Genomic DNA, 72,089 nt, shown 5'->3' on the forward strand with positions numbered 1-72,089 from the left:
AAACATATAAAATTAGAATTTGGCGTTTATTGAATGTAAACTAAATGCACGACCAAATACTTATCATGTCGGGATAGTATTATGAGGTTATTTTCCTCGGTTTTCGCTTATAATTTACTGTGGAATCGCTACCAGGAGATTTTTACTGTCATCATGGCATGTGTTTATCTTTTTAAAGACGAATTACATGCTATGATTTTTTCTGACGGATATTCTCACGTTAAAAGTTGATTTTATGTAATCGAATGAACTATCCTACAAGTAAAGTCGTCCCAGGAAAGCAACTCAACAATATTGGCAATATCATTTTAAAGACGTTTACTTTAAAATGTATAATGTACGTATATCTGAATTGTTAATATAATATAACCAGTCAAATAAACTTAAACTATTAGAAGAATTTTTCATCAAGTAAAAAAAAACAAAATTTGTTTAATTTACTAATGTTTGTATTTTCAGAACGATTTCCGAAGTAGAAATTGAAACGTGAATAAACTTACTTTAAGCTTTAATGTTGGCTTATTCCCATTTAAATAGTAATTATTTTAAAATGTCACAAGAAAACAGGTATAGAACAATATTAATGAACCTTAAAATTAACTGAAAAAAAGATAAGGTCAAACTACTTGTAATTTTACAGAAGGTAAAAGCTCAGGACTTCCAAATTAGTTCTCTAACATAGAATTATTTTTCTGAGCTTTCTTTCTATTCAATTTAATTGAGCATAGAGTATTATGTAAAAATTTCACCCTAATGAGAGATGTAACTCAAGATGTAACTTATGATTTACATGGATTTAGCAGTAATTTAATTAATTTATGGAAAAAACATTTATCTTATTTTTTAAGTTTAGTGGTTTAATTGTCTATTGTTTTTGCTTTTTAGTTTAAAACAATTTTGATAATGCAGGATCCCAATTTTTGCAATTTACAAATACCATTTTTCTGTATTACAATTCTTCTAGCAATTTTTTAACATCACTTAATGACTCACAGATGTAACATTTTAATAAATTTCATAAAACACCTATAAAATGGAGGGGCACAAGAGAATTAAAATTTCATGTTAATAATGCAAAAACTCTCAATGTCTTTTTATTTAATATCCTCTATTAATTTTCTCGTAGGACTGCAAAAGTCTCAAACGAAGAAGTGATAAGGCGAGTTGGACAAGGCAGAAAGCTTATAAATTCAACTAAAATAAGAAAAACATTGTATCTGGGCCAGTTACTTCGGCACGATAAATACACTAATCTGCACGTCATCATGCAAGGAAGAGTAGAGGAAAGAAAAGGCTTGGGAAGAAAGAAGAAATCGTTGCTGAGGAATATCAGAGATTGGACTAACCTTAGTGTTAAAACATATTTCACGTTGCAAAATATAGGGAAGCGTTTAAAGAAGTAATCGCGAACCTTCGTTTAAAGACGGCACCATAAGAAGAAGAATTTTTCTCCTGCACTTCAAAGATTAGGCTTATAACCTGTTGCTCTTCTTTTTAGCCTTACCCAGAGGGTTAAAAACCCCAAAAAAATCGACATGGCTGACTTAATGAATCATATAGGTTCTTAGGTACAGAACAATATTCAGATATACTGAAACTTTTCTAAATAGGATAAAGTAAGTTTAATTCATATCTTCCAGTGGGGTTGGTTTTTATAGATAATGCTACTAATCTTAATATCTCTATTACCAATTAAACTGCCAACAAGTATAGTTACGGTAATGTAATAGAACGCTCAGGTTTGTAGGTTTTGATAGTTTTGTTTTAAGATAATATAGTACGTCGGCTGGTTGTCTCAGTATTTAAATATGTAATCAAAAAAAATATTTTTTACTTACGAGCATATTATTAAATCAAGACATATCGTATGTGCTAAAATTAATTTTGATCATTTTTTATCTACATCTCACTTTACAAGGAACCCTCTTGACGCATGATTTCATTTATAACTAATGTAGAATCGATTTTGTAATTACTATTGTTATGGTCAGTATTATTTATACTAAAAAAACTTCATAAAAATAGTGTTAAATCTAAAATTAACGTAAGTATACAGTTCAAAATATTTAATTTGTATCCATAGTACCTTATGAGATCTCGTATGTCGCTATACGTTTATTATTATGTCTTATTTAATATATTCGTTAAAACCCTAAAAAATAAGCAGAATGAACCTTAGAATTTTCTTATGGGATTTTACAAGGGAAATGAAGCAGAAATGGGTATGGCAGCGTTTTTACAGGTATAGCTTTTACTTAATTTACTTAATTTATTTTTACACACACACACACACACACACACACACACACACACACACACACATAAACACACACACACATAAACACACACACACACATATATATATATATATATATATATATATATATATATATATATATATATATATACATATATGCAAGGAGAATTCATGGTACTACAAATAGGGCTAAGTGATGTATTCGCTTTATGAGCTTTGGGTATTCCATAAAAATGAGGTGTCTTGCTATAATAAGGTGTAATTATTAATCTTCTTTGATAATTTGTTAAATAATCTTTAAACTTAAATAAAATTCTTTAGATTATGTTTTCCAAGGGCTGTGTTGGACTCTTAGTTAATTTTGTATAAGTTACATTTGTTATTAGGTCTGTAGTTTTGTTTTCATATTAAAATTTATCCATTGTCATTAAAATTATTAATAAATGAGACCAATTGCGTCGCAAATTCCTCGTCAGAGTGCAGTAAGATCTAGTTGCCCACATTAAAAGAGGAAATCAATAAAAGAAAATACCACTATTAGTAAGTTAAATAAGTAAACTAAATATTCTTATTAATTACCAATAAGACCAAATTCTTACCATGTCGTATATTCTTACCATATTATCATGAGTTTTTTCCTGGTTTTTTCCTCGTGATTTACTATGGAATCACTAACAGGGGAATTTTACTGACATAATTGCATGTGATTACCTTTTACAGACGGATCACGAGCTACGATTTTTTTCTTACGGGTACTCTAGTTAAAGTTGATTTTATATAATCGAATGAACTATCTAACAATAAAGTCGTCCCAGGAACGCAAATCAACAATATTGGCAATATCATTTTGAAGTCGTCTACTATAAAATGTATAAATATATGTCTGATTAGTTAATTTAAATGAGTCAGATAAAATTTAATTATTATATTAATTTTTCACCAAGTAACAAAAATAGTATATTACTTTATGAGGCGGAGAATCATGACTTTTCTTGACGCGCCCGATATTACGCGCCGAACGAAGTGAGGCGCGTAATAGAGGGCAAGTCAAGAAAAGTCGCTTCTTTGCCGAATAAAGTATACTATTTTTTCTTCAAACGTAGAAATTTTCAACCATAAATAGTACAATTCATACGCTATTTTTACTCAAATATAACTGTGACAACTATCAAAGTCGTCTAGATGTTAGAAATTAAAATAATTAAGTCGTCGGTGGGATTTGCGTCTCCCTGGTTACAGTTGTTTGACAGTTGTTTGCAATTATTAAAGACAGCTTATTGATTACCAATGCGTATCAAGAGTCGGGAACATTTTTGCACGGTTTCAATTTTGAAAATGCCTCATTAACTAATTGTACTTTTAATATTATTATAAATAAAAATGATGTTTAATTGTTGTTAATGACATTTGTATTGTTGCTTTGTGACATGTTTCATATTGTTGCCATGATAACATTTTTCCCTCCGCCGTAAAGAAATGGGAAAAAAAACTGCTACCGGCGGTGACATCAAACTTTGACAGGATCAAATTAGATAAGTAATGTCATCATTATTTGACGTTTGAAGAAAAACATTTTTTTTTTAATTTATGGAAATCAAAACGTCAAAAATAAACTTACTTTAGACTTGCATCACACACATGTTTAGGTACGGATTTAACTGGTCACAAAGGGCCTCCATTATTGGCTTTTTCAGCAGAAAAATAAGCGCGCAAATTAAATATTACTTGATTTATATCTAAAACATGTCTCGCCATTTTGGCTGTTAGTACGCAAACAAATTCTTTCCAATCACAAGTACTACTATGACAAACTTACTAGAGTATCACTAATTTACAACTCGTGTTGGGAGTTTCACTTGTAGAATGTAAGATATCAGTTACTTCGAATGGTAAAAACCAAGTACAAATTGTGACGGATTCAATAAATATCTTAGCTTATGTTATTCTCTCAGTGCTCGTTGATTAGAACCACATTACTTTTTACATAAATCATGTCCACAAATCACGAAATCATCGCTAACTAAATATATTCTCCCCTTCACGGCTGTTCAAACTGAAACAATACACGGACAGAAGATCCAAGTAAGTCAAGATCTACTAGATCTTCTTGATTTCCCTCATTGCAACTTTATAAGATTGGCAAAACGTACTTATTCGCTCAGCGACGGATATAATCTGCTTGTAAGTGTGAAATTTTGAATAGTAAATTTACCCATGGGCATGTTGATAATCAAAAAGGGGTGGTTTGATTATAGTGTCTCAAGAAAAGATGTATTTCAACCAAGTATAAAATGATTTAGATTCTATTTAGAACAACTGTTTACAAAATCTATGCAAGATTCTTATTATATCTATCTATATAAAATGATATGACGACAAATCACACCGTTTGTCCGGTAAGGTAACTACGCCACCTACGAAAGAAATTTGAACGACCAACATTTAACATTTCAATTATATTTTGTTCTTGAAACAATACGGTTAATTTATTGCTAATTTTTTAATATTGTAATCAGAAATTTTACTAATTCACAGCGATTAGTTTTTTTGCAAAATTGTCAAAAATATAGGTTACTTTAATTGTAAGGTAAGATCAATAAGGTATAAAATATATATTTATTATATATTATTGAAAAAGAAACGTCATCATCGGGTTTAACTAACGTCAACGTTTTACCAAAATAAAATAAGATTAAAACTAAATAAGATTAAATAAAATTAAATAAAATTAAGTAAAGGTGAATAGAGTTAACTAAAATTAAATCAAGTTGCACAGAATTACGTAAAATGAAATAACAATTAAATAAAATTAAGTAAAATTAACTAAAATTAAGTAAAATTAAATAAAATTAAGTAAAAGCTATACTTGTAAAACCGCTGCCATACCCATTTCAGCTTCAGTTCCCTTGTAAAATTTCATACAAAAATTCTAAGTTTCATTCTGCTTATTTTTTAGGGTTTTAACGAATATATTAAATAAGACATAATAATAAACGGATAGCGACATACGAGATATCATAAGGTACTATGGATACAAATTAAATATTTTGAACTGTATACTTACTTTAATTTTAGATTTAACACTATTTTTATGAAGTTCTTTTAGTATAAATAATTCTGATCATAACAATAGCAATTAAAAAATCGATTCCACATTAGTTATAAATGAAATCATGCGTCAAGAGGATTCCTTGTAAAGTGAAATGTAAATAAAAATGATCAAAATTAATTTTAGCACATACGCTATGTCCTGATTTAACAGTATACTGCCGTGTTAACTCAAAAGGGCGTATCTGCTTTAAACTAGTTTGCGAGAAAAATCAGTTTTAGTGGTTTTGATGAGGCAATCGTGATTTTTTAAAAAGTTGTGACTTGTACCATATAGAAGTTAATAAATAGGTTTATACTATCATGTGACAGATTTTGGTAGAGTACCAACTTGGGAAAACAACACTTTTGACAGATACGCCTTTTTCGCTTAACATGAGGTATATAATTAAGAACGTAACTACATGATTTTTTGAAAATATTTATTGCATTAAACAAATAAACGTTACAATATTAATGTTGTATTAATTTCGTAAGTTATTCTTAATAATTAGGAAAAGTTAAAAAAGTAAACAACAATACAGACTAACTAAAATATCATACTCAGTCAATCAAATATAAATAATTAATACTTAATTTTCTACGCCGAACTAGTTATTATATTATATTAACCATCAATTATTGTGTCCACATTTTCGCTGACAAAAATATTTTTCCAAAATGTAATGCGATTTGGGGGCATTTTTTGACCAATTTTAGTAATTATTTTCTGTTTTCTCTCCATGGTAATACCTCGTGGTTGAGAGATAGAGAGTGGTTTTGCAATGCCAATTTTATGGATATTAGCCTTTAAAAAATTGGCACTTATGATTTTTCCTTCAAAACTAGTTTTATAACCTAATGTATGGAAACCTCTCAAGAACTAAACTTCCATCATTTGTTAAAGGTACGGACGAGGGACCAACCTTGTTATTTTATATTGAGATGATTCGTCTTTCCAGTTGTAAAAATCATTAAAAGCCATGTCGATAACTTAGACATTACGTGTTGACGTTTTAACCGCATTTACAAAATCAACGAAGTCATAAACTTTACCTTGTGGATTTAGTGATTGCTCGACTCTATGGTGAAATGAGTCAGCTGCCATAAATGTATGACCTGACTCAGAATATCTTAGAGTTAATTTCCTAATGTTCAATTCTATTGAGTTTACAGCATACACAAAAAATGTGTACAAGCACCAATTTTTGTTCTGACCGGAACAATTATCCACCCAAATAACAACTTCTTCGGAATCCCTAATTTTGTTTAAAAATGCATAAAATGTGCTAACAACATCAGCCTTTTTTCGTCCAGAAATAGCTTCATGCCATAGAACAGCAACTGTAGAAGTTTTAGAAGTACCAACTGGAACAAAGCATTCATTAAAGGCTATCAGTCTAGGAGTAAATATAATTTCTTTGAAAGTATCGCATCTTGGGAGCATAATCACCTACAAAAAGATCAATTTACAATAACTTCAGAACCAAAAACATTTACCTTGACACACAGGTACAAGGTAAGAATTTGTATTTGTTTAGCCTTTTATATAAATTAATAGAAAATATACTTACTAGTTGTTTCTGCAAAATTATTATCCATATTTATTATGAATAACAAACTAAACACATTCTATGAAAACACGAAAAAGTAAGGTTAGAAATAAAGTAAATTGACAGTTTACTACTTTTCGCGCCAACATAATAATATCTTGAAATGTTAAGTGAATAGGCCGTATCTGCCAAAAACTTTTTAGTTACGGCTTTTTGTGTTAACATTTACAGTTGCGGCTTTTAAAGCTAACATTTTAGTAGAAAATTCAGATACGGCTATTAATTTAAGCAGTATATATCCGGTTTTGTTGCAGATACGGCTATGAAACTCAGGTAGATTTGTAGAAAAGATTACTAAATAACTCGTGGGATATGAAACTCGTTTTTAATAAAAATTGCAGTTACGCCCTTTTGAGTTAACACGGCAGTATACTCGTAAGTAAAAAATATTTTTTTTTCATTGCATATTTAAATACTAAAACAACTAGCCGACGTACTGTATTATCTTAAAACAAAACTATCAAAACCTACAAACCTGAGCGTTCTATTACATGACCGTAGCTATACTTGTTGGTAGTTTAATTGGTAATAGAGATATTAAGATTAGTATCATTATCTATAAAAACCAACCCCACTGGAAGATATGAATTAAGCTTACTATATCCTATTCAGAAAAGTTTCAGTATATCTGAATATTGTTCTATACCTAAGAACCTATATATGATTCATTAGATTCATTAAGTCAGCCATGTCGATTTTTTTGGTGTTTTTACCCCCCTGCGAGGGGGTTTCAGGGGAAAGCCCGGGGATAAAAGTGGTAAACATTTTTGCATCTTTTTTGGGGTCCCAAAATTGATATTCTCGGCAAAATTCAGATTGTAAGTATGATTTTTAGGGGTCACCTCTCTGACGACCGGACTATACCATTTTAAAGACGAATATCTCTTACAATGGTCAAACTAAATAGTTAACTGGAGACCGCAAGGAAGACAAGACATGGGTAAGGCTAAAAAGAAGAGCAACAGGTTATAAACCTAATCTTTGAAGTGCAGGAGAAAAATTCCCTATCTTTTGCAACGTGAAATATGTTTTAACACTGAGGTTAGTCCAATCTCTGATATTTCTCAGCAATGATTTCTTCTTTCTTCCCAAGCCTTTTCTTTCCTCTACTCTTCCTTGTATGATGACGTGCAGAGGAGAGTATTTATCGTGTCGAAGTAACTGGCCCAGATACAATGTTTTTCTTATTTTAGTTATGTTTATAAGCTTTCTGTCATGTCCAACTCGCCTTAACACTTCTTTGTTTGAGAGTTTTACAAAAGGAATTTTTAGATTACGAGAAAAAGAATAGAGAATATTAAATAGAGAGACATTGAGAGTTTTTGCATTATTAACATGAAATTTTAATTCTCTTGTGCCCCTCCATTTTATAGGTGTTTTATGAAATTTATTAAAATGTTATATCTGTGAGTCATTAGGTGATGTTAAAAAATTGCTCGAAGAATTGTACTACAGAAAAATGGTATTTGTAAATTGCAAAAATTGGGATCCTGCATTATTAAAATTGTTTTAAACTAAAAAGCAAAAACAATAGACAATTAAACCACTAAACTTAAAAGAATAAGATAAATGTTTGTTCCATAAATTAATTATATTAGTGCTAAATCCATGTAAATCATAAGTTACATTTTGAGTTACATCTCTCATTAGGGTGAAATTTTTACATAATACTCTATGCTCAATTGTAAAATTAACGCACTGTATAAAGATAATAGATGGAACTGAAAGAAAGCTCTGAAAAATAATTCTATGTCAAAGAACTCATTTGGAAGTCGTAAGCTTTTACCTTCTATACAATTACAAGTAGTTTGACCTTAATTTATTTTCAGTTAATTTTTAGGTTCATTAATATTGTTCTATAACTATTTTTTGTGGCATTTTAAAGTAGTTACTATTTAAATGGGAATAAGCCACAATTAAAGGTTAAAGTAAGCTTATTGTCGTTTCAATTTCTACTTCGGAAATCGTGCTGAAAATACAAACATTAGTAGATTAAACAAATTTTGTTTTTTTTACTTGGTGAAAAATTCTTCTAATAGTTTAATTTTATCTGACTTATGATATTGACAATTCAGACATACATTATACATTTTAAAGTAGACGACTTTAAAATGATATTGCTAATATTGTTGAGTTGCGTTCGTGGGACGACTTTACTTGTATAAAAAAATACAAGTAGTACAAGAATGAAGTATCCTTTTTATAGAATAGTTCATTCGATTACATGAAATCATCTTTTAACTTGAGAATATCCGTCAGAAAAAATCATAGCATGTAATTCGTCTTTACAAAGACAAACACATGCCATGATGACAGTAACAATCTCCTGTTAGCGATTCCATAGTAAATTATAAGGGAAAAACCAGGAAAAAGCCTCATAATACTATCCCGACATGGTAAGTATTTGGTCGTGCATTTAGTTTACTTTCAATAAACGCCAAATTCTGATTTTATGTTGGTTATTTAAAACATAAATGGTGTATCCTCTATATGTTACTGACTTACTAATACTGGTGTTTTCCTTTTAACAACTTCCTCCTTTAATATGGGTAACTAGATCCTACTACATTCTGCAGAGGAATTTGCGACATAATTGGTCTCATTTAGCATAATTAGAGCAACTTCTTTGATTTTTCTCTTTTTACCATCCGTTTCTTTTAGGACTATATTTAAATCATTCTTTTGAACCCTATAATTACTATCCCATTCGTGTTTACATATTTGAGATCTATCAAATTCTCTATTTTTAATATAAGATTGATGTTCACTTTTATTGGCCTTGATGTTTCACCTAATTAAAACTGATCGCATTTACAAGGTATTTTATAAATGCAATTCTTTGTCCTTTCTTGTTCATTGTTGGGTTTGATTTAAGACAAAATACATCTCAATGTGTTTGTTGGTTTGAATGTTGTTGAAATGTTGAATTTATTTCATATCCTGTAAAGTTTTTCTGATAATCCTTTTATGTATGGTATTATTTTCCTCGTATTATTTCTTGTGTATGCTGTAAAATCTCGTTCTTATTCGGTCGATTGTTGAAAATTCCTTATTTATAAACGATAATCATTTTTTAATCAAACAGATGTTAACAAATGTTTTTCCTCCAAGAACGAATTTTCGTTAGAACAAGTAATTTTGGCTTATCGTATAAGGATTTAATGATTCCCTTTTTAATGTTATTATTGTGATTTCATTTGAAATTTAAATATCTGTTGGTGTGTGTTGGTTTTCCATACACCTGAGTCTCATATCCAGTATCTTTCTTAAAGATTAAAACATCCAGGAAAGGTTGTGTGTTATTATATTCCTTTTTTATGGTAAATGTTATTGTCTCGTCTTTATCGTTTATATCATTCAGGAATGTGTCCAATAACTCTGATCCATGAGGCCATATTGAGAATACATCATCTACATATCTCCACCATAATGTGGGTTTTAAATTTTTTTTAGAAATAATATTTGTTTCAAAATCTTCCATAAATCGGCTAATAATGCAGATAAACTAGAGCCCATTGCTAGACCAAAATTTTTTTTATAGAATTCATTATTTAGTTGGAAATATGTATTATCAGTACAACATGTTACTAACTCCATTATAGCTGATATGTTTAGTCTTGTTCTAGTTGTCAATGCATCATCACTCTCTAATTTTGTCTTGACTGTATTTAAAGTCTTATCTAATGGCACATTCGTAAATAAACTATTTATGTCAAAACTTACCAAAGTATTATTTGAATTAAATTCAATATTTGATAATTTATTTAAAAAATGTTGTGTATTCTTTATACCTGTGTAATTTTTATTTGCAAATGGTTGTATAATATTTAATAAAAATATTGATAGTTCACTACAAGGAGAATTCATGGTACTACAAATGGGCTAAGTGGTATATCTGTTTTATGAACTTTCGAAACTCCATAAAAATGAGGGGTCTTACTATAATGAGATGTAACTAATCTTCTCTGATAACTTGTTAAATACTCTTTAAACTTGAATAAAGTTCTATATATTCTGTTTTCCAAAGGCTTTGTTGGATCCTTTGTTAATTTTGTATAAGGTCCGTTTATTATTAGATCTTTAGTTTTGTTTTCATATTGAATTTAATCCATTATCGCAATTGCATTCTCCTTGTCTGCTGGTAGGATGATTATGGGGTCGTCATTTTTTTAAGTTCTTATAACCTTTCGTTTCTCTTTGCTTATATTTTGTTCAGTTTTAATAGACTTTTCCAATTCCAGTTAAATTTACATTAAACTTACTTTTACCTTTAATTGTGGCTTATTCTCATTTAAATAGTAATTATTTTAGGTTCATATTGGCTAATTTTTGAATAGTAAGATGTATTTAATATTTTTGGGTTCGTCTATTCCTAGTATTTTATTTTATAACAAACGATCCCGCATTCATAAAATTGAGCATTTCCAACCAAGTTACGAAAGCAATTCCGCATCCAGTTAAACGCGTTCCACCCTCTACAGCATAAAAAGGTAATTTTTCAGAAGAGCGGCCAAGCCCGCTATGTTTCCATACACCAAATCCAGTTGACAATCGCCTCCAATCTCTAAACAGAGAACAACAGAACATCAGCAGCAGGAGAGAACTAAACAGAACAGAGCAAGCCGTGACTGAGGAAATCTTCCGTGTATCGATCCGTTCGAGCCTCGCCGTTGCCCAGCAACCGGGAGTCAATCTGGCCAACACACAGCCAAAAGAAGGATATTTTTTTATTTATTATCCTCCATTATCCCTTTCGGCTCGGCTAGCGTCGCCTCACGGCGACGGCTGACGAATACAAACAGATGCAGCGTTGTCAATTTTAATAAGTTTCCTTGATATAAAGTAATGCATTTTAATGTTCATCTTAAAAAAAACACAATAAAAACCCATAAAATAAAAAAACTGACATTTAATCTCAAAAATATTCCTTATATTATTTTATGGCATCAAATATAAACGAATATTACGAATACTTGAAAAAACATATTCAAGATCGTAGGGAATATAGAGTATATATAGTATCCTTTTCTCGATCTTACGGATCCACTACATATATTATTATGAAAGATATTTGATAATAATATATACAGTACATAATCTATTTGCATTTAATAAATGTTGGACATATAATCATATAATATTTTAGGAAAGCTACACTCCTCGAATATCAGAGGTCATACTTTATCTTAAATCCAAAACTTTCTTAATGAAAGGACTTTTTAAAGAAAAGTGAATAAACAATATTAGTGTTAAGGAGAATGGTACTCCTTAGGGATCTGTGATAAGTTCCACATTATTTTTAGTTGCCATTAATAATATAATAAAAGATATACCCAAACCACTACAAAATCGCTTATATGCCGACGATCTAGTAGTCTTTACTCTTTAATTGTGCAGACATTCCTTAAAAAGTTAGAAATTTAGTCCTTAAATACTGGTTTCGAATTTCCTGTCTTAAAAACCACTGGAATAATATTTCCCAAAAAACATTAGCAACTAGATCCGATCTCTTTTTCTAAAATAAAAAAATATATTCAAACTATCATTAAAATTACTAGGTATGTGGTTCGACCAAAAACTTACCTGGAAAGATTGCATCAATTACCTTACACTAACTTATAGTAAAAGATCTAATATATTAAAAACTTTTGCAATCCGCTATTAGGGTTCAGATTATTTCACGTTGATTATGTTTTATGAATCTCTATTGGATCAAAAATCGCTACGGTTTAATTGCCTATTCATTCTTAAGCAAACAATATTAAAACCACTTGGCTACATATATAACATTACCCTTATAATTTCCCTTGGTACTTTTTGCACCACTTGGTACTTTTCTTCTCTATTCTTACAACATAGACGTACACTTCTTACACTTAATCATGATATATTCATCGCAGCAAATAAAAACCACCCTCTATCCCTAAATACATTTACAAAAAAGTATCAACATATCTTCGATAATAAACCCCGCACAGCAAAACCTTATTACCAACGGGTGAGGATAGCATTCAACTACCTGGAAATGAGTTTCCCAATCGTTTTCTCACCAAAACTTAACCATACTCCCCCCTGGATAATGAAATCACCCATGTGTACCCTTTCTGACTCAAATCGATGAACCGAATAATACCAATATTTTAAATAAAAGCTCAATAAATAACTTTTTAGAAGCACATATGAATTTTCTTACTATGATGGTGTAGGCTTAGCTATGGTTTGCCCAACATCTAATCTTATGTTTCAACTTTCCTTAGAATTAACCTTTTTCACCGACAAACTTTATCTTTATGTATATACCAAGCTCTAAAATATTTAAATACCTCTAATATTCCACGAGCCCTTAATCTTACCGATTCCCTTAGCTCTATCGCAGCCATACTACACAAACACCCCATGGAAAAGAAACTTAAATCCGAACTTCTAATTACCCAGGAAATAAATAATATTTGATTATATTTTATTTTTGCATACTATGCTAATAAAATTTGTATGGATACCATCACACATCGGCATCGAGAGTAATAAAGCAGCAGTTAAAAGTGTGCGAAGTGCAGCCACGAGTAAGGATAGTGAAATAATAAGCGACTACTCACCATGTGACTTAAAAAAATCATAGCTCAAGTCAAAAGTGTTGGGAGATGGAAACGCGAGTGGTGCCAATCTCATTCTAAACTTCGATCTATCAAAACCGACATAATACATTGGTACCCAAGAACTGACAACCACCACCTACAAACAGTGCTTACTATACAACGTCTAGGATACTCAAGACTAACCCATTTATACTTCTTCAGAAACAATGACTCTCCCAGATGCAAATCGTGTAACATATCTTTAACATCAAGCATATATTGATAGACTGCCAATCAACAAAACGCTTATTATCGCTTTCCCAACAATTTATCCGTGATGCTAGGTGATATTGTGTCCGATAGAGAATCTAAGCGACTATCTTAAATCTATACATATATATCAAAATGCACGACATATCTTATGTAATAGCTTATAACATAAATGGTTGATGCGACATTCGTCTATAAATAAAAAAACCGGACATATAGAGTAGACCAGAATGAATTCTTTTTAAAATTATTATGTACATAGGCGGTAAGTACTTAGCCTTACCGCCCGATGGCGCTATTATCTTAAGAGAAATATACTATCGTGTAATACATTCTCGTAGACGGCTAATGTCAAAATTTGAGTCGTATCGAACTTTTAGTTTTGTTTCGACTGCGGGCGTATCAGCGAATTTTAGAAAAATGGTCACCATATTATATTGGCAGATCGCCGACTGAAGTTGCGCGAGACAGCTGACACAGCAGCCATCGCAAAAGATCGAGTATGTTATATCTTGCGTGAAATTTTGGGCAGCTATCGGCACGATGATTGCCGCGTTTACTCACTTCAGACAACAAGCTTAACCGTAAGAGCACTTTAGAGCAGTGTTTGGCGCTATTTAAGCGTAATCCGAATTAGTTTCTACATTGCTTCGTAACTATTGACGAAGCATGAATCCACTGGTACACACCGACCGGGGATCAAAAAACAGTCAAAACAATGGCGGCACACAGAGAAAGTGCTCCGAAAGAGGCGAAAACTGTCCTATTAGCTGGAAAGGTTATGGATGACAAAACGTTCACAAAGCTCTACTACGTCGAATTAGTGGGCCGATTTGACACCGAATTGCATAAAAACGACCCCATTTAGCAAAGAAAAAAGTGCTCTTCCACCATGACGATGGACCCGCTCATAGCTCCGCTGTAGGCATGGAAAAATTGGTCGATCGAAATGGGCTACGAACTGTTGCTACATTCATCATATTCTCTAGATTTGACCTCGTATGACTTCTTTTTGTTGTCACACTTCAAAAAGGTACCCACCGGGCAGTAATTAAAGTAGAAATAGGAGGTCATCGCCGTCACGGAAGCCTACTTTGCAGACCTCGAGAAAACGTATTTTTTACACGGGTTATAGAAGTTGGAGCATCGCTATATTAAGTGTACCGAGCTAAAAGTAGACTAAGCTGAGAAATAAATCGCCACTTCTTTAAAAGTCCCGTTTTTCTTTTGTAGACAAAGTACTTATCGGACCGTCGTAATATGTTATATATAATAAATTGATTCTCAACTAAATTGGAAAGTTTAACTGATAAAAGAAGATAGCTTAAGATTTTGTTATTATTATCTCAATTTAATTTGAATATCCCTAGACTACCTTAAGCATATATATTGAAATATATATTGTATACCAAATAACTAGGTTATTTTTCATTTCAACCTACTCACCATACACAATAAATTTATGTTAAGATTTGTGTGCATTACCTTATTTTGTATTTTATCTTGTTCTTTGATTATTTTATATTTTTTGAACAGATATTTTTCTTGATTAGAGGTATTTCAGAATCTTTACGAACAACTTTGTTTGTTATTTTCTGACCATGAAACTTTTTAATTGCTGGGTTTGACGGTTTGTTATAAATAAAACACTTTAATTATTGCTTTATCGTTTCTGCTATCTTTGCCATTTTCAATAACCACATTGAATATGTAAAGGAAGCTACACCATAATCGGTAAAATATGCTGAGAATGATGGTAATGATGATGATCATGTTGATGTAATATATTTTTTTATATATATATATATATATATATATATATATATATATATATATATATATATATATATATACCTATATATAATACATCCTCTTTAAAAATGAACTGATTCTTTTTAAGATAAGCTCAAAACAACAGAGAAGCTCTCAAGAAAAGTCTAAGCAGCCACTTCCACATTTCGCTGTTGGCAACACTGATCCGAAGGCCGCTCGCTGACAGCCAGGGAGATGATGAAATATGGGACACGTGGTTAGACTTGAAACGACATCACTCGACGCCGGAATCGACGTCCCGGCGCCCGTATAATGTCGCATTAACGGACACCGAGTAGTGGGAAAAGGTTTCGCCGTAAGCCGTTTTGGTACGACACTTATTGGAAATTAGTACGGGATCTTGGCAAAAAATAGAAGCAAAAAATCTACTAATAGTATAACTTATTAAAGTGATAGCCTTTTTTCTGTCAGATCATCGACGACATTTCAAATAAAAAAATATATAATACATAATATGGAAAAGAAGATCCTAAATCATGATTAGAAATTATTATTATTAATTATATTACATATGTAATTTTTAGTTTAAAGTCCAAGAAATAACCATGTGCATCAAAATAAGTTTTAAAATAACAATATACAATAATAGTAAACATAAACAAACTATTGATACATGATATTTACGATTTTATTTGACTTGACAAGAAAAACATATTAGTGCACTTTATTTCTTTGTCTTTTATTGTTTGAGTATCGGCAATTTATTAATTACTAAATAATACTGTAGTAATTTAACCAATCGACTTATTTTATTTTAAATATAAAATGACTGAAAAGTCTATTTTAAATCTCGAACTTAAATAAAAGTACAAAAATACCGCCAATGACGGGAGGGGTAACGAATGGATTAGGAGTTACTTTATATATAATAGTTTGTCCAAAAACCAGATAAAGGAGTGGGGTTGTTAAGGTAAGGCTAATTTTTTTGCATTAAGTTAAAAAAAATAACTGCACAAAGAACCAACGAATTGACTTTTAACTCGATATACGACTTAAAATAAGTAGATACAATCGAAAAAAAATAGTAAGGATAAAAAAATGTATGTATTAGGTATTTACTAAGTAATTAAAAGAGAGCAGCTTAAAAAAAAATAAGATGAAAAGTAAAGCATCAGCCAGCAAGGCCAATATTTTTTTATAATACTTATCCTATTTTAGCTCTTTTAATTATAAATCAAATGAGACTTTGTAAGATCCGAATTCGAATCCAAGATCCAAAAACGGATTCACTTCTTGGTCGATTGTGTTTTTATATAAAAATAAAAATAATTGATTAAAAAACATTTTAACCCCATAATTTTTGCGTTGAATTAAGTCCCTATACATTACACACATTTTCATCTTACTTATTCTTATAGCTGGAATCAAGACAAAGATTAAAAAAAATTTTACTACCAATAGAAGTAGAGTTATTTATTCATTTATTTAAAAAATCACAGCTGCTTTGCTTATTAAGAATTAAAATCCGCGTCATTCAATAGTTTATATTATATGAGGATATAATTGTTGTTTAAAATTATTATTTATAGTCAAAAAACATAAGTTAAGTTTATTTTTTTTGCGAGAAGCAGAATTAGCTCGGTGGTGGAGGAATTCTTTTCTTGTCGGCCCAGCGAGAAAAAATTCGGAACTTCAAATCCCCGGCGCTTGGAAGAATTGATCATGTCTTCGTTAAATATGGACAAATTTCGCTATTTTTTTATTAGCGATATATTTTTTGCTAGTAAAATAGTCCGAAAATTTGGAGAAACTGGGCACGTTAAACATATTCCAAACGCAATTCCTAAAATTGAAGACAATGTGAAACTTGATATTTTATTATTGTTCTGAAGCTATTTTCTTGTGGCATTTTAAATTAATAACTATTTAAATGGGAATAAGCCACAATAAAAGGTTAAAATTCTAACAATGAACAAGAAAGGACAAAAAATTGCATTTATAAAATACCTTGTGAATGCGATCAGTTTTATTTAGGTGAAACATCAAGATCATTAAATGTTAGAATAAGTGAACATCAATCCTATATTAAAAATAGAGAATTTGATATATCTCAAATCTGTAAACACGCATGGGATAATGAACATAGGGTTCAATGGAATGATTCAAATATAGTCTCAAAAGAAACGGATGGTAAAAAGAGAAAAATCAAAGAAGCGGCTCTAATTATGCTAAATGAGACCAATTGTGTCGCGAATTCCTCGGCAGAATGTAGTAGGATCTGGTTACCCATATTGAAAGAGGAAGTTATTAAAAAGAAAATACCAGTATTGGTAAGTCAATAACATATAGAGAATACATCATTTATGTTTTTTAAATAACAAACATATAAAATCGGAATTTGGTGTTTATTGAAAGTAAACTAAATGCACGATCAAATACTTACCATGTCGGGATAGTATTATAAGGTTTTTTCCTGGTTTTTCCCTCATAATTTACTATGGAATCACTAACAGGAGAATTTTACTGTCATCATGGCATGTATTTGTCTTTTTAAAGACGAATTACATGTTTTGATCTTTTCTGACGGATATTCTCAAGTTAAAGTTGATTTCATGTAATCGAATGAACTATCTTATAAGTAAAGTCGTCCCAGGAACGCAACTCAACAATATTGGCAATATCATTTTAAAGTCGTCTACTTTAAAATTTATAAGGTATGTCTGAATTGTCAATATAGATGAGTCAGATACAATTAAATTATTAGAAGAATTTTTCACTAAGTAACAACAAAACAAAATTTGTTTAATTTACTAATGTTTGTATTTTAAGAACGATTTCCGAAGTGGAAATTGAAACGTCAATAAACGTATTTTAACATTTAATTGTGGCTTATTCCCATTTAAATAGTAATTAATTGATATTTTATTAAATGTACATGACAATCCTCACAGTAGTTCAACTCAAATGGGTGAATATGCTGGAGTTTCCCAACGAACGGTATTACGTATTTAAAAAAAAAGAAAAATACCGTCCCTAGAAAATTCAACTACATCAGGAATTAAACGACGACGATCCCGATCACCGGCTTCAATTTTCCGAAATTATGCAGGATTTATGTATCCGCAATCCACATTTCATCAATCAAATCCTTTTTTCCTATGAAGCCACATTTTTTATAAATGGTTCCGTGAATCGTCAAAATTTCAGATATTGGAATCAAGCAAACCCACAATGGATCACTGAGTCACATACGAATAATTCTTAGAAAGTAAATGTATGGGCAAGGATCAATAATGACAGAATCATTGGCCCTTTTTTCTTTGAAGAAAATCTAACAGGAGAAAGTTATTTAACTTTTTTGAGAAATCAACTTATACCTTTCCTTGCTAACATGTATCCAAATGCCAATAATCCAAATTTACCTAGTGAAAATATCTGGTTTCAACAAGATAAAGCCCCTTCGCATTACGCACGTGAAGTACGTCAATTTTTAAATCATTGCTTTCCGAGGAGGTGGATTGGAAGACGAGTTTTTATAGAGTGGCCAGCAAGGTCGCCAGATCTAACACCTCTAAACTTTTTCCTGTGGGGTTACATAAAATTAAAAGTTTATGTCAATAGACCCCAAAACTTACAGGACTTGGAAGATAGAATTAGGCATAAAATGAGTCTGATTACTCCAGAAGTCATCCGCAATGTACTTGATGAATGTGTCCGTAGATTCGCATATTGTCAAGAAACCGATAGATGGCATTTGAAACATTTAATTTAAAATAATTATTATGCATAATTTGGTTACTTTAAAGTAAATTATTAATTAAATCATTAGTTGTAATTTAGTTGAATTTAAATTAAAAAAAATTGTTTTTTCCCTTAAAAAAATATTTTAGTTAAAAATGTAATGTGGTTAAGTAGAGAATTAAATTCTCGTTTAAATGAGGTGTCGCATTATACCGATTTCTATTTAAAAAAATTAACGATTACGTCACTACACCTACCCCGGTGACATCATCTCTACTCCATGTACGTTATAACATGGGTATTTTATAACAAAAATCGAACCGTTTCAGGATTTCCCTGAAAACTAGACGGTTCTCGAAATAATGATAATATTCCATAATTTAGCCGTTCACTATATATATATATATATATATATATACATCTAGCGGTTAATGTAAGCTCCGTTCTAAAACGGTATTATACTAACTCCAGTAGAATATACACCGTGTATATTATTATCTAAGTAGCGCTTTATGTAGACTCCGACCAACATGTAGCATTAAGTGGACTCCACAATAGGATAAACCATTTTTGGGATCCGTATTTACCATGTTGCATACATTTCTAAACTCCTGAGATGTTGCCAATAATTGTATTAGTAGTAGATTTTAAAATTTTACAGCAGGTACATTTTAACACTTAAGGCAGCAGGAAATTTATTTAAATATCCATCAATTTAGTCGTGAAGGAATTTCAGGATTATTTCGCTAATGTAGTTAAATATAAATTGTTAACCGACACATAACTTTATTTTACTTTTTAGTTTTAATAAACAAGGCGGTAATTTATATTACTTATTTTATATATTTTTAAACATAAGAAAGTGTCTATTATAAACTTGGAAAAGTTAAGTTTCCATTTTTATTAATTAGTATTTTTTATTAAAAGGCATTGTCACTAAAACATTTAGTTCATAAATGTACGTAGATCGGATAGAGTAATCGTGTAAGAGTTTATGAAATTAGAGGCTCCTTCGGTAGGATTATAATGTTTGTTACCCTACTAATTAAAGAAAACTCAAACAACAGGGAGATCTTTATAATTTTTGGATTACTGCAGTTTATGACATGCAATATTTGTTTCATAGCGTAGTTGAATTTAAACTACAATAATTTATAAATCAATCTTTAATAACATACCTTTTTACTGTCTAATTTCAATAGATATGTCGATTTTTAATTAAAATATTTAATGCATTAAAGTCGCGTAGAGATTTTCACTAAACATTTAATTTTAAAACTATTATAATAAAAGTCCAAGAAAAGTATAAAGTCTAGGGAATTCAATATCCCACTATGGATTTGTTTTATAGACTATCGTAAAGCGTTCGACAGAGTCAAATGGATACACTTATGGACTGATACTAAAAGAATTAGGTGTACAACAACACCTAATTTTGCTTATAACTGAACTGTACGAACACACTACTAGACCATTTAAACTAACATTAAAAGAAGATTGAAAATCAAAACGAAATATAAGTATCTGGGAAACATTTCTCAAACGATATTAATATTAAAAGGGACTTTAAAGAGCATCTGACAAAGCATGCTAAACCTTAAGGCGACTAAACCACACAAAATGGTTATTTGAGAAAAATTATAGCTCGTTCCAGAAAGAATTGTAATATAACATTAATGTAGATTAAGAAGAAACGCTGAAGAAAAAAACAGTAGCGGTTAACCTAAATAAAGAAAGGCAAAAAGAAGATGTAATTTGATGTTTTGAAAAATCTGATCCGAAAACTGTATGAAAAACATTTCATAGTACTTATAGACATCGAGCGCGGCGATGCCTCTGCCGTCTGGCGGCCTTTATCGACTTTTACTACCATTTGACTATTTGTGTACGATTTTGTGTATGGTTAAGTGGCACACCACAAAAAGTGTTTTTATTTTCTCTTTTGTTCAACAATTAAAATGTATTGCTATACTTCTAGATGTTCCAATACAATAAAGGATAATAAACATAAAGCACAGGGTACAAAATTTTATTATTTTCTATGCGCTAGTTATTATAAACACATAAGCTATATTACAATTAAAAACTATGACCACTATGAAAAAAATACGGTAGACTATGACTACATTTGTGCTTTAGCACTATAGTAAGAACAAGATAAAACTCTAAATTTCTACATAATTATATTAACAAGAAATTAATAAAACTTTTGTTCGTTATTAGTAATTTCGTTATTTTAGAATATATTATGAAAAATGTTGTTGGTATTACAATATCAGATGATAGGAATGCAAAAATAAAAAAACAACTTACCTTTTCAAAACAACAATCAATCACTTTATTTTATCATGAAAAATTTAAAAATTGCAATGTAATTGAACCCATTTTGTGAGCTATAGTTACATTGATACTTATGTGGCAATTAGCTGTCTTTCTCACCGTAACGTATTTTCATGATATTTTTTGTAGGCAAGCGGTTTAGTTTGTGTAATATAATAATTCGCCCCAATTCGTCTCATAATATTTAGTTTTCAAAACAGGTGTTACGCTAATTCGGTCACATTTTTTAAATAACTTTGCAGTACATTTGAAAATAAGTCGACAGTTTTGTTACTTGCTCTTACTTCTAAATTGACAGATCAGCTGTTTAACTGCCTGTACTGAACTTTCTTTCTTATTTTGCAAATATATATAAAAATTAATAAAACTCTGACATACCGTTGATTAAAATATTGGATACCCTATACTATTCAATCAACGGAAATACTAAGATCACACGGGAAGAATATTATGGGTTATTTCTGGTTTCGTCACAATTTACACTGAAATTACTAACAAGAGAGTGCTCTTACTTCCACGTTCAAATTGATATATAGAACCAACAGATGATAGTCATATACCATCAGTACTAATAAAATGGAAACTATCAAATTAATGTCAATTTCATTTAATCAAACGTACTAACCTTAAAAATGGTCATTTAAGGAAACCCGCCTCAAAAACATTGACAATAAATTAAAAATAGTTTAAGCGTTATAAAAGTAACAGAGCAGCAAAGCTCACAGCATGAGAATAGTGCCTTGTACTTTTACATAGCAATTTGTTCTCACAATTTTATAGTTTTTCGAAAAATGAACTCCGATTAAAAGATTAAAACGTCAAATAAAATGTAAAAACCTATTCATATTTTTAAATATAAAATCTTCAATTTAGAAATTGAACATTCTTAATAAATGTATAATCTAATATTTAAGCCTGTTTATGTTTTACAGACTTGGACAACACTGAACAGACAAATATTTATTCTTTTTTATACTAGGTTCTAAAAAAAGTGTAGGTACTCAAAACGAATAAATATTATCTACCAAGTGTTTTATTCCAGTTTTATATGAAAGCACTAGATCTTAGATATTATAAATTTCGTCATAGGTGCTAATTTGAAATGAAAACCAAATGATAGAGCATATAGTGAAATATAAATATCTTAGCCCTCTATTGCCCGACTTTTTTTGTAAACTTAAGAGAAAATGTTTTAATTTGTATATGTGCTCAAATATCCATCCATTTACAACTAGTATTTTTTTTAGATTTTTTAAATTTTGTTTGGGGAGAGTTTTGGGAGTATTGCCTTCAGGCAACTGTGGGCAGCAAAAACTAACGAATTAAGTTATATACTTATTTATTATGCCAATCAAAAAAACAAATATTTGTAGTTGTAAAAGATAAAGCAACTTTACATTTATCGCACATTACTTTGGAAGTATTACAGCATCCTGGTTTTTTGCATCTTCCCTTTTCTTGAAAATACGGGCCAGTCGAAGGTTTGGTCAAGCCTAACTTCCTTCGGTGGTACAATAGCAGTAGGTCCTCTCTTCCGTTTTTTTACAATTTCGTTCTCAATTTCACTGAGCCTGGGACGTCCTTTGTTTTTGATCTGGTCAGTTCTTGCTAACAGTACGCTACATAAGTGGGACTTAAACTGTAACAAAGGCAACTGATTTTTCTTTCAAAGTAATCGCAACCACGACAATACAACAACCAGCTGTTAACAACAGCTAAATCCAGAAGGTGAAAAAATATTTTTAGATACCACTTTCTAGATTTTATGTCTGTTCGGTAAAGAGCAATTAGTGAATCCATAAGATCGACACCTCTCATAAATTTATTATAAAATTGCACTGAATTTGGACAGCATACAATAATTCTTGATTTTTGTTTCTTATCCCACCTCTTGACTAACGAAGTAGGCTCAGAACCAACAAATGTACTAGGCAAATGAACCGGTTTATTATCGTACCACTTTAATGCTGTTGTCTTATGCCATCTGCTGTAGCGTGCTTTTCTTCTACAGTACCTCTACCCTGTTTCTTCATATTCTTGTCATCAGAAAAATGGCAATTAGGCAGTCTGTTTGGACGAACATTTCCCAAACATTGCAGTCCACGTTTTTCCATTTCATTCTGCAACTGAATGCTATTAAACCAGTTGTCAAAATATACTTTATAGTATTTGTTTGGTTCGACTATCTCACACAATCTTAATACTACATTACCGCTGGTGTCTACATTAGTTAATGAAGAGAATGTTCAACAGTTCCTGTATATAATTCCCAGTTATAAACAATACCATTGCTATCACGCAAAACAAATGCCTTGTATCCCCATTTTTTGGGTTTATTCTTCATATATTGTTTTAAAGAATGTGCCCCTTTGAATGGTATCATTTGTTCATCAATACACAATTTTTCACTCCTAGGAATACTCTGAAAATTTTGAAATGGACCGTTGATGAATGGTCTAATTTTGTATAACTTATCATTATTGTTGAGCATATTTTCGTTATTATTGAAATGAATTTTAGTTTCTATTTCTTCCCAGCGATTCCTAGATATAGTGTCAACTATTTGAGCTGGTCTAAATTTGCTTCGTACAAATCATCTTCATTTTCCATTTTATTTGATCCTGGATCGATTGATATCTGAGTACCTATGGAAAATTCATTATCACTCTCTTATTATCACTGTCAAAGTCAGAGTCTTTGGATTCCTCGGATATTTACTGCTTTTCCCGTAGAACGTTTTTGTATCCATCCTAAAAAATAATTTAAAATAATATGGTCCAGTGTGGATTCAAAATAACATACCTGTTTTTTATCACAGTACTGAAACAACACAATAAAATAAACAAATTTCAATGGTAATCAATATATAAATGCTGATATAATGCCTCGGTATATATTTTTATATAAATTGTACACAATTTATAACAATAAATCACTATCGAAAATACAAACTAATAAGGTAGCCATGTCCATTTGACATACTGTTAAACATTTCCATATAGGTTTCGTCATAGGTTCATAGAGTGTATTAAAATGTATAACCAAATGTTGCCTGAAATTAACAGAGGGCATCTTAGAGTCGGAAATTGTTTTAAAAAAGTTTTCTGCATCAAAAACTCCTTTGTTGCCTTGAGTACACACGGGGCTATAGAGGGGCTATATAGCTATATCGCGCGAGGATAAGGTTATTGATGAGGAAAAAAAGACCTATCACTGAGGAAGTGAGATAGTAATTGGCAAACGCAAAGAGCACTATAATTACATTAAATGAAATATGCATTACAATCTATCATGATACACATATCTTGATACACATGAAACAAGACAATTAATAAACACGTTAATAGAATCTTAAGAAATAATAACCAAAATTTAACTTTTAATACGCAGAAGAAATACTAATATACAGAAGATACAAAATTTAAAAAACGTTATCCACTTATTGTACGCAAGAGAGATACCTCTAGGAAAAATCAAAACGATCGAGAATTTATACCAAAAAAACACAATCAAAGTAAAAGTAAAAGAAGAACTAACCGACCCTATTGAAGCTGACAATGGGTTGAGACAGGAATATTCCCTGAGTCCTCTATTATTCAACCTGATTATGGATGAAATAATAAAAAAGTAAGAACTAAAAAAGGATACCAAATGGAAGAAAAACAAATAATATATAATATAATATTAATCTGCTGTGCAGACGACGCAATACTACTCTTTCAAAGTGAAGATGATTTACAACGTACGCTGCTTCAATTTCATACAACCGCCAGAAAATTTAACATGTTAATTTCCCCAAAAGAGACAAAATGCATGGTTACTACCGCAAATTTACTAAGATGTTAATTGGAGCTAAAAGGTCAGATAATAGAACAAGGGTTGGAGCTTAAATATCTAGGCATCACATTATCTAGCTAGGGAAAGCTCGAAACTGAAGTGAAAGATCCAGTGAATAGAGCAAACAGAGCCACAGGCTGCCTAAATGAAACATGAAGAAATAAAAATATCGGAAAAGAAACGAAAGGCATAATTTACAAAACAGTCATCAGACCAATAATGACATACGCGGCAGAAACAAGACCTGATGCAGAGAGGACAAAAACGATGTGAAACAGCAGAGATGAAAACACTTAGAAAAATTGATGGTAAGACACTATGAGACAGAGCTAGAAGTACAGATATACGACGTAGATGCAAGGTGAAGAACATCAAGAACTGGTTAAGAAATAGAAGAGCAGAACGGAACGATCATATAAGCCGAATGACAACAAATAAAACAATAAAGACGGCAAGAGACGGTTAACCCATAGGAAGACGATCAGTAGGAAGACCACGAAAACGATGGAAAGGCAACTTACTGGAAGCACAATGAAAAACAGACAGAGTTATGTCTATATAAAAAGAAAAAGAAGAAGAAGAAGAAGATACACAGGATAAACATTAAAATAGCTGCAAGAAATATAAAATAAGTCAGCCATATTAATGTAGAACAGCAGAGGACAAAGTGTTTAGAGAAAATAATGAATGTCATATTAATGTAGAATAGCAGAGGACAGAGTACTTGTCATAGCTTTCGACAAGTGCCCAATTGAAAAAAGAACACAGGTCGTTCAAAAAAGACGGAACTCTAGAAAGAAAACAGAATAGATTTAAAAAAATAAAAGCATAAACATGTCTTTTCCTACTTTTTTAATATTGAAGATACGTAAATAGAACATTGAATTAAAATGTAAACTTTGACATCTGTGATAAACCCATCATCTGAACAGTGGCGCCAACAAACTCATTTATTTTCCACAAAGAGGCTCTTTAGAACCTAAAATTATTACTATACAAATCTGATTCGACATATCGTCAAAAAGTAATACACGGCATGTAAAATTTAAATTTTTAATAAAAAGATTACGCATTACTTATGGGGTTTAAAAAACGAGCCTTTAGGAAGATTGGAGTACTAATAAGACCACCGCAATCGGTCATACCCCGGGTAATGATTAATTAATTAATTGGCTAATTCTTCAGTCACCCCTTTAATATAATTTTGTCAAATTGGTCCTTTTTAGGACCAACTATTCTAATAACATATGTCTATAACTGTTAAGGGTATATCTAAAAATCAATAAACTTTACTTTACTTAAATTTATCAGACATATGAGTTAACACGAATCTGACTAATTTCTAGTACAGGAAACACATATAGGGACTAACCTAGGGTATTTGGTATATAGCTGATCGCTGAAAACCACATTATAGATATAGACATACTATTTCTGTCGGAAAGTAAGAAAGGACAAAACCAGTCAGCTGAGAGAACCTTTTAATGATGTGGAGCTTGGATCCACCATCTACATATTTAATGAAAAATAACACAACTACCGACCTTGAGGATCTGAGCACAAAGCTTATTACGCAATCTGGACCAAAAACACTACAATGACTTATCCAGATGATGAACAACTGTATTCAAATTAGGAGATACCCAAAAAATAGAGACAAGCCAAAGTTGTTACCTTACTTAAGCCTGGCAAACACTCCAACGGCCACAAAAACTATCGGCTAATATCTTTATTTTGTCAGCTATTCAAAATACTTTTGCACAATATCGTTAATATGATATCACCGATATTAGAAGAAAAACTTAAATTAAAAGACAAAAGTGGCTGTAGACAGGGAAGATCACGTACATCACAAATACTAAATCAAAGACGGGTACGAAAAATATCGGGTATCAGGGGTGGTATTTTTCAATCTAAATGCCGCTTACGACACCTTAAATTACAGAATATTTCTCCAAAAACTATATGATATCCCCTTAGATAACAAACTCACTTATATTGTCTGCGTATGCCTCCACAATAGAATATTTTTTGTATCACTCAATGATAAGAATAGCAGATGAAGAACGGTCTCGCTTGGGGTAGCATAAAGGCCCCTACACTGTATAACATTTACACAAACGAACGATCCATACCGGTAGATACTAGAACTTCTATTATATAGACGATACACCTATTATTACACAATAAAAATAAACAATGAATCAATTTTCAGCCAAAATCCCTGAACAACTCATGTGTGCTCCATTAATCTCCCTAACATAGACGCTTTCACAAAACTGAACATCCAATAATGTCATGAAATTGTTGAACGTAGACTTCATATAAATTCCTTGAAAATAATTTGTATCGCACGGGGTCAGTCACAGATCATTGTTTAAAACAAAAAGGTAAATTGAGGACCAGAAATAATATTTTTCGCATGCTTGTCAGCTAAAAATGAGGTGCGCGTCCTTCCGCCCTTAAAACATAGACGCTTGCACTATATGCATCTGCTGCCGAATATACCTTGTTAGACAAATTCTTTCTTTTTGTGCAGTTTTGTGTAGTACTACCCATTTTAACACAAAAATATCTATTGTAGCTCTTAACCATATTTATTTTGAGATAACCTTTTATCGAGATATCATATATAGTACACAAATAAGACCAGAACTAAAATAATAAAAAAGCTTTATACAAGATATCGCAGAAGATTGGATGAAATAAAAGTAGTTTTTATTAATCGGATGCTTACATAAAACGTACAAAGACATACTCACGTAAACAAAATATATTACGAAATTTCTGTAATTAAAAAAAAAACATTGAGTTCGGCATTTAACTAATAAAATTATATTAAATAAAAAAACAACATTTTTAAAAATGCAGAAAAAATAAAATTTCCTATGCAAGCGAACATTCCATTAAATAATAAGCCCAAATCCTTTTGTATCTATATACCTGTTTTTAAAGAACCAGTTACCTCTTAGTACGTAGTTATACCATGTAATAAGATATCCTTTGTTACTCAGTGTAATGCGTATGACATTACACTGTCTACGAACAGTAGATAAAAATAAGGAGCCCATATAAACCGCTCGGGATATATGTTGAAAATATAAGGTATAATCGCACAGTTGCCAAACTCTCAGAGCTTACTTAAACCGATAAACCTATGGTTCAATTATACATTGAAGAAGATCTCAACGACCCCTATAATATATACACGTGAACTAACCGATATACATTTATGATACAGGGGTATTTACGGGCTCCAAAAATTTTTTATAAATTATTAAACTCTACATGTTGATGAATCGACAGAACCAATATTATGGAATGGTCAAGTGAGCTCCGTATATCGGTACCCACTTGACCACGGAGCTCGATTGAACCTGAATTTTAACATGGGCGGAGTCCACTTTATGCCGTAGATATATATATATATATATATATATATATATATATATATATATATATATATATATATATATATATATATATATATATATATATATATGTACATATGTTTTTTCTTGTAGTTATAAGTATAAGATATAAAATAGAAAAGGGACACAGCTTTACAAAAAGCGAAGGGGATTGCTACAATAATTATCCAACCAGACAAAATCATGCTCTCTGTGTGTATAGGAATTTTAATATTAAGAAATTAATAATGTTAAAAATTTAAAAAAGTTTCTTCAGTTTAGTTTCAATTCAGTTTAGCTCAGCTTAGTGATAATCTGAGTATCATTTTTGTTTATAAATAACAAATTTAAATTCATATTTACATCAATTATACGCTCAATGTTTCTGTATACATCTAAATTTATATCCTCTTCAAATATCTTTCGGTCCTCCAATTAAGTACACATTTTATCTTTTTAAATTTGAATATAATCGATCAATTTAATAATAATAAAACCTGTGGCATTACTTCTTGCGTTAAAAAGTTGAATTTTGTGTGTAATACTAACAGTAGAAAAACCTTCTAGTTTTAATAAATTTTGCAAATTAATCCTTAAATTTTTTATTGTGTATTAAAAAAAATTAGCCACATTTAAATTAAAATAAGTTTAAGGTCTTTATGGCATGCTGCTATGTTACTTATTTTATTATATTAGATAAATTTTGTCATATAATACCTCTCATATCACTATTGGCTCAATAGTAGCAAAGATACGTATTTAAATCCCTTTGTACAATACAATATAATGTTTTTTTTATATATAAAAAATATTGTTTACAAATGATATTGCAATAAAAAATTACGAAAATAGAAATCTTTGGAGTCTCAGTTATTATTTTGCATAAACTATACTTTTTATTTTTTTATTTTACACAATATATTAGAACATATTAAAATAAAACTATTTGTATATGTACAATCTTTTTTTAATTTACTTTTATTACATCTTAACCATTTTAAACCCAATGATAAAATAAACAACATCTTTAAAAAAATGCAAAAAAAAGTAAACAAAAATGTATTTCTCTTATTAATAAATAAAATTATAATCCTAATTTCAATTTTCATTATAGTCTTCGCAAATCGAATTTGACACAAAAATATCGTGTTTTACGATTTGGACAATAGGTGCAACGTCCTCGTGTATTTGGACGCGGAGGCGCTGGATCTGCATGTACCCCTCTTAATTTTTGGGCGATATTTCTGATATCCTTTTGTATGAGGGTCTCTTGCTCTGGTTAGTATGTTCTCTCTTACTTGTCAAGGCTAAGCCAATTGATTTCAGAAACAATCTTCATTCCAAAATTAGGTCGTTTTCATTTGCATTACATTTATGTATGACGTGATGGTTTATACCTGCAATATTGAGTAAATTATAAAAAATGACTATTGGTCATCTTCGGTCGTTTTTGCCTACGTTACAAGCCGCATATTTCTAATCGATTAAGTCAACGCCCGATTTTGTAATGTTATAAGTAATATTATTGGGCTTACAGGCATCTCCAGAATCTTCATCAATCGAGTCATCATAATGAAAATATGATAACAGCGTCACGAATTTTTTTTCTTTGGAATATAGGACACCAAAGTAATGGATTTGCAAAAAGCAAACATAGAAGGGTACTGTGGTCTGCTGGGGTTAAGAAGTTCCTTTGGAATCTTCCTTTTATTTTTTCGAATTTTTCCAACAATTGTAATTTTGTGCTACTCCAACATGTACTTCTAAATGGATTTATTTCTAGACGATTCAAACACAGGCTTATATATTCTTTTCAATTAATCTGTGGTTTTAGTACTAACGCGATATGGACCGGGAAGCTGAGCTCCAACATATACTTCCATATTTACCGTGTAAAAACATTTGACGTCCACTAAGGAAAATACTTTTATGCCATATTTGGCTAGCTTATTCGGGATGTACAAGCGGAGACCTCTTCGCCTGTTCCATCAGTAGCTCAAAATTCTTTGCAATTTCGGCGGATTGCTTTAAAAACCACAGCTACGGATAATAGACCAATTTATTGCCTTTAATTCCACAGTATCTGAAGGTCTGGCTTCATAGTTGTTTCTAAGTATAGAAATAAATATATTTGTTTTCTGTACAATGGTTTCGAGAATATTATCATCAATAAAACATTCCCAACACTCTAAAGGATTAACTGCATGACCAGCATTTCCTTTTGAACCTGGTAAGTATGAAATTAAATTACAACTTCTTGTCCGAACATTTTTTGAAGGCGTTTGTTTTCTCCAGGATACCCTATCTTTTGCATAATGAAAGAGCAACCGGTTTTCCGAATTTGTTTCAAAATATTTTGAAGTTGCAGGTTCCTCCCTTAATCCTTCCTTCAAAAGACTAAGTTTTGAAATTGTTTTTTTTTTGTTATTTTTAAGTTAAATATAGCTTTATAAGAGATTACACAATAATTGATTGTAATGAGAATTATATTTTACATTTGTTTTGACATTTGGATTTACAAGAAAAATTTGTTCAGGTTAAATCTAATAATTTCCTTTTTTTTTAATTTATTTCCGGATTGGAAATCCAAACGTCACAATAAATATAAAATTTCATTTTCATTACAATAAATTGTGGTTGAATCCCATAATATTTGATATAAGACTAATAGCCAAAAAGGTTGGAGAAAGCAACATAAATATAAGTCAAAAAGAATAATTGACTCTCAGGAGACACTATAAATAAAATGCCAAAAACGAATACTTATTTGAAATAGATAGAGGTACATTATATATATATATATATATATATATATATATATATATATATATATATATATATATATATATATATATATATTGTAACGATTAAGGTTTATAGAAAATAATTTATAAGTTATATACTACATAATATTAGATATTTGGTTGTTTTAAATAAGTTATATACTAGAGAATTTAATAAAAATATATTTATGTGAGGGCATTTTTAATAAATTAGCATATAATAATTGTAAAAAGTTGTATTTTAATTTTGTAAATAGATTTAAGTGAGCCATGTGCTTAGGCAACCAAAAATACTCTCGGAGATTGACAGATGGAAATTAATTATAATACGAGTATAAGTGGGGTTATAATATTATATTGTTTGAAATGTGTATTTTATTAAATTAGAGTGTTAGTTACTAATTTGAATGTTTATTCTGATCTGAAAAGCCTAAATGTCAACAAAATTATTAATAGAAAAGAATGGAATTCTCTGGATCTCCGGAGATGGCCATGTTTGCGAGATGGTTTGTTCCAGAAAATTCAGACATGTATATAATAGAACAAATTGGAACATGATATCTTACGAGATAGTTCTAGAATATCCAAAAACATATAAATACCCGTGATTTGGATTCAAGATGTCAGTTTTTGGCAGTTTTTAAGTTTTTTAGTCAGAAGTCAAGCAGTTTATTATGAAAGTTAGTTAGAGTCAGTGAAACAAGTACAAATAGTCCAATAGTTTAATATAGTGAGTTAAATGAAGATTAAAAATTATGCATATAATTTAATGCACATTTATAATTATACATAAATAATTATTGAAGATAAAAAAAGGTATATTGGAAGAAATTAAATTATATTCTGGTTGGAGATTAGTATAAATCAACTTATAATAATTGGATATTGGTATATTGAAAAGAAGAATAAATATAAATGCTGTTTGCTGGTTTGGTTGGTGGTGTATAAATGCTGGAACTATATCTTAAATTGGTAGAAGCTGATAATTGGAAAAAGAAATTTCACAAAAACAGGATAACCGAAGTACGAAGACTTTCAGTGGTGATTAGAATCTATATACTTAGTGGAAAACAGTTCATTTAGGCATTCAGTGAAAGAAAGGTACAAAATTTTGTTAATATAATTTAGTTAGTGTCATAACAATTTCAATTTTGAAGATAGTTTGTTTAAATTTTAGATTGTCTATAGAATTTAATTAGTTTTATAAGAATATCAGTTTAAAGATAGTTTATTTTAAATTTACATTGACTAGGTTAGATATATATGTGTGTTTCATAATAGTTATAATAAAGATAATTTAAAAAAAGTACTTACAAGCTAATTCTTTGAGAACCGCGATAAAAACCCTATATATTATTAAAATTACTCATTGCTCATCATTCAAACAAAAAAAAACACATCATAACAATTTGGCACCCAACGCGGTGGCTCTCTATTTAAAAGAATTAGTTTGGGAAGATAAGTGCTCTCATATAATTAAATTAATTATCAGTAGAAAGAAAAAATTATAGATTTTATTTTTAATTATATTTGAACAAGTAAAGTCTCAAAATGTCTCAAGGAAAGAAAGGTACAAGAAGCAAAAAGAATGAAGAAGATGTGGAAGTAGAAACACAACCTATACAAGAGGAGAGTTTAGTTCAAGTTCCACAAGATACTGCAGAAATGAATCCAGAAAGAGAGGAAAATGTCAATATGGCAGCTTTGATGTCATTAATGATGCAGATGAACAAGACGATGGAAGAGAATTCAAAAGAAATCAAAGAAGACATGAAAAAAAATGGAACAGAAAATGGAAGAGAATTCAAAAGAAATCAAAGAAGACATAAAAAAATTGGAAGAGAATTCAAAAGAAGTCAAAGAAGACATGAAAAAAATGGAACAGAAATTGGAAGAGAATTATAGAAAATTAGAAAAGAAAATAGAAGATAATAATAATAAAATTGTAAAACAAATGGATAAAAAACTTGAAGCTGCAGAGAAAAAAGTAGCAAATGAAATAAAAAGTATACGGAATGACTACAAGAAAAGGATAGACAATGAGAGGACAGAAGTAAAGAGGATTATTCAAGATAATAAGATAGATATAGAACAGAAAATAGAGTTACAGAAATGTAACTTAGAAGTAAAAATTAACGAAGACAGGAGAAACACAGAAGAAAAATTAGACGATATACAACAAAATATCCAAATAAATTGTAATCAAATAAGAAATGTGGAACAGAGAATAGATGATATTTCACAAATGAGAGACATAGGGAGACCTTACTTAAATTTAACAAATGAGACTGGGATTAAATTCTCTGGTAATATAAAAAATTTGCATCCTAGAGTATACATAAATAGTTTAAAACATAAATTAAGATTTGTGAATAATATTAATGATATTAAAGATTATATTAGAGTGACATTAAATGACAATGCAGCAACTTGGTTTGCTAGTATTGAAAATGATTTAGATAACTTTCAAACATTTGAAAATAAATTTTTAAATTATTATTGGGGTGAATTAGAGCAAGCCAAGTTTAGAGAAATTCTATATTTTGGAAAGTATAATCAAAATTTAAAATCAAATATGGTAGATTATGCATTGAAATTGATAACAGTTGCAAAATATTTAGAACCACCACTTAGAGAGGATGAAACAGTCTTAAATGTATCTAGACATTTTGATGCTGATGTTGTGCAAACCGTAACTGTACAAAATATTCAAACAATAGATAGTTTTATTAATTTTATTCAAAGAATACAAAGAGGCAATATGACAAGTAATAATAACAACAGAAAAAACAATAATAACTTTCAATATAATAAAAATGATATTCAACAATATAGACAATCATATAACATTAATACTAGGTATGGTAATAATTTACAAAATTTTAATAATAATAACAGTAATCCAAATAGACAGAACTTTAATAATAATACTAGTTATAATAGACAAAATTTTAATAATAATACTAATTATAATAGACAACATTTTAATGACAGTACTAATAATAATAGACAAGATTTTAATAATAGAAGAAATACAGAGCGACCTAACTATAACAGACAGGTAAATTGTGTTCGAAGGAATAGAAGCTGCGAAGACAGGGAACGAAGTCGTACAAGGCAAGAAAATGTGAGTAGAAGTCATAGTAGGGAAAGAAATAGGACATCAGATCCAAGTGGTCAGATACAATCTGACAATTCTAATAATCAAAATTTTGTGCAGTAAACTTTCTGAATTACAAGTTAGGCCATTGCTATTATGAAAAACCTTCTGAATTTATTTCTTTAGATGAAGATAAAATTATTGAATCTATTAATTTAATTTATATAAATGCTTTGGCCAAAAATAAAATAATTAAAATTATGATAGATACTGGTTCAGAAAGTACTTTAGTCTCGGAGAATTTTATTTTTAATACATTAAAACTATCAGATATAATAAAGATTCCAAAAATTAAAATGGTTGGTGCAAATAATAAGAAGTTAGGTGAAATTGATAAACTAGCCAATTTTAAAATTAATATTCTTAATAAAGAAATTAATATGCAAGGATTTATTGTCAAGGATTTATGTGTTGATATATTAATGGGAAATGATGAATTGGAAAAGAAGAAAGTAAAGATAGATTTTGAAGAAAAAATGGTAACTTTGGAAGGGCAAATAATTAAATTTATGCAGAAAGATGAGGTGGAAGAAGGAATAAGAGTTGATAGGATATTATTAAAAGAAAATAGTGATGTTTATGAAGAAGAAATGTATTTTGATGATAGGGAAATGTCCCAAAAGAATGTAAAGAATAATTATTGTAGTGAATATTTAAGGAATGGAAATTTTAAGCAGATGGATGCCTACGAGGCGGAGTGCGTAAAATTGGAAGCAAGGAATAATGAGTACATAATGAAGAATAATTTTATTTGTAAAGAAGAAGATATGATAAAAGTTTTAAATTGCCCTGAAGAATATAAATCAATAGTCATTTCCATATTGCAGCAACACAAGGGACTTGTCAATAAAGAAAATAGAATTGCACAAAATTATATCCATAGTATAAAAGTTAAAGAAGAAAAAGATTTTAAAACAAAATCATACCCAATACCATATAAATACAGAGAAGAAGTAAACAAAACAATTAATAATATGTTAGAAGATGGGATCATTGAGAAGGCAGACACACGTTTTATTAACCCCATAGTAGTAGTACGAAAAAGATCAGGTGAAATCAGGTTATGTTTGGATGCAAGGAATATTAACAAGATTACTGAAAAGCAATTTGAAGCACCAATGAGTATAGATGGAATATTAGGAAGAATTACAGGAATGTCATTTTTCACTAAAATCGATTTACAGCATAGTTTCTGGTTAATACCTCTAGAAAGAAAAAGTAGACAGTATACAGGATTTCAGATAGATGGAGTAGTATATCAATTCAAAGTAGTACCATTTGGACTTCAATCATCTTGCAGTGCTCTATGTAGATGTCTTCATGATATTTTGAATCAATATGAACATTTTGTAATTCACTACATTGATGATATATTATTTTTTTCTAAAACGGCTGAAGATCATGAGAAACACCTAAAAATTATAATAAATAGATTAGACAAAGTTGGACTAAAAATAAATCAAGAAAAATGTACATTTTTTCAAAAAGAAGTCATATATCTAGGTTATAAACTTAACACTAAGGGAATCGAAATGGATCCAGAACGGACACAAGTTATTCAGGAATATAAAACACCACACAATTTAAGAACTTTAAGAGGATTTATTGGAATAATTAATTATTATAAAAGGATGATACCAGATCTAAGTATAAAAGAAATTCCATTACTTGAACTACTGAGAAACGGTTTAAAATGGAGATGGGATCAGAGAAGTGAACTAGCATTCCAAGAGATTAAAAACATTTTTCTGTCAAATTTGAAAATATACTATCCTGACTACACACAGCCATTCATATTAAGAACAGATGCATCAATAGAGAGATTATCAGGGGTATTATTACAAATACATGATGGGGTCGAATACCCAATACAATTCATTTCAAGAATCACAAAGCCACATGAAAAGGGTTACTCAGTTTCAGAATTAGAACTAGCAAGTATAATACACTGTGTCACAAAATTAAGATTTTATTTGTTGGGTAATGAATTTACAATAGAAACAGATCACCAAGCTTTAACGTCTATATTAAATAACAAATATGGAAACAGTAGAATACATCGGTGGAGTCTAATATTGAGTGAATACTCATTTGAAATCAAATACATTTCTGGAAAATCCAATATAGTGGCAGATGCTTTATCAAGGTTAGAAAATACATCACAAAAAGGGCAGCGAACAATAAAAATTGGATTAAATCAATTAGTAGAAAGTACTGGATTATATTCTAAAGAAGAAATTATAAGAGATCAGATCAATTTGAGTGAAAAACAAAAAGTCCTTAGGAAAGATGGAGTATATTATAAAATAATAAATGGCATAGAAGTATATGTAATAACTAGAACTTTAGCAAAGAAAATATTGAAAAATTTACATAACAATTATATGCATATTGGTTCAAGAAAGCTATGGATGCTATTTAGGGACAATTATTTTGCAAGGAATGACATAAGTATAGCAAAAGAAATTACTACCCAATGCCCAATATGTCAACTAAACAAAGAAAAGAATTTCAAAAACCAGAACACATATAAATCTAATGTTGTATATGAAAAACTAAATACAGTTTCCATGGATTTTATTTCAAATTTAGTTCTCAGTCCAACAGGAAAAAAGCATATACTAGTGATAGTTGATTTATATACAAAATTTATTAAACTATATCCCTGCTCCAGAACAAATGTTAAAACATTAAAATTATATATTAATCAATTTTTCGAAGAAATAGGACCATTTAGAAATTGCATAATAGATAATGCTACATATTTTAACAACCAAAAATTTCGGACATTTTGTGAGAAAAAGGGAATCAACATTCATTTTACAAGTATCAGACATCCTCAGGCAAATCCTGCAGAAAGATATATTAAAGAAGTTATAAAATATTTAAGGATACTGTGCCAAAATCAACACGAAACTTGGCAGCAACATATACCACAAGTAGAGTATTTTTTAAATAATACACATAATTTGAATACAGAGGAAGTACCAGAATATTTAATGTTTGGCCATATAGGAAACAGAAAGTGGATTAGTGAATATAATCAGGATATGTTAGAACAAGTAATGCAGAAAGTGAATAACCGAATTAGGAGGAAAGCTGAAAAATATATCAGAAGACAAAATCGAAATAAAAAAAAAACCAATCACATTTCAAAAAGGAGACCTAGTGTTAATTCGTTTACTTAGAAAAAGTAATGTTAAAGAAAACCGTTGTAAGAAATTACAACCAATGTTTGAAGGTCCATATACAATTGAAAATCAGAATGGACTAAATAGTTATGTGTTAATAGATGCAGAGAACAGACTAAGAGGCATATTTCATATCAACGACATTTTTCAATATCATGAAGAGATTGAATAATGATTTCTATACCTTTAACACAAATATAATAACACTAATAACTTACTGATAGATCCATTTCATAGATAGATGGTAGATTTCTTTGTTGTGAATAAATTTGACATCATACTTGTTGAATTTTGTACATATGGAAATTGTTTGATACCCTAAAAATCATAATTTGGGGTTAGATACTATAATTGCTATAAAAATGTCTTTCTAATATAATAAAGTGGAAAAACTTACCAATTTATATTGATGAAGTTATTTTGAATGGAAATAATTCCTAGATTTTGTCTATAAATAAACAGAACACCATATCTATTATATTTTTAATTAAGGTTATATTTTATTCTCTGATATCGCATCCATTGCTCCATTTGACAGTTTGACCATAGAATAGCCGAACTGTGCTCCGTTGTTCTCTGTTTTGACATAGACAGCGAACAGGGATGTATTTAACACATTTTAAATAAATAAAAAAAAAAAAAAAAATTTGATTTATTAAATTTAATAAGGTATGAGAAAATTAATATTTAAAAAAATAATATGTAAATTATTTATTTTAAATATTATTTTTGGGGTATTGTAACGATTAAGGTTTATAGAAAATAATTTATAAGTTATATACTACATAATATTAGATATTTGGTTGTTTTAAATAAGTTATATACTAGACAATTTAATAAAAATATATTTATGTGAGGGCATTTTTAATAAATTAGCATATAATAATTGTAAAAAGTTGTATTTTAATTTTGTAAATAGATTTAAGTGAGCCATGTGCTTAGGCAACCAAAAATACTCTCGGCGATTGACAGATGGAAATTAATTATAATACGAGTATAAGTGGGGTTATAATATTATATTGTTTGAAATGTGTATTTTATTAAATTAGAGTGTTAGTTACTAATTTGAATGTTTATTCTGATCTGAAAAGCCTAAATGTCAACAAAATTATTAATAGAAAAGAATGGAATTCTCTGGATCTCCGGAGATGGCCATGTTTGCGAGATGGTTTGTTCCAGAAAATTCAGACATGTATATAATAGAACAAATTGGAACATGATATCTTACGAGATAGTTCTAGAATATCCAAAAACATATAAATACCCGTGATTTGGATTCAAGATGTCAGTTTTTGGCAGTTTTTAAGTTTTTTAGTCAGAAGTCAAGCAGTTTATTATGAAAGTTAGTTAGAGTCAGTGAAACAAGTACAAATAGTCCAATAGTTTAATATAGTGAGTTAAATGAAGATTAAAAATTATGCATATAATTTAATGCACATTTATAATTATACATAAATAATTATTGAAGATAAAAAAAGGTATATTGGAAGAAATTAAATTATATTATGGTTGGAGATTAGTATAAATCAACTTATAATAATTGGATATTGGTATATTGAAAAGAAGAATAAATATAAATGCTGTTTGCTGGTTTGGTTGGTGGTGTATAAATGCTGGAACTATATCTTAAATTGGTAGAAGCTGATAATTGGAAAAAGAAATTTCACAAAAACAGGATAACCGAAGTACGAAGACTTTCAGTGGTGATTAGAATCTATATACTTAGTGGAAAACAGTTCATTTAGGCATTCAGTGAAAGAAAGGTACAAAATTTTGTTAATATAATTTAGTTAGTGTCATAACAATTTCAATTTTGAAGATAGTTTGTTTAAATTTTAGATTGTCTATAGAATTTAATTAGTTTTATAAGAATATCAGTTTAAAGATAGTTTATTTTAAATTTACATTGACTAGGTTAGATATATATGTGTGTTTCATAATAGTTATAATAAAGATAATTTAAAAAAAGTACTTACAAGCTAATTCTTTGAGAACCGCGATAAAAACCCTATATATTATTAAAATTACTCATTGCTCATCATTCAAACAAAAAAAAAACACATCATAACATATATATATATATATATATATATATATATATATATATATATATATATATATATATATATAGAAACGGTACCGACAGCTTACAACATGCGTCAGATGAACTTCAATGAGGCACTTGCACTAGTAAGAAAGAAGAAATTAAACCAATCGAAAGAAATGAAATGGAACATATTTTTTATGAAGTGGGAGTTATAAGAGTGCAAAGAAGCAGAATAGAATATAGATAGAAGCGAAATATATTAACAAAGAATAATGGTGGGTACACCTTAAACAAATGAACCAAACAACGGAAAATAACTGAAATTCTGAAACACCAGAAATAACATGAAACTAAGTTTCAGAAAAATAAAAGAAAACTAACCAAATAATAAAACTAAATATAGAAATACTCCGGGAAAAGATAGACTAACAAATTAACTTTGTGAAAAATTGTGAATTATGCCTCATAGAGATCAAATATATTACGGGTGTAAATTCAACATGCTGTTGAAAATATAAAAAGAAAGTGGTACAGTAGGCGGTACTGTAGAGTAGCGCGAAGCAGCATACTATGTTTTCTGTATTTTTAACATATAAATAATTATTTTTATTATTATTATATTAAATAGTATTTTTTTATTTATTTATTGTTTTTGTATATTTTAATATAATTGAAAAAGTTTATCTGTTGTGTAAGGACTTCTCTTGTCACGTAATTGGACTTTTCCAATTTTTTTCCGTGACTACTATTTTGTAAAAAGCGATATTTAATATGTTCTAATTTAGAAATCTCTTCAAGATTATAAATATGAAAGTTCAACTTACATTGTTTTACTAATAACTCTTTTTGTTGCACGACAATTTTTGAACTGTAAATTGTAAAAATCCAACAATATATTTATATGAAATTATTTTCAAACGAGAACTGTGTAAAATAAAACTTAAAGTCAGATTTCACAATGACAGCCTAAAATAACCTTAACTAATGTTCACTTTGGACTAAAGTACACCTTGGTGTCATACATCCATCCATCCATCCAATGGCACTACAGCCCAAATCGGGCCTTGGCCTCCTTCAACAGGCTTCTCCAACCATCTCTATTTACCGCTGTTCTTTTCCATGAACGAGTTCCCAGGCAGTTCCTGGCATCCTCATCGACTTCATCTTCCCATCTCTTTTTAGGTCTTCCAACAGGTCTTTTTCCCTGCATTCTTGCATTTAATAATTTTCTGGGGATTCTATTCTCATGCATGCGGACCACGTGCCCTGCCCATCGTAATCTCTGCAGTTTAGTATGTTGTACTAGAGGTGGTTCGCTATATTGCTCGTATATTTCTCTATTGTACCTAATTCGCCAGTTGTTGTTTTCACGACAATTTTTGAACTGTAAATTGTAAAAATCCAACAATATATTTATATGAAATTATTTTCAAACGAGAACTGTGTAAAATAAAACTTAAAGTCAGATTTCACAATGACAGCCTAAAATAACCTTAACTAATGTTCACTTTGGACTAAAGTACACCTTGGTGTCATACCCGGTTTCATAATGCCTACGGCGTTCTTTAAATTTCACAAAAAGGGGAACTGTTACTTTTTGAGAAAATAAAATAAATTATAAAAACTAAGAAAAAATATTAAAGAAAACTGGAAGTTTTAAATGAAAAGAATGATCGATAAGAGAACACAGAAGTGAAAAAAGGGTCAATCATGAAAGATATTAAGAACTAAGAAGTAAAAATCAAAATACTTAGAATTATAATTAAAGTAAAAATGTGTTTTTAAAGAAAGATGTGCAAAAATGTGCTGTAAAGAAAATTTATAATAAATATACTGTACAAAAAGAGTTGTGTTTTAATTTAATTTAATTAATGATGTGCAATTGTAATTTAATTCAACATTATTAACGGTGGGTTTCATTAACATATCTCTGGCCATACGGTGGGTTTTTGATTATGTTTATGCACAGTGTTTCGTTTAAATGTCTATATTAAAAAGTCTGCCATTAATCGAAACAACGAAGAGCCCATGACTAAGTCACAATCTTGTTTTTAAAAGTCCTTTTTAAATTGAAAATAGGTTTTGTCAGTGTTCATCTGTTCATCATCATCATCATAAGTGGCTCGACAATCCTTTGTGGACCTAAGCCTGCTCGCAGAGAATCCCTTCGATTCCTAGCAACTTCTCTCCATGTTGTGACCCTTAAAATTTAAAGGTTTTCTTCAACATGCATTCTTACTTCTCTCTATTTTATTTATAATTATTTTAAAGTTTTTTCCAAAGGCATAATCTTCAAACTAAGTTTTCTCATAAGTTTTCTCCAAGAAAACAGTTTCAGACTTTAATTTAAGTGGTCCATAGACCTACAGGTGTTACATAGCATTGAAAGAAAAAACGGTTCAGATCTCTAATATGAAATAAAATATTTTCGCAAGAGGATACTGAAGAATTTAGTACTCCTAGTATATATATGTATATATATATATATATATATATATATATATATATATATATATATAAGCTAAATACTTTTCGTGTTTCGCTTTTAGTCTAATATTGGTAGAAATATAGTCTTTTGGTAGAATTTAATTAAATATGCAAAAAAATTCAGTGTGCAAATACAAATGGAAGGCCACGGAAATGGTGGGATGATGAAGTGGCAGCAGATGCGAAAAATTGTGCTAGACGTAAGAACATGTAGAACATCGGTGCGGGACTGATAACATTAGAAGAGTTTGGAAGAAGCCAAGGTTTAATTTGGGCTGTAGCGCCATTGGAGAGAGATAATTTACGATATAGTCAGGTGGAAAAGGAAGATGTGAATTTAAAGGAAAATATATTACAACAGTGAGCAATCACGTTTAATAAGATCTCAAAATTATCAATAATATCATGATCACTATTTAGATATTATGATCACTATTTAGATCTAGTGAAGATAGATATAGTAGAAAATCTAGCATATTTCGGCGTTAAGATAAATGGAGTACTATTAGTTACAATTAGATAGTCAGACGATACGGTTATTTCGTCTAATAATATAAAGGGGCTTTAAAAACTTTTAAACTATGTTTATACAAAAGAAAAAAGATTTTGGCTGAACACAAACGTAGCAAAACTAAGTATATAATATTTCTTCTAAAATCTGATAGAAATTTTCTTTTTCTTCTTCAGTAGATTCGAATATCGAACCCACTTAAGGGTTTTCTGAGACTGAGGGCCGTTTCTTTTGGATTTTCAACCATTGTGTTATCTTGAGAACATCCTCAACAATCTTTAGTCATCCTGTGGCTTTCCTCATCTTAAAGCCGTTGACTGAATGTAGCTGTTCTGTCTTCGGAGTAATTTCTCAGCTTCTGGGCAAGGAACTGCTCTACCACGTGTCGGTTATTTCACCTGTAGCTGTTGACCAACAAGTAGGAGATTACTTATACCAGCAATTGTTCTGTTAACAATTTTGGGCCAGCTAAAACATGGTTTTTAAAAAGGTGTTAATCCTTTATTCCTCCTCTTTTAGCTTAGCACATCTACATCGGGAGTAGGGCTATTTAGTTTACGCCACAACCAACGCAGGCAGAGTTATTACATTTTATGTGATTACGGACAAAGTTTATTTGGCAATTTTTATTTAGAAAAAGAAGACATTTAAGGAACATATATTTTCTGTAAATTACATCACTAAAAAAGCATGGAGATAGCCGTCAATGACTGGATCACTAACATTATTTTAACTTCCTGTCATAATACTTTTAAATTTGCCTATACAAATTAATTTTCTGTGAGAAATATTATAAGAAATATTTCCAGTACAACAACTTTTAATTTCAGCAAGTAAGTAAACAATATAAATATAACTTAGTTGTAATATAATTATTTTAAAAATAATTTCTTTTATTATTTAGATCGAATTCCTTGTAGTTAATATCTCTTGGTCGTGGAGAAAACAGTGTGTTACTCAATCAAGATGAAAATTGGATCTATTCGTTGTTCTTTCGATCGCTAAAGTCCTTTCAGAAACTTCCGCTTGTATAAAACTTTTGTTTTAAACTTCTTGCAGAATCTTTTAGTTTAATTGTAATTTTTCTGTTACAATATATACCCGACGTTTCTGTGTATAATCATTTCTGTGATTATTGTTCTTTTTTTATATTAACTTCTTGTTGAATATGCTAGTATTTGGTTTTGACCTAATAAGTTTCACTTCATACTAATAAAAAATAATTTATATAGTTATAACTTTTTAGAGCGATGTCCCGTACTATACCAAATTTTGAAATCGCACTTGTAAATATGACGTATATATTTATGACGAAGGGGACAAGGTTAGCAACGCATCGGTTCGTCTACTTTCGCAAATGATGGCTTTTCTGCAAATAATGAACCCCTTGGATTCTGAACCCTCAAAATTTTTATAGGGTAATTCAGTTAGCCCTGATGGTCTTAGAACATATTTTTATTTCTACATACACAGAAACGAATGTTGACGTATCGTGGTGAAGACAACTGTTGCCCGAATGAAGCGGAACAGTAAGGTATTGTTCATATTAAATATTTGATAATTGTTTTTGTTATATTTTCTTCTTATATAGGTATTGCTAAGGATTGTTTATTATTTCTGTACTTTCTGAAATATCTTATTATCGAACCATTTTGTCTTCGTATTTCAATATTTCTTGCTTGTTGATTAATCTCTGTTGATTTGTTTCGACAATCTGTGCTACTGTAGGTCTCTTTAAATTTTATCCTATGGTAATAATTTTGTTGTTAACACCTTCTTATATGTATCCCGCAAATAACTCGTCTTTTTATGTTTTTGCTTCTTTTTCTTTCTTCTATCTTCTCGTACATATTAAAGTGGAGAAAATAATTCTCTAATAGATGACTTTATGCAAAACCAAGAATTTAATTTCGGCTAGTGAAATTGTTTTAAGTATCTTAGAATAATAATAAATGAAGACAATAACTGATTACAAGAAGGAAACAATAGGATACAAGCCGGCAACAGATGCCGATTCCAACCTTTAATTGTGGCTTATTCTTATTAAAATGGTAATTACTTTAAAATGCCACACGAAAATAGCTTCAGAACAATAATAGATGTCTTTAAGTCATTAAAGACAAATGAACAGCGACTACTATTTGGGAAAGAAAAATCGTAAGGAAGATCTTTGGACCTGTGTTTAATGGAGCAGCAGGACAATGTAGGATAAAAACTAACAAAGATCCCGAAGAACTATATCCAGAAGCTAACATAATAAAATAAATAAAGTCCAGAAGACTCCAGTGGGCAGGACACCTCAGAAGACATTCTGAAGAAAGAACAGTAAGGCCGGTATGGGTATAAGGCCTTACTGGAAGAAGACCAGCCCAGAAGGTGGGTTCGGTCGACGGAACTTAGACGTATTCGGGCACAGGTTCTCATCTTGTTCATCAATATCAGTTCTTCTGTTACGTTCTGGGGCATTGACTAGACCATCTGCCACCTGCATTCGAAATTCCAATAAGTCCAATATTTTATTTTTAGATGCTCCCATTGCAAGTAATTCTAATACGTACAACCGCCAAGGATTCGAAATTAAAAGGTCAAAAAAATTAAGGATACTTTTGGAGTCCATTTTTTCGTTCTGATGAAGGTCCGGTATTATTATATGGGCTGATCAAGAATATCTACACTTTCCATATTCTTATTGTAGTTCCCGATTTCTTTTGGACATTTAAGGTCTGTAAATGCTGATTGACTTTTATTCCATCGCTTGATTTGATAAGAATCATCTCCAGAAGTGCAATTGGATGCTACTAGGACGGATTTGTTGTCCATCCATTTTACAACAACAATATCATTGCTAATGAACTGTTGAGATTCACCACATTTCTATTTGCTATCTTGCTTAAAATTAATAATTTTCTATCAGGAATTCGATTCATCATCATTGTGCCAGTCCTATGAAGTTCCATTTCTATTAATTTTTCCAGTAAAGGTATAGATGAGAAAAATTGCTCGAAATATACACAACTATCACGTGGAATAGACTTAGATAGATGAAGAATGACAGCAGCTCCCACACCTAGAGATCTGTCTCCACAGTTTGTTTTAGCGCCTTAGTAAACTTCGAAGTCAATCATCAAACCATCGTGAGTAGTGGCGACAAAAGCTTTTAATCCTTGTGGACGTGGCTTTGTTTTAATAACTTGTCTGGACATCTCCCACAAAATGGAATCATTTGTTCGTCTATCGAATAAAAACCTTGTTGGCGTTCTAATCTGTTGCAAGCATTCTTTACTTGATCAAGTACAGTTTGCACTTTCCAGAGTGAATTCTGGTTTTCTGTAGGAGCTTCATCACTTTCCACAACGTGAAAAGCCATACAAAGGACTTTAAAATGACCCCTAGAAAGTTTGTCATAAAGCTAATCGTATTTCTGTCCACCAGTACATGTGAATGCGTGGGTATGGAATACATCCCATGATAAAATGAACTCCTACAATTTTTTCTGTTCCAGTTTTTCACATATAATAATTATTTGTACAAACTGCTGGACGCTCAAACAATTTTTCGTTAAAATAGTCTTCAAAATAGGCCAAAGGAGACCTAACCGCTGCTGGCGGTAGCTTTAGATAGCAGTGTTCCTTCTGGTTGTATGGCCTTTGCTTCCAGATCCTTTGGCGACTGTCTCAGCTTTTTGTAGACTTTTCAGGAGCAGTTGCAGACGGTGGGTCTAAACTTGGAGGTATCTCAGGCTCATCAACATGCATCAACGGCAGAAACGAGTTATCTTGATCACCCTCGTCATCTTCTACTTCTTCAATTTCAGAATCGTTGTCATCCCCAATCAGCTGAAGCACCAACTCACTCGATAGTTCCGTTCCTAAAAGCAAAAAATATTAATATTTTAATTTAAAGCAAAAAAATAATATTTCATGGCATTAAAAAGTAAGACACCGAAAGATGAGTTTGAGCCGGAACGTCAGATCTTTTATTTCCTTGCATCTGTCGGGTGCGAGGAAATCTTGCCTCTTTTGCCTCTGGAATATTTTCTTTCTGGTGTTTTTCTGAATTTCTTTATATTTATTCAGGTCTTTTGCTTTGTTTTCTTTGTTCTTCCATATGTTTAAGAATTTCTACTGTCATCCAAAGTTTTGTCTCTTGAAGTGGCTTGAGGGTTTCTTTTCCAAATGATACAAGGCCTGTTGAATTTTTTCTTATTTTTGTTCACAATAGTTAGAGTTTCTGCATTATCTTCTTTGACTTTCCTTAAGTTCTCGTTTATTTTAAATTTCGTTTCCGCATATGTGTTGTCTTGTTTTAGACATTATATCCATGATTTTGTTGAAGCTAGGGTGGTTTACATTCTTTAGTTTCACTCTCATCGACAAAACCAGATACATACCAAATTGTAATAAGAGGATATGTTCGCTCTTGGATAAGCTTTGGATGATATAGAATATCTTCTGTTGACAATAATATTATTTATTTAATTTCTGACTATTTTGTTGTTATTGTTAGCTGGTGACCTCCATGTGTATAATCTACGTTTAGGAATTTAGAAAGGTATTTGCAATTATGAGTTCTTCATTTATACAGAAATCAATCAGCCTAAGGCCACCTTCATTTCTCTCCTCGAGTGCATATCGTCTCACATAGTTCCCCCTTCTCCTTGGCCCACTATAATAGGAGCCTTTAAAGCTCCTATTATAATATTTATACCATGGAAGAGGCTTTAGTCTTCTAGTCAGCTTTAAAACATTAACAATTTATTTATAGAAAGTCTCTATGGTGCATGTTTCCTTGTCTGCAATGGGTGCATATACTTGGATTATATATTTATTTTACGTTTTAAATTAGAGTTTACAGACAGCACTAATACTCGATCAGAGTAGGGAACCATTTATGGTGTTACACTTTTTCGATTCAGGTCATTGTATATCGCCAAGCCTTAGTATGTTAATCTTCATTCTGCGCATTTTCCATACAGTATTATCTAGTTTGCCAGATCGGTACAAACTTCCTACGTTCCACGTTTCAATTTTCAAGATTATAGAGTTATTGTTATTTGTTTGACAGGAATTTACCTTGATGACAGCCTGATAGCCCCTGTCGTCTAAATCTGATTGTTCTTCCCTGCCGGATCTTGGATTTCGGACTCCATAATCATTAAGTAAATTATCGACTAGTGGTCCCATGATGATTTTTTACTAAGGATATCCATGCGGATCTTTAATGTGGTAGTCATCCCATGACTTTCCATATCTCAATGCCCTTGACTAATTTAGCTCTTCCGCCTTTGGAGTTAATTTCTTAGCTCCAGACAATGAAATGTCCCACCACGTGTCGATTATTTCACCCGTAGCTGTTGACCAATAAGTGGGGGATTACTTATACCGGTAATCGTTTGGTTAATTTAAAACTTGTAGTATCCAATAATAGACCAATTAGATTGGAGAATGGGTCTAGGACATAATTTCCAGATACTAGGACATTGGGATAATTATGGCTGACGTGTGCAGGGTTGCGTCCCTGAGGTAGATCTATACCCTATAACGTAAAAAAGTATCTATCTCATACTCCAAGAAAATACAAGACGGAGAGCCAATAAAATATGCCGAATACAGAAAAGAAAATATGAAAATAGTAATATACAGAAAATGTAAGAAAATGTTCAAAGCAACCATATAAGAAGAAAGTATAAATATCTACGCAATTTAAAAAAAGGCCCCGAACAAATTTTATGTAGAAATCAAGAAGGGTAGATAACCATCGATCCAAAAGAAATAAAATCAGTCTTGGAAACCTATTTTCAAATCTCTTAGGATCGCAAAAAAAAATGAGGAATACATGGATTTGCATCACAATGAGGGAGACACCAAAAATACATCGTGTTGACACCTGACATGAAAGAGGTAAAACAAGGAATACGAGCATAAAAGAATAACAAGGCTGCAGATATTGACAACGTCCCCTCTGAGCTATATAAATTATAATAAATATAATATAAATTATTATTATAAATTATAGGTGGCGAACATTTAGTAGAACGAATGCATAGGACCATAAACAAGATTTGGAATGGAATTATAAAAAGATCTCTAGCGACTGGAAAACCGGGAACAATCTATAAAAGGGGGATAATCTGAAATTCGAAAATTATCGCAGCATAACCTTCTTGTGCACAGCGTACAAAGTTTTTACTTACGTACTAAACAAATGACTCAACAATTAACTGAAAATATTCTCAAAGAACTTTAAAATGGTTTTCGACAAGGAAGATCTACAACTGACCAGTTAAATACAATGAAACAAATTCGATACAAATCGTGAGAATATGACATTGACAAACACAACATATTCATAGATTTCGAACAGGTATTCGACTTAATTAATACACAACTTGCATCAAAAATTGCACAGTTTTAACATGCCCTAAAAATGTATCTGAGTAGTAAAAGCAACACCGGACTAGTCAACAGCAACTGTTAGAATACAAAATAAGAGCTTATTGAGAACTTTTCAAGCATAGTCCAAGAATTTAAGCAAAAAGACAGGCTGGCACAAATAAATAAATGCAAATTGCTGCCTATGCCGATGACATCAGCCTTATGATTGAAGAATGGAGGAGGCGGCAGAAATATATTCACCATTAAAAACAGGGGCAAAAGAGACCGGACTATAAAATAAATACTCAAAAGACAAAAGAACTAACACAGGCAAGAGCTAGGAAAAACAGACGCGCAGGTGAAGTAGAGGACGATATTGAAACTTTAGATGGTTTCAGATATTTGGTGGGAAGTAAATAGTATAATTTGCTGTTCCACTTCAAAAACACACACTGGAGATTAAAAATCAGGGTCTACTAAACTACTATCAGACCAACAGTATGTTATGGATGCGAAATATGGGTGGCGACAGTAAACACAAAAAGAAAGCTAGAAGTATTTGAAAAATTCAGACCGATCTCAGAATTCGTTAAACTTCAGAGACTTAGATAGTCTAGTCATGTAGTAAGAATGGAGACCAAGAGATTGCCAAAAAGACCCTAGCTAGTAAAATGCAGGGGGCAAGACCAAAAGGAGAGCCACGAAAAATCTGGGAGGATGAAGTGGTAGTGGATGCGCAAAATTTTCCAGACGTGAGAACCTGGAGAAGATCGTCAAGTGACCGGTAAGGTTGGAGACATGGTTTGGAGGAGACCAAAGCTCGATTTAGGCTGTAGTGCCATTGAATAGAGAAAAGGAAAATTTGTATATTGTACCTTTGATTGTTTACCTTAAGTTTTACAAATACCGTCATGTGAGGTTAGTTCTGGTGTTACAGTCTTTAAATATGCATGTATAATTCTATCCTTTATAAGCGCTGTAAACAAAATTAAAGCTTTTTGCTATAGATGGGAGGAAATGCGAGGAAAAAGAACAGTGCAGATACTTATTTAACTGTAATAACCAATTGAAATTTGAAATAGATCATCCATGTTTTTCTTTTGACACATATGGTGGATAAAACAACAATCAACTTGTTGGGACACTTTTTTATTTTTGGTTAAAACTTTAGATTTATAAACCATAGGGCACAAGTTTCTCTAAAGTGGACATATGTTGATGGAGGTAGAGAGGTTTTATTTGTAGCATTCAATATTGGTAAAAAAATTCAGAACTGTAGGTCCAGACGTACCTGAAAAAAAAAACACGTCAGTTTTTAGATTTTAAAGACTTCAGATGTTAACAGAATTGTTAACAAATTTGATAAAAAATTAAAACAAAAAAACAGGAATAAGTAGGAATAGTTATGACCATTTCCCAGAATTTAAAGAATGTGTCTGGTAAAGTTTGTTCATAGTGTTTTTAAGAAATAACTCTTCATAATTCGTATTTCAGTTTCGTAGTTTCAATAACAATGTAAAAGAAATGGCTAGTAAAGTAAAGTAAAGTAATAGTAAATAGTAAAATAATTTCACAGTTGTTGATATCAACTGTTGCCAACGTTAAACTCAGTTATAAATTAGAAGATAGTGAAAACATCTAATTTATTCGTATATGCAACAAAATTTGCCATGTAAGTTTTGCCAAATCGTTTAAATGTAAACGAATACAGTTTTTAAATATAACAATAAATAAAAATAAATTTTTTAACTTTTAAAGAGTTAATTTTTCTCAAATAATAATAATAAAAACCAATTTCAATAAAATTATTGTTTAAAAATTCTCTTTCTATATTCTAAACTTAAAATATTGTACCAAACGGCATGCCCCATTCTTCCGAATTCCTGGATGAATAGTGGCAAAAAATTTAAGTTTGAACACACATATCTTCGTCCTTCTTGCTCCTATTCCGGCTGATACCGTCGCCGAAAGGATTGTTTAATCCTAAAACGATGCTCAGATGTCGAGTATTCCGATGCAGTTGCCATGACAACGCCGTTTCCGGTGATATGCGGCTGCGGAATCACTTTGCCGGCACTGGCACTGGCACGCCAACACCAGCCACCGATTCTGCTTCCTTTCCTTTCTCTCTCGCCCGTCTGAATACTGAACAGCGCTGATACAGCGCTTGCTACGTCTGTCTGTCTCTCTTCTGGATGCTAAAAGACAATCATTTCGTTCTCGAAAACTCTCGATGTCGTAATCTGGCACCGCGTTACTTTTAATGTAATATAGGCAGTAAATGATGAAAATGAAAAGGATTCGTACTGCCTTAATTACCTCTTCCTCTCTCTTTAAAAGGGTGCGGGTAGGATTAAAAATTATAATCTATTGTATATAAAGTGTCGTCAGTATTATAGTCACAAATTTGTCGTGAATTTTTAAATTTTGGAAGCTTTACAACAATGTAGGTTCAGAAATTTATTTTTATTTTATTTCTTTGCAAGCAGAGGTAATTTCTTAATTAAATTAAAAAAACCTTTGGCCTGTATTGTTTTAGGCATAAAAAAACATTGATCCTCTTTATTTATTAACTAGGTCAACTTAACAATTGAAGGGGTGAGTGGATGAAGGGAGTAAGTGACATTTTTTAAGAAAATGAGTTATCCGCATGGATGAAGGTGGTAAGTGCTAAATTAAATTTTCCACTTATCCCCAGCCTTCTATGATTTAAAATAACTGAGATAGCCAGCGTATGAAGGAGGTAATTGACCATACTACTTTAAATATCTAGTGAATGAAAGAGGTAAGTAACAAGATAAAGTACTTACTTCCTTCATCCATACCACAAAGAATAAAAAGTTTTGAACTACAAGTATATTCCATATGATGAGATCGTTGCTCTTCCTGAAAATGGAAATGAAGAGGCTCTTAATTGGCCCACTAAAACCAAGAAAAAAATATTTCCACTAAAAGTAAAAGTAACTAGAAAAAGACAGAAAAAGATTAAAGAATGGAAAGCACGAAAACGTGCCAAGTGCAGAGAAAGTGGTCTGGCTTACATTTCTAAAATAGGCCAAGTAAAACCCGCTAAAACCGTTAACTCTGGAATTTTGTGCAATGAAAATTGCCGCTGCAAGTGTTCTCAGTCAATAACTGTAGAAGAAAGGGAATCAATATTTTCTTCCTACTACAAACTAGATGTAAATACAAAAAACTGCCTTCTTCTTAAGAGCATTAAAAAAAAGGAACCAATGAGAAAGAAAACTGGAGCATTAAAGCATAAAACTGCCACCTACCAATACAATGTAACTTGTAGTGGCCGGCAAACTACCGTATGCAAACGGGCTTTCGATTCCTTGTTTGCAATCAGCTTGAAAAAGGTTGACCTAATCCAAACTTCAATAAAATCAGGGAAAAATGCTTCTGAACCGGACAGAAGGGGAAAACACGCAGTCAGACCTAACAAGACCCCTGCTGAAGTTGCTGCTTACGTCATTGAGCATATTTCCAGTTTCCCAGCAGAAGAGTCGCACTACTCCAGGCATTGTAATATTCACAAAAAATATCTTTCACCGCAACTTTCGATCCCTAGAATGCATAAACTTTACCTAGACAAATGCCGAACTGACGGAAGAAATGAAAAATTTCAAATAAAAGAGGCTACATACCGATTCATTTTTAATAATGAATTTAATCTGTCTTTTGGTTATCCCAAAAGCGATACATGTAGCACATGCGATTCTGGCAAAAGTAATGAAGAGCACGCTGAAAATTACAAATCAGCGTTTGAATCTCAAAAAGCAGATAGAGAATTTGCTAGCAAATCAGAGAACACTGGGTATGTAACATTGGATCTAAAGCAAACTATGCCCCTACCTAGGCTTAGTACCTCGAAAGCCTTTTATCTTAGACAAATGTGGTTTTACAACTTAGAAATCCACATAATAACCAAAAATGTGGAAAAAGCCGTTTTCTGCACATGGACCGAAAATCAAGCTTCCAGAGGTAGCTCGGAAATTTTTAGTTGTTTTCTACGAACAATCGAAGTGGATCCAGCCTTCAAAGGAAAATATCATCTAGTTTTGTGGACGGACTCGTGTGCCGGGCAAAATAAAAAATTTTTGATGGTATATTTGTTTCAGTATCTTGTGGGCAAAGGCATCTTTAAAACGATTGAGCACAAGTTTCCAGAGGTAGGACACTCGTACTTAGACTCAGATAGAGCATTTGGACGTATTGAGAAACAACTAAAGAAACATCAAAACATTTACATCCCTGATAAATATCGTGATGTGATTGTTTCTTCAACCAAGAAAAATATGGTGATAGACATGCAACATCACTTTAGAGACACGGAAAATATTATGAAAACCATGAAACTAATGAATAGAAAAAAAGATCTTCTTAATGAAAAGGTTAATTTCAAAACTGGAATACAGTGGATTCGCGTAGATATCTTTGGATCATACCTTTTCAAGAAGTCTTACGATTACTACACACCTTTCAAAATGGTATATATCCTCAAGCAGAAAAATTTCCCATCCCTTCTACCTGAAGAATTCAACATTCCAAGTCATATCCAAAATATTGGATCCTTAAGCAAAGAAAAGGTAGACAATCTAAAAGAACAGCTTTGCTTCATTCCAGAAAGAGATAAGTGATATTATGAAGCCATCATAGAGCAACAAAAATTTTAAGAAGGTGGTACAATATCCTTAGACTGATTCAAAAGCTGCTTAGAAATTCAGTGTTTGTCAGTCTTTTGTAAAACCAAAAATATAAGTGTTTACCTGACATAAGTGTTTTTTGGATAAAAGAGGTAAGTACAAATATATATTTTTCAAATAAGTTTTTAAAAATCGGGGGGATTTTTATTTTTACAATAACATTTATACATATCCTACCTGTGAGAATAAAAAAAATCGGTTTAAAAAATCGATTAATAAAAAAGTTCCAGCAATAAAACTTTGGAGTTAAATTTCTCAAAAACTTACTTTTGTTACTTACTTCCTTCATCCACTCACCCCTTCAATTATTTGCCGTTTTCTTTTAGGTTGATACAAAGCTGGTCGTATGATGTTGTGATGATGTTGCTACTGTTACTACAACACATATCTCTCTAGCATGGTATTTCCTATTGTAAGAAGTAGAGAGAGAGTTTCTAGTGCCCAGTTTCAATAACCTTGAATCATTTTTTAAACCTTTGGAATGTGCTAAGGCTGTTTTTCTTGACATCTAATTTTGTTAAGGCATTGCATTTTATCAATGCGGATCCAATTGAAAAGTATGCTGGAGTAAGAGTGAGTAAGTCGAAAGGGTCGTTAGATATTGGTGAGAGTGGTTGTGAGTTTAGGCAAGCTTTAATTTGACTTAAATCAGTTGAAGATTCTTCATATGAAAGAATTAAATAACAATGACTTATTTTAGGTGAAATTTGACAGATTTTACTCCCGCCTCTTAAACCCGTCCAAAGTGAGGTAATCTTGGCGGAATATACTGCCAATTAATATCTTCGGTAGTTAAATTGTCTCTAATAGTTGAACTAGAAGTATAAAAAAAATTGATAAGGTCATTTTTTGCGCCAACGAAGGTAATACCGTTCTTCGAACGGTTAGAAGCGCATTTTCCTCGACTAGAAATAGAGCGTTTTAGCAATGCTAAAAAATTTTCTGTGGTCAAGCTGCTCACGACTTCTAAATGCATGGCCTTAGTTGCTATACAGATGAATTTAATTATGTAACTTTTGATAGTTTTATGATTTCGGCCCTGCCGATCCTTTAGCAAAAAACGTCCAGCACGAGGGAACAAAATGTAACGAGAGAAGGTTTCTAAGGTAACAAGACGTAACGAGGGTAAATTACCCATAAGATAGATTTCTAATTTAGGAGCCACCTTGCAACAGATAATGCAATCGCTAACGATTTTACGAACCATTTGACGTCCAATAATGGGTCAGAATTTTTTACGAGTGGAAGCTAATAGTAGTTGAGGACCGCAAAGATTTAGGGTAAGATGCTTATTTCGTATATGTATAGTAATAAGGTAATGTTTAGAATCAAGGACAATGGGATGTTTTTATAGTAACAAGAATCAGAATTATGCAGTCTTCCATCAACGTGGAGTATGTTTTCCTTATCGATAAACGGATTGAGCGTAAGTAGTTTACTTTTAGGTGTATTAAATCCTCATAAAACGTTTCGATTTATAATCATCGAATTATATATTTTAAGGCATTACTTATTTCCTAGCAAGTAGGGTTGACAAAGCTCCTTTGTTTAGGAGAAAATTCACAATTATTTATAAAGCGTAATACATAAGCGATAAAGCGTTGTAGTTTTACAAATGAAGATATTTTAGTCATGATGTTTAATTTCATGGCAACTCTTGTGGTGAGAGCTGATAATGGTGGAAGTTCAGGAAGATCAGAAGGTTCGAATGTTCTATTAGGCCAATGAATTTCTGGTTTAGATAGCCATAATGGAGCATGAAACCACATTTCAGAACTAATTAGTGATGTAATAATATAATATGTATAATATATAATATATAATAATATGTAATTTCCTCCCTTACATAAGTTATTTCTGCATCACGATGTACGGCTTTGTCGGTGATATACCAGGGTATATTAAAAATCATCCTTAGTATTTTAAATTGGCACCTTTTTATAATTTCTATATAAGAATTTTCAGCTGTTCCCCACAGTTCTATCTCATAGGTCCACACTGGCTTCAACACCGAATGGAATTGGAGTAATTTATTTTTGAGTTGTTAGTTAATTGGGATTGTTTTCCTATTAGCCAGTATATGTCTTTTACTTTATAACGCAAATGTTTTCTTTTGGAAAAATTTTCCAGGTCAGTTGTTTATCCAAGTGAATCCCAAGGTACTTAACATCATCTTTCTGTGGTGTTAGTTTGCAATTAATACATACAGGTGAACATGTTCCTTTGCGGTTTGTAAATGTTACATGCATCGACTTTTGCTCAGTCGATTTAATTCTCCATTTTTTAATCATTATTCAAATTCATATTTGTTATTTTGCAGGAGTTCTGATGCGATGTGTGAATTCTTGTTGGAGCATAAGATCGCCGTATCATCTGCCAATGTAGCTGTTGTTGTAGCAAGTGATTTTGGCTCTGGAACTCCCGCTGTTACGGGTTAGAGAAAAAAAAAAGTATTACAAACATTATTATACGTAAATGTGAAAGTTTATAGCTGTTTCCAAAGACGAGCCCCATATACATTGGCACAAATTAATTAAACCAGAGATATAAATGTTAGAACTATTTGTAAGAGAAGCATTACTCTATTATACAATATATCTGTTAATATAAGCAAAACTATATTAGAAATGATAAAATGTACATTTATTTGTTTAGGTACTTACTTATTTAAGATATTCAGAATTAAAAGGTCGTTATGACTTATAAAATAATACATGGTTTTAAACTATTTGAATATAGCAACATTCAGCTTTTTTAAATATACCTACTGAATAAACGACGATTTTTTTAAAATGTACCTTTGTAACTTGAGAGGAAAAATGTACCACTTTAAGTAAGTTTGAGATATAATAGTCTTTTCGGTAGATAAACTTCCAAATTGGTAGATCTGACATCACTGAGCACATTACTATACAACTAGTAGCGCCATGGACGTATAATTATACGTCCATGAGTAGCGCCCATGTCTTGCTCGGGCTATGTAGAATTATCTCCTTTTTTTTTTCTATACTGCTTACTGCTATTATGGTATATGCCGTGATTGTTACTTTCTAGTCTATCGTGGTGATTGATACGTATTTTCGTGATATTCCTTTAAAGTCTGAAGTTCTTTATACAATAAAATCAGTCAAAACCAAGAAGGCAACTGTACCAGACAATCTTCCAGCTGAACTCTTAAAAATGATATAAGAAGACCACATCAGTGCTTCTGACCACATCTAGTTAAGCTTTTTAATGACGTGTATACTACTGGTGAAATCTCTGATGCAAATGGCTTAAGTCTATTTTTGTAGCAATTTGAAGAAGCATCGGTCAAAAAGATGCGACGTATACAGTCGTTATACGATGTTATTTAATATCAACTCGAATATAATTTTTAAACAGGCTTTGCAAGATAAATACTTTGAAGTAAAAATCAACGGTGAACTGATCAATTATCTGGATAATCTTCTTCTTCTTCTTCCTCTTTATAAGCAATTCTGCTTGTTCATTGGCGGATTAATACCTCTATGGTAGGTTGTCACTCCATGTTTTGCGCGGTCGTCCGATACTTCTTCTTTCGATTGGTGACTTATCTCTTGCTATTTTGACGACATGGGTGTCCTCCATTATGCTTTTGTGGTCTTCCATCTATTTTTCTATTTTGTGTCCTATTTATAAACTGTACGTTACATTTTCTTCTAATGTCTTCACTTCTCTTTCGATCTTTCAGCGTAGAGATAATCTTCAGGGCCTTTAAGAGTTATTGGATTACATAAACACGACAGGAAGAAAAATGAGTCTAAAAGGAATACTACTAAGACAAAATGAAATGACATTTAATCACCAACGTCAAAACAATGCCTTCCTACAGATATATAAACAAAACAATGAGAGAGTTACTTAATTTAAATATCTGGGATGCTACATTACAGACCAACTAGACCCAAGTAAAGAGTTCCAAGAGAATAAAGAATGATCAAATGCTATATTTGGTCACTGTGGTTACATGACACTGAAACTTTTTTTTTTTTTTGGCATTGACTTTCGTCATTCAGCCAGTCTCGAAAGACACTGAAACTTGGACTCTGAAATCTAATACGATCAACCGCTTAGAGGCTTTTAAAATTTGGTTGCATAGAAAAATTCTCCGAATACTCTAAACAAAATTGCAGACCAACTAAGTTGTGTTTAATAGAGCAAATACCGCTCGTGAGTTTCTGAAAACTATTAAAATAAGAAAAACCTCATACCTGGGGCATGTTCGTAGAGAAGACCGGTACAGAATCATTTAGCTTATCATGAAAGGAAAAATCGAGGGCCGCAGAAGAATTGAAAGGAAGCAGAGATATCATGGCTCAAGAACATTCGCGATTCGACAGAAATACGCAGTGCAACTATTTCGATTAGCTGAAGACCTGAAGAACTTGTGTGAACAACTTGTCAATTTACAATGCGGTAAAATAAATGGCAGGCAAATGTCTACATGCTGAAAGCGTATGGTACTTGAAAAAGACAAACAAGTTTCGTAACATGAGTAAGATGCATATATTTGTCTTATTATTTTTAAATTTGTCTTTTAATTATTGTTGTGTAGATAATACTACTTGGTTTATGGTTAAAGCTGTTCGATATTGAGTCTTCTGATTACCTTGTGTAAACTAATTTCATGCAAATTTAAATAATTAAACCGAATATTGAGTTTATGTCTGGTAGCTCCTTTAAAATCCTGCAGAACATGTAGCAGCACAAATATTTCCATTCTGCTCAGAACATGAATCGCTGTGGAAATTGAAAATTTTAATGTCTTTTAAAGAAATGATTAAAACAAACTTTTTTAAACAATAAGCTATTACTTGACTTCCATGTCCTGCTGCTATAGTTTCGTTCCATAAAAAACAAATCCCTACATTGCCAATTTGATATGTTTTATAAAGAGTTAGATTGTAGACCCACAGTTGTCTTTTGTAAAAGGATACACTATTTCTCAAGAAGGGGTCGGCAAACATTTTTCTAAATCAAATGAAACAGTCACATAATGGATCTAATTTACTTTTCTCTTTATCTTTTTTCTTATTTTCATAACAGCTTGGAGCCATTTCCAAATGGTTACTTAAATCTTGTTCTATTGCAATCTTTTCATGTACCTCATTCTCTGTAAGGTTTGTTTTATTATAATATGACTTAAGGCGAAGATTTAATCAATCACACTTCGCACATGTATCATTTGCAGGATGATGAAAAGCAAGAATAAATTCTTCATTAAATATTTTTCTGTACTGCAATTATTTGAGTGAAGCAACTTTCATTTCTTTGCAGTTTTCGCCTAAAAGATTTTTCACAGGAGCAGTGACTGGTATATGCTTAAAAACTTCTTATGTGATCGCAAACAATATCTTTCAATCTTTCAACTTTTCAGCAATTTTGGATTGGGTTTTATGCATTCCTCTTCCATCTGGTGGACATACACCACCATGGGCCCTTTTTTTCTACAATCACTCTTATCTTTTTAATTGAAATATCATAGGTGCTTAAGTGCATGCTTTGACAACCTTCTGTTCGATTTCCGGTAGAATATTTAAAAAAATGTTTCCTAGAAAAAGATCTTCTACTTTCCATTTCCTCTGGTGCCAGCCTTTGCCTATCTTTGAGTTTTTCTTCCACACTTTCCGCTAACTTTCCGCTAACACTTGATCTTAAGCGTGTCTACTTAATTGGTAAAATCGCGAACATAGTCTTTGACCATTATCAATATTATCATGACACTTTCGCCTAGAGTGGCATGCTGACTGTAATACTTTAGCTTTCTTTAGTTTCATATTTTTTTTAGTTTTATATTTCTCGCCTTTACGGTTTTGTTCCTGTCTTTTAAGTTGCTTCCAATATTGAATACGTTTCACCTGTTTCCTTGATTTATTTTTTTCCGCTGTAACTGTTAAAATAGGCTTATCCTCTTTGCTATCATTTTCATCTGGACCAAAATTAAGATCTTGATCACCTGAAGCGAGACTACTTTCTGATTCCTAAAAAATTAAAAAAACAATGTAAGTTAAAAAAAAAAAGTATTTTAAGCTTTTAAGAATATTACAGATACAAATAGTATGTTGGAAGCACTTACGTTTAAAGTAAGTTCATGCTTTTTTCTTTTTTATTTTGGTGATTGCTTTCATGCGTTTCATGCTCTTCAAGCAAACTTATTGAATTTAATGGCGGAATATTCTAAAATAAATGAATCAAAATTTTAAAATTGTAACCACCTAAGCGTTATACATAGGTACAAAATAAACAACAGCAAGGTAATAAAACTTATTACTTTATTATTAAACCAGTAGGTATTAAAGATTGCAACAATTTGGATAATTTAGGGATTATCTACCTCATTTTCAAAAACGACATCAGCATATAAGTTGCCAATTGCACCTTCTATAGAGTTTCTTGACTGATCCATCGCCGACTCCATCGCAATATTGTCAGATAGTGGCGGCCGGTCAGGGTCGGCAGGGCTTACCACACCTTTATAGATATTATAGATTTTTGTTAATATTTAATTTAATCAGTATTTCCATAATTGTGGCAGGTAATCAGTTGATGTCATTTGTTTCTGTGCTATAAAAAGAATATCTGTGAGACAAAGGTTAAATTTTATTCATGGTTTTTAAAAGAATTCGACCAATGCGACCAGACTAAATTTTATTTATGGTTTTTAAAAGAATTCGTCCAATCCGAGTGATCCCTGCGTAAGACAGTTTTCAAATATTTCAGATTCAAAAATCACGGGATTTTAACTCTTTCCTCTTTATATATTTTAGAAAGTGCTTAATTCGTAAACACTTACATGTTTTTCCAGCAAGACCTAATCATGACTACTCCACCAGAAATTCAACCTTTGATTTGTGTTTACTAAACCCGTCCACTGAGTTAGCAAAGAAATATATATTATATTCAGCAAAAAAAATTGTACAACCATCTCCCTTTGCAACCATCTCCCTTAAATCTTCAACTTCTTTCCTTAAGTTCCGTAACAGAGCAAAAACCTATCTATCTGAAAGACCATGTTATTCAGTAGAAGAGTTGAACGAATAGCTTTATGTACAAGTGACTAACGTATTTGTATAATAATATATTTCAGTACCACATACAGCAACTTAAACTATGCAATTTGCAAATTATTTAAATTTTGCTTGCAATATATTGTGTATTTTATTATCTTTTATTTTGTGATATTGACGATTTATGTAATTCCAGTAAATTTTAAATTTTTGTTATTTTTCTGACTTTTTGTAAGCTGTGTCCATAAAATTGTACAATTTTCAGTGGAAATAAAGCATATATCTATTGTATTCTAAATTTATATACAAAGTTGTTTTACATGTATTAAATAAATAAATTAATTATATTTTCTCTTATTTTTTCGTAAATGTTATTGTGTATATTTGAATTCAAAAATAATTTGCACATTTTAAAATTTCAAATGCAATTTTTTTTTTCAAATATAACAAATTATATACTCAGTGTCATTAGAAGTGTTACAACCAGAAGGAATAATTTCTTGAACTTAATTTTTTGGCAACATGGTAGGTTTACATCAAGAATAAAACGATAACGTTGTCTAGAATTTTTATTAACAAGTAATAAAAAAATTAATAATAATGTATTTGGCGACTCCGCAGCTGAATACACTCCTGTATACGTCTAGGCATTGACAAAATGAGATGATGGATGTCCCCTTGTGGCACCTCGTTCCAAACAACTTAAACTTTATGTATTAACTCGAGACTCGAGTCTCGAGAACAAGCAATACTGTACTGCAGAATTTTTAGACGCCTCTCAAGCTTTTGACAAGGTGTGGCATACAGGACTTCTGCACAAATTAAAGAAAACTTTACCTTACCCTTACTTTAAACTGCTTCAATCATACCTTATAGAAAGGAGATATCTGGTAAAATATAGTGAAGCCTATACAAAACTCTACCCCATCCTATTTGGTGTACCTCAGGGTAGTGTGCTCGGACCGATTCTGTACCTGATATAGACGGCTGACTTGCCAATAAGCAATAACCTAACGCTTGCAACATTCGCAGATGATACTGCTTTCTTGGCCTCTCATAGCAACCCAATAATAGCATCAGAGAGACTGCAAATACATCTGAACAAAACAAATGAATGGCTTAAACTCTGGAGAATTAAAGTAAACCCCTCAAAATCCACAAAAATTACATTCACTCTAAGAAGAGGTACATGTCCACAAGTTAACCTCAATGGACATCCTTTGCCCCAAAAGCATGACGTAAAATACTTAGGTATTCATCTTGACAAACGTCTAACTTGGACCAAACATATATGGACGAAAAGGCTTCAATTGGGAATTTTATGCAGAAAACTTTACTGGATGTTGGAAAAAAACTCTCACCTATCGATTGACAACAAGCTACTGATATACAATATAATAATAAAACCCATTTGGACATATGGCTCACAGCTCTGGGGTTCAGCTAGCAAATTTAATATTATGATAATACAAAGATTCCAATCCAAAACTCTGAGAACAATCGCTAATGCACCTTGGTATATCCAGAATGATGCAATACATAGAGATCTTCAGGTACTAACAGTCTCTGAAGAGTGCAAAAAATCTTCTGAACAATATCAAAACAGGTTGCGGGTGCATCCTAATACCCTGGCACACAATCTTCTCAACAACCAACAAGCGAAGAGATTGGAACGACATGACCCCTTGGACCTACCTCACCGATCCTGACAGAGCCTACAGCAGTGGGAGTTACGCCTTCAACAGCACCCAGCCATTGTGATCAGTGCCGCTTTTAGTGCTCGCGTATCAGTGTATGTGCGCATCCTACCGGTAAACAAGCCAATTTGTGTCGTGATGATTTGGTCACTGGACCTTACATCTCTCTGTCATGTAAAGACAAAAAATTTTACTTATTGTTTTCATTGTAAAACAGATTGTAAAAATCTTAAATGTTAATAAAAAAAAAATGTATTAACTGTGCCAGAGTCTGTGGAGGAAGGTGCAAAGTGGACAGTCTCCTTCCCATCATATCCCATACATGTTCGATTGGATTTAAATCCGGAACACGGGGAGGCTACGACAAAACATTAACGCCAGCTTCTTGTGTACATGCACATGTACATGCACATGTACATGTACGTCCTGTGTACATGCCTCTCAATAGCAAACCCGGTATCTCGTCGTTCTCCACGGCGGCGTCTTACCATGCTAACCATCATGCATTCCTAAACAGACCCGTGATTCATCGCTGAATGCTATATTATGCCATTCTGCCACCCAATGATGCCATTCTCTGCACAAATTCAAACGTTGATGACAGTGGTCCACAGTCAAATGAAGCACTAGTCGTGGGCGGAATGACACCAGTCCAAAGGCTCGAATGTGACGGTATAATGTACGCATACTAACAGGTCTACGTACTACTCCAAACTATTCGTCAGCAATTTGACGCGTAGTATCAAAACGGTATCGTAGAGCCAGTAATCTAAAGCGCCTATCTTGACGCTCTGTGGTACGCCTCAGTTGACCAGTTGGACTTTTTCGTGTTCCTCTAACTTCGTTTATCAACACACAGTAGACACGCATAACCGTCATTGCCGTACAATTAACACGACGGTCAACTTTGCGATATGACAAACCCATATCTCTATACGCAATAATTCTACCCCTGTCAAAATCGCTAACATGGTGGTAATAAAAATTTCTATACGAACCGGTTTTTACAAATCGGTCTCTTCGCAAAAAAATTTAAAGATAAAACTTTATTTTTACAAAAAGTAGAAAAGATAAAACATTGGTATTGTTATCATAGCATGTTTTAAATATAGTCATTATGTTGCCAAAAAATTAAGTTCAAGAAATTATTCCTTCTGGGTGTAACACTTCTAATGTCACTGAGTATATTTAAATATTTTAAGCTTTATTAATTTTTTCACCAAAATTAAATTTTGAAATTCCCGCGTAATTTCTCGCTTAAATTAGTTCCGATTCAAATCTCTTGAAGCGCTGAATTTCACATTTAACTACAGTCCATCTAATTTACTTACCGTTGCACGTCATTATCATTGACAGAGATCGAAGTTGACATAGTTGCCAAAGTATAAAAAATAGGTCACAATTATTGCAAAAGTGGATTATACAACAAAACAAATTAATTATTAATGTAAATAAATAGAAACAAAACAAGAGTTAAAAAATAATATTGTTAAAAACAATTTGAGCCGCTTGTATGCGTTCGTATAAAGATGTAAAATGGAATACTTAAACAAAAACAACACTTTTTTCATTACTTATTAACATTAGTCAACACCGCAACTGTCAAATAAGTGTTACCAATTTATGCCAAAATATCACCTTCGTTGGATTACAGTTACAGTGTGTTCCGAACAAATGTTCTTTATAAAAATGCTTTATAATGCATTTATACAAATTAAATGAAACATATTATTGTGTATTTCTTTAAGTTAATATTAATAGAAATCTTTAAATATTATTTCTAGGTACGCGTATATAATAAAATATGTCTAGTGGCTGTAATGCCAGTGTACTCGGCAAAGTGATTCTAAAAAAGAACACACATACCGCCTAAATATTTCGTGTTGGTATCATGTGACCTCACGGGCTATGACGCGGATGACGTACAACGGTAAGTAAATTAGATGAAGTATATGAAGGTTATAATTTTATATGGTTGACAACAACAATTTTTTTAAGGTTATGTTTTTGTAAAGGCCAATCTCCAATGACTTAAAAATAAAAAGGCCAAAGTCCAATGCTCACTGGATATTGGCCCTTTAGTTAAGTAGAGTGAGCAGTTCTACGCCTACGTGTACTTTGGCCGTTTTAATTTAAACTGATTTGGAGATAAGCCCGAAATTATAATTAAGAAATCGGCAACCATTGATACAAGAAGATTGGCCTTTTTTGTATTGAAAATTTTGAATAATATAATTTTTGTGGTGATACTAACTCAATAAAGAAAAAATGGAGTTTGGTACTTTTAATACTTAGGTTCAGATATTAGAGCTCTGATAAAGATTTGAAATAAGTCGAAATGTACTCGATAATTTAGTGAATCTATATTTCCTTTAGTTTAAAACTCGCCAATGTAAAAAACGTTCAGCTGAATATTAGCCATTTCCTAATATTAACAACACATAGGTATTTGATATAAGGTTGAATGCTCGAATAAAGGAACTTTGAAAAATTAAAGGCAAATATCGAGCACAATTTTAATAATAATCAAATCTTGCCCAAGTACTTTCGCTTTCTACAGCATCATCAGCCCAAATTTGACGAAATGCCCCTGATGATGCTGTGGAAAGCGAAAGTACTTGGGCAAGATTTTATTATTATTAAAATTGTGCTCGATATTTGCCTTTGATTTTTCAAAGGACATAGGTATTTGACTTAAAGATTTTAATTTAATAATTCGTATCTATTAATTAACTAATGATGCATGTGAAAAAACCAACGGACGAAAATGTTATCAAACTATTGCAAGAATATATAAATATCTCGTTTTTAATGTATTTTAATCTAATAAAAACAATTGAGCTCCACTAGTTGCCAAAGGAAACTGAGATAACAAACTCGACAGATCTCGAAGCGATATCCTCAGATTTATTTGTTGACTTTGTCTTGAAATGGAATTTCTATCCATTTATTTACGTTTGAGGAATTATGCAGGTCAATCGAGCTCTTAGTAGACCAGATTCTCTTAGTAATTAATTCCCGATTAAATGAATGGATCCACTGATTGAATATTCGAGAACCAGGTCACGTCATACGGGTCGGAATATTATTATCCCGTGCCCATACCCATGCCCATGCGCCATGGGCGTGCAAGAGAATGTGAGTATTTTTACGGGTATTGGAATTAGTTTACCCTAAACATTAATTTTAAATTATTACACAAACTTATTGAATTCTGGAACGAACTCAATCGCATTTCCTTGCATAGTTTATTATTGTTTTAAAGCGGCGTGCTTGTTTTTTCCACTTTTTTTATTTCTTAAAAATAAGTCAACCATTTTAAGGGAAAAAAATCTCTTTATTGTAAATTTTTCAAATTTCAAACCAAAAGCTTTTATCATAATACAATTTTAAAACGAAATTTAATGGATGAAAATAGGTAGTCTATGATAAAAATATTCACTAGAATGCAGCTGTAACTTTGTTTCAATTTTTTTTATTGTTACATCGCATGTTTACAATCTACTCTATACACAGAGTAATAAGTAAATAGTGTGAAGTAAATTAACGTGAGTTAGGTACCGTCCAGTGACGGTTCTCTAAGTATTATTGCGGTAGGTCTTCTGGCCATACTCTCTTCAATCTTTCGACTGGTGAAGTGGTTGGGTGAATAAATTATTTATCAGTTCGTTGTTGTGACTAATGGTGCGATTTTTATTATATTTTATTGAGTGATTCTTTATTATGTCCTTAAGTAATGGGATTTCCAGATCATTATGAAGTGTTTGGTTAGATATACAGGGATGAGTGCCTTAGAACCGGCAAAATAACGCAAAAGATAGAAAACATAATACGTTGTGAAATAAAAAGAGATGCAAGTAGTAGAGGTGAGAAATTATCGATATAAACCTATAATTTACTTTACATTACATTAGATCTATCGAAAATTTCCCACCTTTAGACGTTAGCTTATGAGCTGGTTGACTTCAGTCATAGTAATACGTATCACGTAATGTAAGTAAAAACAGTTCAAGTACGAATATGTTTTTATCCAAAATTAAAGTATTGATCAATAATAAACTGTGATTTGAGACGTCGCATACACTCTTCTCAATACAGAATTATCATAGCTTGTTATTCTGTATTCGTCAACACAGAATTAATTATCAAATTACTACTAATTAAACTGTTTACTTACATTTGCTTTATTGCCTTCAATCAGTTTTTACTTTATGCGAAATTTAAAAAATGTTAATGTTCAACGTCATACTTGTAATATTATGACTGAAGTCAACTAGCTCATAAGCTAACGTCTAAAGGTGGGAAACTATCGATAGTCCTAATGTAATGTAAATTAGAGGTTTCTATCGATAATTTCCCACCTCTACTACTTTCATCTCTTTTTATTTCACAACGTATTATGTTTTCTATCTTTTGCGTTATTTTGCCGGTTCTTAAGGCACTCATCACTGTATACCATGGAGCTTTACTTATCATACGATGTATTTTGGATTGAAATGTTTGAAGTATCTTCGTATTTAAAGGTGTACTACAGCCGCATAGTTCTATTCTATATGCCCAAACTGGTATAAGTATAGCTTTGTACAGAAGCAGTTTATTTTCAAGAGATAACTGAGACCTTTTATTAAATAGCTAGTTCATATTTTTTAGTTTAAGATCTAGTTGTTTCCGTTTAGTTTTAATGTGCTTTGTACATGTAAGTTTTTCATCAACGTGCAATCCCAAGTATTTGACAACTGGTTTTATAGGAATGGAAGAATTATTAATATAAACTTGTAGACATGTAGATTTTCTTATTGTAAAAGTAATTTGTACTGATTTGCTAGCATTAACACTGATCTTCCATGGCTTAAGCCAGTTTTGTAATTGATCTAAATGATTTTGGACTTTTTGTGATGCTATATTAGGGTCGATATCCACTGCCAAGATTCCCGTGTCATCGGCAAATGTGGCTAAGAAGGTATTATTGCTGGTTGGAACGTCTGCTGTGAATATCAGATACAGAAATTTGAGTAGCTGTTTTTAATTTTGACTTGGAAGTAACGGTCTGTAAGATATGATTTTAGTATAAAGTATAGTTGGTCTGTCAGGTGTAATTTCAGTTTGTAGAGGAGGCCTTTTGACATTATTGGGAGTAGGCTTATAGGGCGATATGAATTTGCTTGCGTTGCGGGCGTACCAGGTTTTGGAATCATAGTAACCATAGTGAGCCAATTTCCATTGTATTGGAAAGTATCGAAGACGTAATATGCTGTTGTATATTATTGTTAATAACACCAACTAACTCGGTAGCTTCTGAATTTTCTCCTGTTATCAAATCATAGCCAAGAGCTTTCTTAGGATTTAGCATTTTATTTACCTCTGTCGGAGTAAATGTTGTCAGATAAAGAGTTGACATGGAGTTTCGAGGTACATTCTTATATCATCATCTTCATCGTTATTAGTATCTGGTGCTGCGAATACAGTTACAAGATACTCTCCAAATACTGTTGTTTTTTCTGCGTTTGTGCGGGTCCAGGTCATATCTGTTTTTTTTTAAAGGTTAATTTAATATTGTCGGTCGTTTAAATTTTTTTGTAGCTTTTCATATAGAATGGTCTTCATGTGACAGGTTCGAAACATAAAAATGGAAAGAGTAGTTTTTTTTTCATGTAATGCTCTATTTCTTCTTCTTCAGATGCAAATCCACTAATGGATGTTAGCGATCACATTTTCCATTAATTCCCTATTTCTTGCAATATGTATCAGAGATTGTATGTCGTTAATCCCTGTCCATTGCCTTATGTTTCGGAGCCAGGACATTTTCTTGCGTCCCATTTCTCTCTTGCCTTCAATTTTATCCTCGATTATAAGTTGGAGGAACTGGTATTTTTCATTTCGCATGATGTAACCTAGATACGCCGTTTTCCTTTTCTTGATGGTTTCGAAAAGTTGGCGTTCTTGGTTTATTCTTTTAAGGACATCTATATTTGTGATTTTCCCTGTCCATGGTATTTTTAGGATACGGCGATAGAGCCACATTTCGAAAGCGTCTAATCTGTTTATATCCCTCGTTTTAAGTGTCCAGCCTTCTACGCCATATAGCAGCACTGACCACACGTAGCACTTAGTAAACTTTAGTCTCAGTTGAAGATCGAACTCTGAACAAGTCAGTACCTTCTTGAATTTTACGAAAGCTTGTCGAGCTTGCTCAATGCGACATTTTACTTCCCTGTCCGATGTCCAGTCTTCAAAAAGCCACGATCCTAGGTATTTAAATTTACTCACTCTTTCAATGGACTTAGTATTCAGTGTTATGGTGGAGTTTTCAAGTGCATTCAAGTTTCTGGAGATGATCATAAATTTTGATTTTTTTGGTATTAATCTCTAATCCCATTCGCTTACTGTATTCTCCGATTATAGTGACAAGTTGTTGAAGATCGACTGTGTTGTCACAAATTAAGACACCATCATCAGCATATCGTATGTTGTTGATCAATACTTCATTCACTTTGATTCCCATCTTTGCATCCTCCAAAGACTCTTGAAATATGGCTTCCGAATAAATGTTAAATAAAAGAGGGGAAAGCAGACATCCCTGTCGAACGCCCCTTCTTATATGTGTCTATGACTATTTAGTCTATGACTTATCCTGTTAAGGTACGTTTTATTTAATGGATTTCTCGTTTGTTGCCATATGCGTCGAGCTCTTCTTTTTGCTGCTACCAGTTCTCTTATATGGAGGGGGATATTATGGTTTTCTTGCACACTTCTTTGACGCTGTGGTATTGCTTCCCATCCTGTTGTTTGTAAAACTGTTGTTAAATAGTCTACTGCTTTCTCTACATCTTGGTTTTCTTTTATCCTAATATCTAGTCTAATTTTTGTATTTACAGAATTTTGGAGAACATCCCAGTTTGTTTCTTTAGTTTTGAGTTTGGGTGGCAGTGTTCTCCATATTATGTGTGTACTTAAAGTTATTATTATTGTACTGTGATCTGATGTTAAATCGAAGTTTGACTCTATTGCACTGTGGATAGATATTCCTTTTGCTACATACAGCAAAATCTACCAAGTCTGGAATTTTGTTGGCATCCGTAGGCCAGTATGTGGGTTCTCCCGTAGAAAAGAATCTTAAGTTATTTTGGTGGATGATATTCATTAATGCTCGAACTTTAGGCGTGATTAATCTGAAACCCCATGTGGTGGGTTTGACATTCTAGTCTCCTGCTACTATGAATTTGGATCCAAGAGTTTGTATGAAATCATGATACTCTTCGCTTGAAATTGGATGAATAGGTGGACTGTAGACTGATGATACACTGAGAGAGGTGTTTGTTTCGATTTTAATGATTGCTGCTAAATTTTTTTCCGTAATATAAGGTTGAACTGCATAGTGTTTAACTTTTGATTTAATAATAAAGGCAGAACCTGCATGTGCTCCTCCGTCTGGATGGTTTGCATAATACACAGTATAGTAAGGTATCTTAATAACCGTTCTTTGTGTGGCATGGCTTTCAGATATTAATAGAATGTCTATATTATATATTTTTAAAAACAGTGATATGTCTAATATATGGTTTGAAATGCCATTAGCATTCCACGACGCAATTCGTAGTGACTTGAAAGCTATTTTGTTATTTTGTTAATGACTGTAGTTAACATGGTTAAAATCATGCTATTTCGGTTTAAGAGTTGAGAGAACATATTTTTGAATTCGTTTAGGAAATTTGATAGTTTATCTGCTAATTCATTGTTGATATTTTTGTTATCTGCATTTATGTTTCCAATGGTAGCATCTCTATAACTGATTCTGTTGAAATTATGAGCTTGATGTTGGGTAGGTATATTTACATTGGGATTGTTGACAGAATTTTGAGTAGTGGTTTGTTTTGATTTGTCATGGTATCTGACATTTAGTAGTTCACGATAAACAGAACATCCTCTGTAATTAGAAGGATGGTCTCTTGTTTGGATGGTTTCTTGCAGTCCTTTGTGTTGTGTGATCTAGTGCACTTTACACAATTATATGGTTTTGCACAGTACGTTTTACTGTGACCATATTCTTGACATCGTGTACATTATGGTATATTTCTTTTAATTCTCGGTGGTTCTACCCTTATTTTACAATGTTGTATATAATGTAGTTCAAATATTTCTTTGTTGTTTGTTTGAGGCTCGAGGTATACAAAAAATAATGGTAATGGTTCACGGCTCAATCTGTGTCTGACATTTGTAACGTTCCTTACCTTATGACCCTTTTTTCTGGATTTCCGCTTTTATTTCATCTATCGGAAAGGAGTGATGTAGATCTCGAATGACTGCTCTGTATGCTCTGTCGTCCTTAGATTGGTGTGTATGGTGGACGATATTTTCCTCTCGTACGTGATGTATTAGTTTTCTGTAGGATTCAGCTGTCTTTGATAAAAATTTTATTGCGTTGTTTGTTAAGGCTTTAGTAAAGTAAGTTTCTACTTCTACTGCTCGAGCTAAATTATCTATCATTTTACTATAGTCATTCAACAGCAAGGTTAAACATTGTACTAAACAATACAATGACCAATCAGAACAAAAACCCTAATAGCAAATACCTATCATAGTTTTCAAGTCAATATCTAATTACATAATTTTTCCACCCAAAACTTTTAGTTTTAGGTAACTTTGAATAATACATCCAAATTGGTCATCAATGTTTCTGTTTCTGTTGTAGTTTTGATTGCAATAATATATCCAGGGAGTAGACGGACTGAACGAAACTATAAAAGAATCACTTATATGAGAAACCGCATAAGTTACAACACTAAAACTTTTGGAAAACAAGAAAAAACTGTGTTAGGATAATACGAAGATTTCTACACGTTAAAAACGGACCTAATTCCATTTATACACTGTTTCTTGACTTTTTCACTACAATATTTTTTGAGAAAAGATTGAAAATAAGCTCTGTGTAAGCTCAAACTTGATTGTCTTATAGGATTTCTTAAATAAATTGTTCAGCGTCACCTGAAACTAAACTTTATAAGGAGTTAAAATGAAATCAAATACACATAGTACTGTAATTTATATTAAAAAGTACAAACAATAATATTACAACTCAAAAAAAAACGAAAAGTGTGATCATTCAACTTCTTCAGGTATATTATTGGCCAGTTAAACAATTCATTATAATAATCCTGGATATTTTCTACATCCGGTATATAACTTTGTAGTTTGTTATATC

Source organism: Diabrotica undecimpunctata, chromosome 4 (assembly GCF_040954645.1).
Source record: "Diabrotica undecimpunctata isolate CICGRU chromosome 4, icDiaUnde3, whole genome shotgun sequence".
NCBI classification, from domain to species: Eukaryota; Metazoa; Arthropoda; class Insecta; order Coleoptera; family Chrysomelidae; genus Diabrotica; species Diabrotica undecimpunctata.